This window comes from Opisthorchis viverrini (genome assembly GCF_000715545.1).
Source record: "Opisthorchis viverrini unplaced genomic scaffold opera_v5_451, whole genome shotgun sequence".
Classification (NCBI taxonomy): Eukaryota; Metazoa; Platyhelminthes; class Trematoda; order Opisthorchiida; family Opisthorchiidae; genus Opisthorchis; species Opisthorchis viverrini.
Window position 1 is genome coordinate 210,998 of NW_008752113.1, and position 72,089 is coordinate 283,086.

General features: G+C 42.0%; 1 protein-coding gene across 1 annotated transcript; it reads left to right on the forward strand.

Annotated features, from left to right (window-relative positions):
• Positions 1-2,212: 2,212 nt before the first annotated feature.
• T265_15368 (hypothetical protein) lies at positions 2,213-49,503 on the forward strand (the record flags this gene model as incomplete). Its single annotated transcript, XM_009177752.1, has 5 exons — positions 2,213-3,431; positions 24,191-25,120; positions 30,860-31,058; positions 48,125-48,451; positions 48,956-49,503. Coding segments are annotated over 5 exons (3,213 nt in total), but the record flags the coding sequence as incomplete, so codon positions are not given.
• Positions 49,504-72,089: the final 22,586 nt, after the last annotated feature.

A 72,089-nucleotide genomic window follows, 5' to 3' on the forward strand; every position in this document is an offset into this window, starting at 1 on the left:
TTGTCTGATCCACCTGCACACAGTTCGGCAGTTTGTCCAGATTGATTAACGCCCATGTCTAAAACCTTATGTGTAGCGTATCACTTCTATACAGTGCATCGCAAGATGTCAAATATCGTGCCAACTGAATCATGAGGCGGCCTGGTGCGCAGATTTAGTTGCATAAAAAATCATAAAACTGAGATTCAGTTGGCTTCCAGGTGAGTCTCTCGTTGAAAACAAATTGGTATGCAAAGGAGCGTATCTCGTTAATTTTGCGCTACTTGGTTTCGAGTAAAACATAATGCTGATGGGAACTCAGAGACTGCAGGAACCTGACAAGCCCCAAGAATGACAAACAGACCATGTGGTGTCAAAGATTTTACAGCAACCTTATGAGTAGCGCATTGCGCCTATAAAATTCATGGATGTTTGGTAACATTTCCGTAGCAAATGAATGCTTAATGTACTGATGTGCGGCTATGGATCGCATGCCACATTGTTTGGTTATTTCGCCTTTTTGAAAGTCGATTCTTTGGGGTAAGCTTGTGTGAACCAGATATGCGAATGATCTATATCGTCACATACAGTAGACATGAAATTTGGCTGCTGATTGCCGGACTATGTGTATTCTTTGTTATGTTTCGTCTAAGGCCCTGTGCATCTCATGAATGTCTGAGGAGATTTGAGCTTCAGTTGATAGTTGAACGCTGTGCGTCTTACGAGACAGGGCTGATCAGCAGTGTGATTAGCTGAAAGTTAGACTGGAAATGGTGATCGTGACTGAGTCAGTCGTAGGCTGATGTTAATCTACCCAAAGGAAAAACGGATGTTGGTATGTTTAACTGGCCTTTACACCTTAAGAGACAAAATAAACTAGTCTGAAGTGGGAGCACTCTTACTATCACCGATTTCTATGATAACACAACATGTCTGCTTGCTTCGCTTGTCTCGTCAACGCTTTTGATGGAAGATCTTGTTCGAATACTCACCGAGGCGCAGCCTTGTTCAATGAATGCGGCAAGCAATTCGGTATTTTAAAAATCCCCCATGTGTTGTTCAGGTCAAGGTCGGCGTTACCTTGAAAACCAACCACAATGACAACAGACACATCTGTTCATACTAAAGTCGAGTGATATTGTGTCACTGTGCTTCCCCTGCTCAGATGTGGATGAAAATGAAAAGATAGTTTGAAAGAGTCCACGATGCGACTTCCGCGAAATTAGGTACACTGGTACAGCGCCCAAGTCACTGGGAAAAAGTGTATAGAAATGAAGATCCAAAGCTAAATCATATAGGAGGCAAAGTCTTGGTCGAAAACGGAAAGATAACAGAAGCGTTTGGATTTTTCTATCAGCCTGGCTGGTATGAGCTTATACACTAAAAAACGGAACATTACGGGCAATCTTTAAAGTTCATACGCGCACGGATGCACAGATGAAGAGAAACCCAACTTTCGTTTCCGCGCACGTGTTCTGAAATTTCTAGTAAATTCATTCAATACAGCCGAGTTGAAGGTCGGCTTTGCAATTTTTGGTAGTACAAAGTTCGCGGTAACCTTTTGGATATGTGTTGTTGGCTTATCACCAACCCAACTTTCGTTTCCGTGCACGTGTTCTGAAATTTCTAGTGAATTCTTTCAATACAGCCCAGCTGAAGGTCGGCTTTGCAATTTTTAGTAGTACAAAGTTCGCGGTAGCCTTTTGGATATGTGTTGTTGGCTTATCACTAAGAAACCACATGGAACAATCACGACAAGTTTGCTTTGATTTTGCGTGAGTACGTATCTCACTTCAAGTTAAGAATGACGCAACTCTTATCATCTCTTTCCTGTCACATTCCAAGCCTGTGTAACTTCACGTATCGGATGAGAAATAAACGTGCGTAGGTATGGGAGTAAAATCTAACCATCTCGCTCATTTTCAAGAAAGAAAACCCCAATGAAACCGACATGAGTTTTGCGCCAAAACTTGGATGGGAACAATCTAAGGCTACTAACAATGAATCATCGAACAGTTCGCTACACTCCAGTAAGCCTCATGATTCGGTACCAATGTTAGGTTGACACTGACAAAATGACGGATTTAAAAATGCAGCTCTTGCCTTGGCTGTCTTTGAATGAGTGATCGCCCCAGAATAGCGCTAGCCTCTGATTGGTTATAACGTTCGGCGAATCATCGCTCTGTTGTTTCCAGACTTAACCGACCAAAAATAGTGCGTAATTTACCGATCATGAAAGTAGCATGAAGCGTATACTGTGCTTGACCGTACTATTCTTGCTTCTTTTTAATAAACGTGGCAGTATTTCGGCCTACTATCTGGTCAATACTCCATACGATGAGGATCAAAAAAACTGTGAGAGTTGCAATCCTTGGAAATCGGACCTTTTGAACGTTCATCTAATTGCTCACACACATGATGATGTAGGCTGGTTGAAGACGGTTGACCAGTACTACTATGGATCAAATAATTACATTCAGAAGGCAGGAGTCCAGTATATTTTGGATACCGTTGTTCAATCTTTGGCTGCTGATCCAGAAAGACGATTTACTTATGTTGAGATGGCGTTTTTTACGAGATGGTGGCGAGCTCAGTCCCCAAAAACAAAGGAATTAGTGACAAAACTTGTCAAATCGGGTCGTTTGCAGTTTGCACTGGGAGCGTGGTCTATGGCGGATGAGGCCACGGTACACTACGCTGATGCCATCGATCAAATGACACGAGGTCATGACACGTTAAAAAGGTTATTTGGGGACTGTGGAATTCCACGGGTTTCGTGGCAAATCGACCCGTTTGGTCACTCGCGTGACCATGCTGAGATCTTTCGTGACTCTGCTCTCGACGCTGTATTTTTTCAGCGCATGGATTATCGAGAAAAGCTTGCTAGACGGGCATCCAAGTCAATGGAAGTCTTATGGGATACCAGCGTCCCTCAGAAGGATACTTCGCCAGGCCTGTTTACCAGTATGTTTTATGACTCTTACTGTTATCCAGCAACATTCTGCTTTGATGAAAAGTGTTACGATGCACCAATTCAGGATGACCCAGAGATGACGGGTTACAATGTAAATGAGCGCGTAAGTCAATTTTTGGAATACGTGGACAGGGTCCGTCAGTCCTTTGCCACAAATCACATTATGGTATTGATGGGATGTGACTTCACCTACGAAAATGCGAATACTAATTTCAAAAATACGGACAAACTCATCAAATATGTCAATGCAAGACAAGAACAAGGAAGTCGAATAAACCTACTCTATTCGACTCCATATTGTTACACACTCGCTGTTAATGAGGCCTTTAATAAATCACGCAAGATCGAACGCCGCAGGGGCGACTTCTTCCCTTATGCAAGTGGACCGTCTTCCTATTGGACCGGATTTTACACTAGCCGTCCAGCTTTGAAAGGCTTCGTAAGACAAGCATCTACTCTGCTTACAATGTGTGAGCAGGTAAGTAGTGAACACTTTTTCCATAACTCTTCGTTCTTACAACATATATTGCGGATTTGTATTTCGGAACTCAGTACACTCAGCTTTTGTTGCCTCAAGTGCTTTCTTTCTGTTGACCGAGTGACAATTCAGGCTTTTGATTGGTTAAATTTGTTTTATGATTAGCAGCCGTTCGTGCGTGCATTCCAGTCGACTGTAACAAGAAATATTTGCAAGGTTTATTAAATACGACGTAGTGAGGATGGATATGAGGGTGCTTACTAAGTGAGAGAACCTCGGTAAAGTAGTCTACTTGACTTCGGTGGAAATGACGGATATCCACCACCAAACTTGCAAGTCAAATGACGATAAAATTCATGGTTGCATTTAAGACGAGCTACGACACAGAATGGGACATCTCTGACAACTATTCGAGACCCAAATAGTTGAATTGTGCTGCATAATCGTAGAAATGTAGATATTCAACACAAAGCTGGCCCGTTTTCAATATTGGCAGCTCAGAAGGCGTAGATGGCCGTCGGTTCGTCCGCTGCAATCAAATTGCAAATGCAATCAAACTGTCCAGCTCAGCGAACAAACCAACGATCCGTTATCAATATTTCAACATAGTGTTTATAGACCTTAAACTATCTATGAGGAGGACAGGTTAGCTATTTTACGAGAGTGCCCAATAGTAATATCACTATTAACAGTATTGATAAAAAAGGACAACAACCATCACAGTTATACACCAATCATCAGGATGACAATTCCCAAAATGCGTGATAAAAATCTGTTACGCTCTGAGTGGAAGACATCAACTGTCAAAGAAACGGGCAACTTCAAGTTAAATTGTTTTAAACTCAAATTAATACGTGTCGTTCAAGAGTTCGGGAGGGTGCAGTCTTCAAGAGCAAGCCTAACCGCTTATGTAGATCATCAAATGGAACGGATATTTGAACATGAGATAGTTCTGTTGCATTTAATCCTACCTGTGAAACAAATGTATGGCAAACAGTCAAGTGCAAAGCGTCATAGCTCTTGCATCCGTGTTGAAAACCATCGGCGGTGTGTGGCACATGAATCTTACAGCGATTTTAATCCATCCGCTTCCGGTCATTAGGTAATCACTACACCGTTCGACGACGAGTGGCTCATCAGCAGTACGGATAAACTTAACTTAAACAGGATGTAAAGACCTTTATCACTCTATCGCGTATTCCAAATTATCAGCTTACTGGTTCCATAACTGATGAACTGTCCGTTAGAAGGCTTACGCCTATCTATCTATCTATCTATCTATCTATCAATCTATCTATCTATCTAATCTCTCAATTTATTTATCTATCTATCTATCTATCTATCTATCTATCTATCTATCTATCTATCTATCTATCTATCTATCTATCTATCTATCTATCTATCTATCTATCTATCTATCTATCTATCTATCTATCTATCTATCTATCTATCTATCTATCTATCTATCTATCTATCTATCTATCTATCTATCTATCTATCTATCTATCTATCTATCTATCTATCTATCTATCTATCTATCTATCTATCTATCTATCTATCTATCTATCTATCTATCTATCTATCTATCTATCTATCTATCTATCTATCTATCTATCTATCTATCTATCTATCTATCTATCTATCTATCTATCTATCTATCTATCTATCTATCTATCTATCTATCTATCTATCTATCTATCTATCTATCTATCTATCTATCTATCTATCTATCTATCTATCTATCTATCTATCTATCTATCTATCTATCTATCTATCTATCTATCTATCTATCTATCTATCTATCTATCTATCTATCTATCTATCTATCTATCTATCTATCTATCTATCTATCTATCTATCTATCTATCTATCTATCTATCTATCTATCTATCTATCTATCTATCTATCTATCTATCTATCTATCTATCTATCTATCTATCTATCTATCTATCTATCTATCTATCTATCTATCTATCTATCTATCTATCTATCTATCTATCTATCTATCTATCTATCTATCTATCTATCTATCTATCTATCTATCTATCTATCTATCTATCTATCTATCTATCTATCTATCTATCTATCTATCTATCTATCTATCTATCTATCTATCTATCTATCTATCTATCTATCTATCTATCTATCTATCTATCTATCTATCTATCTATCTATCTATCTATCTATCTATCTATCTATCTATCTATCTATCTACCCATCCATCTGTCAATAATCTATCTATCCGCCTATTTATCTACCTAATCTATCTCACCTTGTCCATATTTCTTGTGTCGTCAGTGGACAGTAAATGCAATTTTTGGGTTAGTCCTCACGTACTTTCATGCGAAGAAACATGCGCCTATGTTTGTTCCTTTTGAAAGAACTATGCCTCTCACAGTTGACTATGACGCGCACACACACCTGGTATTGCTAAGTAACGATAATTATCCGTGCAGAGGACTTACGGTTCTGCCGTTTTCACGAAAAGACAGGTTTTGTAAAAGTAGGCCTCGTTCATTTGTATGGGCTCCCATCTTTTAAACCACCTCAGTTGTTTGGTTAAGAAACTTATTCTAACGGGTAAATGGATTGCGTGAATGATTTGTGACTCTGAGTTAATTTTCTGTGATCTGATCTGATAAAATTTTACTATGAGCTTTTCAAGCTTTTTCATACAAAGCGTAGACATGTTTTCCTGTGACGTTGATTTGCTCCGATGAGAGTGGTATTCAAAATCTGCGGGCTGTAATAGCCATACTGTTTCAGGAGCTATCTGTAAAACACAGAAACGCAGATGATGGACAGCGTTGTTTTGGAAGATACTGGTGGTGTTGATCTTGAAAACGGTTATGGCTATAGATAAAAAAATCGTCCATTCTGTAAAGCAGATGATTACATAGAAAATGCTTGTATTCGGTAGTCCATTTTGCGGCATTTTTCAGAGGTTTATCTAGTCGAGCGCACCTACCCAATGTCTAGAAAATCTTCATAGTAGAACGGCCTTTCAAAAAAATTTCACTTTATAAAAACAACCAATGGGAGCCTACTGGTGGGATTTCCGACATATGGGGTGCTGATTAGATGCATTTATTACGACTGCATTTTCGGAGCGGATATTACATTATATATGTACATGCCTACGTATCCTGACACAAGTCTGACGCGTTTTGCTCCAGCCGTCCAAACATCTTGACGTCTTCGCTTTTCACCACGGTTTTTACCCACTGGGAAAGAAAAGGAGACGTGGCGATAGCTCGTGAGACGTCACTGATCGGTATATTTGAACTGACAATTACACTAAATCTCTGTTTCTATTTTTCAACTATGAGAAACATTTACCTTCAAACAACAGGCAATGTTGCACACAAACAGCTCAGAATAACTCTCGAACCGATCGTTCCAAATCAGATCATACCATTTAACGGTATTTTTCCGTTTCCGGTCGACATGCAAAGTCACAATCTGATTTCCGTAAAAAAATTGGAATTGCAGGCATTGTCAAAAAACAGTGGTGTTTCGTGTTAAGCGTGAACCTTGTTCAACGTCACAAACACTGGAGAAAAAAGATGATGCCAGTTAGTCGGCCGACTGAACAGTTGACCAGTACAAAAACATGAAGTTTGGTTAAACTCGAGACTGAGAAATAAAAAGTTATTTGAAATTAGCTGATCAAACTTCAAACAAAGAATGTGGACCATGTACGGCGAAATGTAGGCTCCATTATATGTGAATATAAGAGGCATATAATCTAGACTTTTTGAAGGCACCTTCGTACTCAAACTTCATCTCGGTTTAATCGGTAATCAAAGTCCAGTGGCTACGCAACGCACGTTGTTAGTCTAATGTATAAGCAGGACAGAGGGATGAATTGTAAATCAAGTGGATTTTGACAGGAGATCCACCTAAACCTCGTTTTGGTACTCTTTTCACAATATTTCTCAACTGAATTTACTATAAAAAGGACACTTGACGTATTTTTTAGCACAATATTCAAGGTGGTTTTTCACGGCTTCTCATAAATAGGGTGAAAGTTTGAACGGATCACCAACGGTTTGCCCGACCATGTTATTCTAGTCCTCGGTAGTATGATTACTTAACAAGTTCACATATGTAATTTGAAGATCGTTGACACAGAAACATGGTGTGGCATTTTACAGCATATCTGGGTAAAGCATTTATGAAAGAGAGATTAATCTGAAGTTCAGATGTGTCCCGGTCAGTAGGAAGTTAAAAAACAAATGATTGTTGATGACAACTTGCACACAAATCAGTGTCTTAGTCGAAGGTAAACTTGATGGAGATTTTGGAGTACTAATTCTCAGCAACGACGAATACGATGGCATGATTTCCAAACTTTTGATCGGACTTGCGGCACTGATGAGCGAACGGCTGACAAAAATCTCATCCGTGATTCAATAGTGAAAAGCATACAGGAATTTACTTAACATCTCCGTGGCATGAAATTTCTTTCAGGCATCTCAATACAAAAACTGCTTTAACAGCTTAAAGCAAAAATACCTATATGTATGAAGAACGCTAAAATTTCTTCACCGGTTAGAAGACTTCTTCCTGAACCAATGTTGTCCACCATCATCAAATTAGTTCATGGATTGTCCCAAACCATATTAAAACGTGTAGTTCTTTGAAGAGTTCAAAAAATGCGTTAACAAGACCGACCGATAAAATTGCTGCGCATCGTTGAAGAAGCAAGTGAAGCCTGGTGCAAACTATGCAGTTTATGCTAAACAGGTTGATTGTAGCATTTTCATAAAGAAAACTCTGAAAACTCTGAAACAGCCCACGCCCGGTTTTACCCTTCTTGGGGCTCATCAGGTAGGCGCAGTCCCTGAGTTTCTGTGAATCTTATGTTTTACGTGATTGTAGCATGTTTTCTCTACTGTGAGCCGCTTTGGTTGATGTAACCGAATGGTTTGTGAGGATGAAATTTGTATGATAAACTGAAGACTGTTCAAGTATATCCTTTGAAATTCTGATCTTATGGATGGAGATAGTCCAATGTTTTGCTAAGTTACCCAACATTCAAAAGGGCAAACAATTCTACCCCTCCGTTGTTTCTAAATATTTTTCTACTGCGGGATGGCATATTGGAACGAATGTCGAGTGATGTGAATACATCCTTATGTAATTCTGACAGGTTCCAAGCGGAACATCAAGTGTAGACATCTTACGGCATGTAAATATTTCCGCCTTCTTCCTGTTTAGCAATCGTAGTTTTTGAACCTGCGGTTTGTTTGTTACCTGCAAGCCTCAATTCTGGCACAACATTTGTGTTTACGTCCACAGTGGATGCACTATCGAATCTAGGTTACACCATCAACACTCAAGAGGTAAAACAAACAGTGAACAAAAATCAGGAGCACACCAAACTAGATTTGAAACACCGCAATGATGATGAAGGAATCTCACATCAAAACTGGAAGGCACGCACATCCTGAGTTCCATGCATCATGAGCCGCACTTCACAAATAAACTAAGCCGTTATATGAGAATCCAACTGAAAGGTATGCAAGAAATGAAGCAAAGGATGAAGACATTAACTTGGACAGCTTATTCCGAACTGTAGACAATATACTTCAACCTTGATATGGCATTACTCTGGGATGCTGGTGTAATAAACATTATTATCAACTCAATTTGTGAGCTGTTCCGCCTAGAGGAATCCAACCAATCACCTGATAGTATTCAGAATAAAGTGTTGCGTCCCCAGCAGCAGGCACGCTAATGTTCTGTGCTCTCTTATTTGATTATGCCCATTTGATGATTGTCCCGTCAACCATAGAATGGCGTACAAAACTACAACGGGATACTAGAAATCCTTTTGCTTTGCAGAACGTGTACAGAATTGAAATGGAAATGCTTACCGCAACAAGTGTCTTTTTGTGCTGTGAATACCAAAGGTAGTGAACCTCTGCGAGGTTTTTTGCAGTGGCAGGGTGGTGAAACAAAGGAAGATTTGTGTTGAATGTGACTGTTGATCGATTGCCTTTGTCGTCATTCTTAGCTGAAAATGTTTCATTTTTCATTTTTCAGTTCCTACATCAATGTACCCAAACATTTCAAGCTTCACTACATATGTTCCTTCGATTTTAAACATTACTATGAGTCTGTTAAGAAGCCTACTAACAAACTCTCCGACATTCTTGCGGTAGCAAGGCAACTCAATCTATGTGGCGGTAGGAGTACGGAGAAACATCAAAAGCTTCTGGGCCATCAATTTTCCATACAGTATAGAATTTCAGTTTACCCCTGTAGGCTAATCCAGACTTTTTAAATCAGGCGGTTTTCAAGGAATTTAAAGGGGTCAATTCTGAGGTGTTAACTTGCCTGAAGCGGTGGATATTTAACAATGAGGTTAGGTAACGACGCACATATTTTGTGACTTTTGACATAATTTGGGTATGAAATTCGTGTTATCTAATTTCATTGAACTGTTCACGTCCGTGTGTGTGTGTGCTGTACCACAGAAAGCATCGTCTGAATGCTTACATTTTGGTTTAAATTACTTTACTTTAGTTTAATTCAGTTATAATGGAAGACAATAGGGTTTTACTGGCCATTATGGTTAGCTGTTCCGCTGTCTCACTTTTAAGACCATAAAAATTCACGAACACAGAAACAGTCGTTCGTCCGTGGAAATTTATGGACAAAGGGAGTATACAGTATATTCGCAATGCACTACTAATGCGGTTTTTGAAAATTCTTCGACAGTCCACGACCGGTTTCCCCCTCCTTCGGGCTCATCAGGTAGGTGCAGTCCCCAAGTTTCTGTCAACCTTATGTTCTACTTGAGAGCACATTGCCTGAAAACATCAAAAATGAGAGATTCAGCTGAATTCCAGGTGAGTCTTCAACGAAACCAAATTTGCTTGCAGATGACAGTATACTGTAGTCCGTTCAGCACCCACAAAATTCAATATAAAATCTTTGGACCCCTCTTTTAATGCCCGGTTAACGAGTCATTTTGAAACGGTTCTTACTCAGCTCCCGAAAGCGGATTGCATAATAGTTGTTTGACTTCCGTTTTAGATGAAACAAACGCAGGAAGGAAGGGCAGGCTAATAGTTTACACCTTTTGAATGGTCACTGGATCACCAGTTGGTCTATTTTGCTCGCACACACTTGCGGTTTTACTCTTAAGAGTTTCACCTATTCCTCGTGAGTACCGGAGTCTTAAGAAACTGAGAAACACCATGTAAGTAACAGACTTCTCTTTAGATTTATTGGGACGCAAAATTGAGTGTCTAGCTCGCAATTTTGTTGCGATTTTTAAGCCAACGATAATTGGTGGTATCCAAAAAACACACGGATATTTCTGTTTCGGTGTCAGAGCTAATTCATCACAATCGAATGCGTTCCTTCGCTAGGCTACAGAAAGAGAATGAGGCATGCGGAATGTGCGTGCTCCAATATGTGTTGCATCTGGTTATCTGACATTTTAAACTGATGCCCAGCAGAGACATTGCATTACGAGTCACGTTTTTGGATACGTCCATACATAAAGCCTATTTTATGCAAGAAAAAATGATACGCCACAATAAATTATAAACCGTACACTGAGTAAGGCCTAATATTTCATGCGACTTCAAGCCAAATTATAATAATGCAACTGGCTTCAAACAGCTAATCCTGAAATTCCTTGAGGAAGAGTGATTCTGGTTCCGGTTCCTCACATTTACATGGTTCGGCTGAAAAAGTTAATGTCAAGTCTGCTGAACTACGCAACTATTTTGGGAGTGTGCCAAAAATATCCTGAAGTATGCGGATTCGTGCAACTCAACAACTGAGATCTGAGCTCGGTAGACAACTTACGTGGTTAAAAAATCAAGCCAAATTATAATAATGCAACTGGCTTCAAACAGCTAATCCTGAAATTCCTTGAGGAAGAGTGATTCTGGTTCCGGTTCCTCACATTTACATGGTTCGGCTGAAAAAGTTAATGTCAAGTCTGCTGAACTACGCAACTATTTTGGGAGTGTGCCAAAAATATCCTGAAGTATGCGGATTCGTGCAACTCAACAAACTGAGATCGAGCTCGGTAGACAACTTACGTGGTTAAAAAACTACAGAGCGTGTAGAACAAACATCTTGCTTGATTGTCGGTATTTCTGATGCAACGAGATAGAAACTTTCGAATGTTCGGTGATCTGTTGTCTCGTGGTTCCAATACCATCTTCAACCATGATTGTTTGAACATGAAACATTTTGCCTGAGAGGTTGTCATCTGCATGCAGAGCATGAACGTTTAGTGACAGTTAGCCACAAATGAATCCTAACCTCAACACACCGAATGCGGAACTGCATTCAAAGCAGAAACGGTTAAAGCAAGCCTCTTGCACTTTTGGTGCTTTGTCTTTTCGCCTATTCACAAGAAACTTTGCCGCGATGTCTTTAAAAAAAGCATGTTTCAAGGCATTTCCGGATTTAGTCAGCCACTGTAAGGATGATCTTTTCACTGCGAGTTAGCTTCTTGGCAACAATGGCTTGAGTAGACGACGATTAGTCCCAATCACCCTTGCCAAGCAAATTTAGTCTCTTGCTTTAAAGGTTAGAATTCGTCACCAAGTATCATCTTACGCACTATTTCTCTAATTGCTCCTTGTAGCCAGATAACTAATGCCATACTGCAGAGACGGCAATCAAAAGTTGAAGATAGCTGTCTTCGGATGGACCTGTCAAGTATCACAAGCATGAAATTAGATCGCTTCTGCAGTTTCCTTTTACACATGGATCCTTGAGCTCAGCAAAATTTCCCTCTTCGTTCCATAAATGTGGAAGATGAGCGGATAATGCTGTCGTCTTGATTATGTGCGAACTGGTTACATCCGTCATTATGCATCCACAGCTTTTGTAGCTGCTAAATTATGTGGATCGGCCTTTCTGAGGCTTCAGATGAATACAAGATGAATACAAAATCCTTACGGAAACTTGCACTCTGAGGATAAGAGACACGTGTCCAAGAACGAGATTATCTCCAACATCCTACAAGGGATGTTTGCCCAGTCAAATAGTCTTTCATGAAATTAACGTTCGTTAATATCTCTCCAGATGTTGTTTTGAAACCTAGATTCATTATTTAGTTGGTTACACATTTCATGACAACGTCATCCAAAGCGTTATTAAATGACCCATCAATCAAGCCATATCAGCGGCTTCTCCAATCAACACACTGACCAAAACGCCTGAAGAAGCGTACACATGCCCATGTTAACAGGATCACCCTCCCAAGAACGTTCTATCCAAATAGCAGTTAATAACCAGAAATACCCAAGAAGCTAGCTAGTTCCTTATGTGCTCCTTCACTATGAGTCCTTATTTGCAGGAAGTATGATCTCAATTCTCCTGGAGTTTTATGTTCTCCCGATAAATGGGTGCAAACATAGGCACAGTTACGGACCTGGCCATCGATCACAGCCGTGAATCAATTCTTTTGTGTCCCATCGTCGCGTATTCACCATCTCGCATGCAGCCCTAAGGAGACTTTGACATTACACCTATTCAAGCATTTGTTCAAGCTGCAGTACTGATCCAAGAGATTTGCAGCATCTTTCTTTGAAGCAATATTTTACGAATTACTGATCTTAAGTGCAAATGCATGAAAAACCATCATCATGCAATAAGTCACCTATCCAAAAGTGATCAATAAATTAGCAGCCAATCCATTAGTCAAAACCACTTCCGTTTACTCGATATCTTTACGAAAATCGGTTATCACATGTCAGCATCCTCATATCTGCACATCAGTGGTGGGACTTATTCATTTATTACAGGAGGACTTAAGAAGAAAATTCGTCTGGATCAGTTGGGTGATGGAAATCAGGGGCAGTAAATCAAGTAATATTGAAATACTCACCAGTATTAGTGAATACACTCACTTACACGCCAATCTGTTTCTTACGGGAGACTTAGCTGGAACTCAGCTCAATCATTCGTTTGTGAAAATTACACTTGAGAGATTCACGTGGGTTATAGGTTAGTCTCCTGTCCGAACCAAAATGGTATGCAAATGAGTGTACTTCGCTAAGTTTGTGCAATTTTGGTTCAGTTAGAACATACGGTTGACAAGAACTCGGGGAATGCGACTACTTAATGAGCTAGTTCCAAGAAGCGTAAAACCGGTCGTGGGCTGTCGAAGAGTTCTCATCAAGCTCATGAATAGTATATTAAGTCTATACACTTCCCAGTGCCTTTTTACATTTCTAGTTTGCAGCGCTGAGTGCTTTTGGGTAGCAATGTGACTATGATCTGTGAAAATGTTGTCTGTCCTGCATTTGAACACATTATCAAAAAGGATGACCTTAAAATTGATTCGTCTCGCATGTCTTCTGCGTTGTTCACTGTACAGATGATTCTTTTTAGAAATAAACTTTCTGACTGTTCCTATTGATCCAGCCTCCTTCCATCGCTGTTACTTTATGCTCTCACATTGCAACGTCCATTTAGTAGCTTTCAGGGGCAGCAGTTTACAACGAGAGTAAGTTTGAAATATAAGTAAGCTTCTAACCAGCAACGCCAGAACTACTGACAAAGGCCTGAAAAACTTGCGTAGGGACAAAAGTACACGTAAGACAAACTAAGTCTATTCCATAGAGTCCCCACCAACCTTGAGGGATGCTGAGAAGTTCGGCTTATGATGAAATGGCAACAGCATGGACATAATGACCTGATCCAAAAAAGCCACACCTGTTTCTAGTGTATACGAATGAAATCCATGCGCCGCGACTCCCACATTCGGTCAGCGGCCTCAGTGCACCCACCGTAGTGACGAAGAACCTGCGATAACATCCGAACGGGTGCTGACAATCTCAGTGTCTCAGGAGCATTTGCGATAAATTCAGGTCACATATAGTAATCACAATGCGACTACGAACCAGTCTGTATCGGAATTTACTTACATAAAATGAATCGGCCAAGTGGGTTTGACTTTTTCTTGCGTAGCTAGTTTGTGGCGCGACATTACTGAAAATGTTGATCCAGAGTTAGACAGCAGCCAAATTACACCACTGGTATTTACACCTCGAAGCCAAGTTCATTAAATCAATCCGAATTCCGCATTTCCCGGAAGAATACAGAAAACTCATCATCCTCGTCATCATTATCGACAAGACCACCTCGGTGTTCAACACTAATGTTTCGATGCCGTAGCACGGGCCATTGCAGTTCAGAAGTGTAGTTCGGAAGTTTGATTTCGATCATTTCGTAAGTATGGTAAACCATAACAGAGTAAGCATTCCGTTGTACTTTGAAACAAAGATGAAGTTTTATTTTTTTTTCATTTTAACGTGATGGATTAGAAACTACGCGGTTCAGTATGAAGGATTTTTGCGTCGTGGCGTAGAGGAAAATATCATTCGTTATACTTGCCTTATCGTAGGTTAGGTGAACGATTTCTAGTAGGCTTTGCAGTGAGGAGCAACTATCACAAATTAGCCGAGCGGAAAAATTAAATGTGTATCCTGTATGAAAACTATCTAGCCAGAACTAAAACGGTCCAGTTGGAGATCGAGATCGGCTTTCAACAGGAAAGAATCAGGAATCTGAGCGATTATCTTCAAGCTCCGATTAGATTTCGAGTCGTTTTTGACATCCTGTGAGGCTTAATGTTGCTTAAACGAGGCTAGAATTTATCGGATTTTACGGACTTTCTAGAATGTCAGCGTAGATGAACAGACAATCTGGGACGCGAGCAATTTGGAGGAGTTAAAATACTTCCGTCTTTCCTCAGTCGTAAGGAATTTCGGCTGCCTGTTCTGATTTCCTACACACATATTCCTCCACTAGAAAGACTTATACAAGTTGTTTCTGTCCTCCAAAAGGACTACAAATTGTACTGTCCTCTCAAGTTAAGTAAATCTTGTGAGTTCGCAACAGAAACCAGCACTGGCTCACTGGTTTACTGATACGTTGCCAAAGGTAGAAAGATTACCTAAGAATGAGTGAGAAGTTGGTCCGGAAATCCACCTTGACTATTTGTACAAAGATGTCCATTTATTAGCTACTTGCTACACGATCATTGTTGAATAGCAGTCTGCATCCGCGTCTGGAAAAATGTTGCTGGTCCTGTCACAGTTTATCGAACAGTTGTTTTGCTATTATTAGTTGAATGAGTAGGAAACTTGTGCAATGCTATTAGCAGATTAAATAAAAAAGCGTGGCTTGCATTGTTCGACGTGTTGCCAAGAGCAGCGCCTTTTGTTCTGTTCAAGACGGACGAGGGTATACAGTTTCGTCTGGACCTAAATCATTCACGGTCACCTAGAAAGTTATTTTGTCGTCAAACCATACAACGTACGGGGTCGACAACTACTTGAAAGAGTAGGGACGCTTATCAAGATTTGAACTCGCTGCAGAAGGTTCGGCCAACAGTTCGTCGACTGATACTAACTAGCAATAAGATCAAAGTGAAAATAAGAAGGAATAGAGCGGGATCTATCCTAGTCAAGCTTTATTAGGTTCACAGACAATAGCCGTTTGCTATAAAAGCCTGAGGGAAGTTCTCAGAGCAGGGGGAAGTTAACAAAAGCTCGATACTGGAAATGGTATCATCATTCTGCAACCGGTGCATTCCTCAAGTCAGTGGAAAAACAATGGACTTATAGTCATCAAAGTATCAGGGAAGACAAGATTCGGCTTGTTATTAGCGGTGGATATCCAATTCACATTTTTTGTTCAAAAAACTTCATCGACGAACAAACTCTACCCTGTGAAGTTAGGTCGATGTAGAAACAATAGAACGGAGGAAATACTCACCCAGATTCGCCTGCGACGTACCTCCAATTGGCTACTACATGCCTTCAGTCCGATGGTTAAGCATAACGAAGAAAGCAGCTAGAAGGGGGCTTATATTTTCACATTTTTAAACTTTTCTGGACTAAAATGCACCAGGAGAACATAGTTGAGTAGCGAACGAAGATAGGGATCGCTTTTTAGCGATTGGAACAGAGTCTCTTCGACATGAGTATTCAGCAGCGCTGATTTACCTTGCATGTTTACAGTAGTTACATAATCGTGTTCTCGGCAAAGAACACCAGGAAAAGTGAATGTGCTTCCTTTCTCTGTGTAATTTGCACCTTCGATATAGAGCATTCGCTCCGCTATCTGTCCTGCATGGTCGGATGACAAATGCGTCAGCCACGTACCGTTCACAAAAATTTAACGCACCCGCATTGCCTCTAATGAATCACACAAAAATCGGAGAAACGGAATCCAGGGTACGACCCGTTGCTACCCTTGACAGGAACGCGACTTCGTTAAGCCAACACACTAGCTTCCCTATGAACTGCTGAGCTTGCGGACATCATATGCTGCCCACATTCTACCTCATCTTGTTTGGAGTGTCTTGTCTTAAAGATAGCCTGGGTAAATTCAGTGTTACGAAGCCATCACCCACGTATTTTACAACAGTAAGTGTGCAAGTATCTTTTTTACTTTCGGCACGCAGGCTGGTGCTGAATGTACCTAAAGCAACGCTCGCATCTCGAATCAATTGGAACACTGAGTCTACGTGACCGTCATTCAGAGTTTGGTGTCCAGTCTCGCCGTGCTGTTCGCCATGTCATCTCAAATCCGACTGTTTAATCCCAACACCGCCACAATAAATCTAACCTGTAATCTAAGTAATGCTTGAATCTAGTCCTTTCTTTCGCTCACATGGTTAGAACAGGTTGTCATTTTTTTATGTAACTTACATGTAGGTCTCGATCAAAAGGTTTCTCATTTTAAGACTTAATTCATCACACCAAAGTACAGTGTAAGACTGGGCTGTCTACCGTCGAAATTCTAATTCACATAAAATCATGTGAAAAAGAGATGAAGAAAATGTTTCAGCCGCTAACTCCGACAGTAAACGGGTTTCAGACAGCGGTAGGCCGAAAAAGACTAACTCATCACGGAGTGAAAACATAGGCGGTGCTACCCAGACTCTTTCCACAGGGTGTCCCCAAACTTGCCTGGCAGGTGGTATTTGTGTATCAGTATTGCTGATCTGGAACCCGTGGCTATTTGTTGACTATTCCTCGTTTCAGTTCATAAATGGGTGGATGTCCTAACATATAGTTCATGCAGATGTGTGACGTGGTGACGTGGACTAGCCAGGTCGCAGCTGTTATTTGTGATTCTTAGGGTGCCATTCTCGCATACTGGACAGTTGGCTAAACAGATTATGGTACAGTGAACCAAAGTGTCAAGAAGCAACATATAACAGCATCCACATGATGTACATGGTGTTTGAAATTACCGCTGGCTTCACCTGGATTTCAGGTGCAGATTTCAAACTTGCTTGGTGTTGAAAACATTGAGTGATACTAGACGTTTGGGTAAAGTCGTTTTATTAGTTGGCTGTGAGGACGAGGCATTTCACCATCCTGTCTTTTAGCAGATCGTTTACCTTAAAAAAAGCCGGCATACTGCTTTACACCAGAAATTCAAAAAGCTTTCGCCTTTTTCCACCGTAGGAAGTGATCAAGTGACCCTTTTGGTGCTCACGCAAGACACATAGTAAATAGGAACGGAATGCCGTAGTTTTATGCTTTTTGCAATCTGTATACGTCAACTAGCATGTTTTAAAACGAAAGACGCTATTGTACCATTTGTTAACCGCCGTGTTTGAACCACAGACCAAGTCAAACGGCAAACTGTCTTGACCAGATCGTTTGCCCTTTATAAAGTTGACCGTTTTCGAGTCACTTCATAAGTAAGACACTAGCTACATATTGAAGCACATTCGGCAAAATTCGCTCTTTATTTTAAGCTGTTTGTTTGAACTCGGGATGGTGGTGGGCGGTGTCGTTCGTCTACTCAGTGTCGGCTATAATTCACGTGAGCTCTACTCTTTAGAAATATCGTTCATCACATTCTCCATTGTGAAGCGGTAAATTGTATACTCCTGGAGGACCTTACTTTATTTGGCGACCGCTCATGACCACCGTATGAAATATGTCAAACGATTTTAATGTCTTATTAGAAGAGCTACTGCGGAAATATTGGACGATAGCGACCAGCACTTAATCCTCCGATGTTTTAGGAAATTTACTGTATTGCACGTCCTTACTGAACATACAAGTGTTGCTAACACATGGTAACGCAGAGCTGGATGAACTGGCGCGCACCTATATGGGCCAGCAGTCAGGCAAGAACACATCACACGAAAGCCACTGTTTGCTCTTTGATCCACGGTAATTCTGAGTGGGTTCACCTGTACGGATGTAACAAATTATGTTCTTCCAACTTTCATGCGTCTTATCAGGTGCTTGGGGTTAAAGTTCGAGCACGGTTACACATATGCACGGCTGCTGAGCACAAATAAAAGCGTACCTCTATTCCGATGCTTCCTTCTTTGATGTGGACCGACCAGAAAAGTTACATTGGTACAGGAAGTAGGCCGTTCAAACGAAAGTTATGTGAATCTAAATTCTACAAATCCCGAAACAGTCTGCAACTTATGGACAGGTTTTTTAAATACATTCTTTGGAATTCTCATTTGAGTTTGACTTGTTTGACAGTGATGAAATGCGCCGACAACCAACGGGCATATAGATTTACCGGTGTATCAGTGTCTGTTCAAGATTACCTAATTTTATAACGAGACACTGCAAATGAAGTAATCAGCACACTTTCGCCTACCCAACACTCCATCGCAGTAAACACTGAAAATGTTGCCAACCAGGTGCAAAAGAAATAAGAGGCATTTACTACTTATCTGCTCACAAGCATAATAAAACTGCATCCAGAAGACTATATAGTGCTACCTACAAAGAGTGTACCCTGTTTGAAAACCAAAAGAGAAGAAGTCTAGCTAAGCTAGTGAAATTATTTGGACATCGGACCGCGACCATGGTTCATCTATTAAACAATTCTGCATTAAATCCACGCTGCTCAACCCTAATACTTGAATCGGTACCTCTATTGGTGGCTCACTGTTATTGCTAATCCATTTGTACGTTCCCATGTGTGGACACTAGAGAAGAGCTTATGTCACGCACTTCCAACTGATTCTGGTCTAGCCAAGGTCTTCCGTCGGTTTTCTGACGTCTAGTGCTACGCTCACCTTCCTTCATAACATTGGGAGAACGCGCCCACTTCGACTGGCCTAATTAACCCACATCCAGTTACACAGGATGGCGCGATAGAGACTGAAGTTTACCATGGTGTAAGACTCGATTTCGTCGGTACGTGCTGTAGTCGTTAAACTTACTGCACTAACAGGTGTGGGCTTGACACAAACGGGGACAAACGAAATTTGAAATTTAGCGAGAGAATGCTATGGTTGAAATGGAAGACGTCTGGTTAATTAGCTAATTGGCTAAGGGAATATTGGAAAATTTGGATGCAGCATATCCCGACGCACACAGAAGTGTGCGAATCAAAGAAGGATTAGCTGAATTCTCAGGCGGTGTGGATCCTGACGAGGGCATTCTTACTGTTATTAGTTTTCCCATCAAGTATATAGGAACTTTTCTACTCTCGATCGTTTCACGAAATTCCCCCTTACGAAATCTCTTTATGATTTTGGTCACGGTATCTTAGAACAAAATAACTGCATCTTGGAATAGGTTGTGGACTGATGAACTTTTTTTTGAAGGTAATCGTTATTCCCTATTCACGCCGAAAGTTCTGGTAGAGTTTCTTACCTTTCTTGGAAGTTTGGTGAAGATTTTATTACAAATCAACATGCGGTTTTAACACCGTATGTGGAATAATAGCTTAAATCAGTCCTAGCTGAAAACGTGCACCACTCGATAAGATTCGAACGAATGTATTGGAAAAGTTTAACTATCCGAGGATTTTCAACGACCTCGGACGAAATTACTTGCTTCTCCCCTCAGTTCAAAGTTATCTGGAAGCACTACAACTAAGGTCATGTTTTAGGAGTCTTTAATGATTACTTTTAATACGTATGAAAAGTTCTAAACCCTTGAACTATCGTAGAATTTTAGGTGGTTTCTAGGATGAATGATGTGTTCATTTGAACTTGATACAATTCCCTTTGTTTGGTACATTAGTGAATGATCTTTTTGGTGGAATACATCAATCCTAATGGTTTTTAGAAGAATTGAAGTGGCTAGCACAGAAGCGGGCTTTGCTGGTTTACAAAAAAACCGTTGAGGACCGCCAGTCAATGTTCTGTTTGCTATTTGAGCCACAAAACATAGCAATCGAACGTAGGTTACGATTTACAAAGGATTGATCATCAGTATCACAAGACACAAATAAGGTTATGTCACTCACATTCTGTCATGTTGTCCACTAAAACAATGCTTTTTCAAACAAACTATCAATAAGCACATTCTGCTTATCTGTTGAAAATGTGGTCAGTTATTTGACAATTGGTTAATCAATGTTTCCAGTAAGGTAGAGCCGCACGTTTGGTAAGGCAGGGAAAATAATCAAAACAATGACACGCAAATAAATGGCTGAAATCACGATCCTCAGAGCGCACGAATACTCCGAAACGAGATAGTTCCGTACTGGACGTTTCAGAGGTAGTGTGGTTTAAACTGATTACTCTCGAGCTGCGTCAGTCCCTCATTAAAACCTACTTTAATCAAAATAACAGAGAGGCGTCCTGTGTTATTTTGAACACATGCGATCATTTTGTTGACTGAACATTTGACTTATAAGTTCGCTTATAACGCCTCAAAATACCGCGACAAAATTCCCCTTCTTCAAGCTTATTAAGTAGGCAGTCAACCTTATGTTCCATTTGAGCACAAATGCACGCATTTCGTGAACCACAAACATTCTCAAACAAATATGTCTTAACGAAGTTATCAGCTGAATCCTAGCAGACCTCTTTTTCAACTGTGCCAGTCTGATGATCCCCATGATGGGTGAGAGTCGAAAAGTTTTCAGCAACCTCACGAGTCTTGTGTTCTGTCAAGAAATCATACTGCACTATCTTAAATATCCCACCAACTGAGAATTGAGACGACTTTTGTGTAGCACATTTAGTTACAAAATAACACGAGAAAAGAATCACTTGAGAGTTATTTAAGCCTCCCTCAAAACACGTTTTCTAGCAGATGAACTTATGGTCAGTATTTCTATCACAGTAGTGAAGACGCCCTCTTGTTTTTTTTCTTTCTGGCCTCCTGCGATAATTTTTAATGGCTTTTACTGACTGTTGCTATTGAAGACACACTACCTTGGGCTGACTACGGGAGTTGACTGACTAGATTCACCTTCCCACTATTATGTTTTACAAAATTATTCCCCACTGGGTTCCATAAATAACTGAGATCCACCAGATAACGATGCCTTAGACTGCTTCTACGTGCGTGAAACTTTTATGATTTCAGATGGCTTAAGGATATATAAATAGAAACCCAACTTCCCATACTAGAATAGGCAGTTTAGAGTGTAGGTACTTAAACAAGATTGTCATAATTTTTACTCTCTTGGATCAGCCAATGATCATGGTACACGGTGCACTCATACCAACGCGGAAAGGGCTTGGACTAGCGTCATGTTTTGGTGGGATAAGCTCCTGTTAATCGGATATATTGAAAAGTTGCAAGCGCTCGAAAGCCAAATTAAAGTGCATTACTCCCGCAAACCAGCGAATCATTCTTAACGCAAGATTCTACACCTGCAGAGTATGGACAACAACAACAACCACTTCTCCGAAATGGGTGGTATTCACCCCAAAAATATTGGGCCCACTTGTCCCCTGTATTTTAATCTTCGTTTTTGGTGATTTGTCCATTAATAAAGACCGCACTTGAAAACTTGGGATGCTATGAATACACTAGCTATGCTAACCCTAGTATTCTCATCATGCAACATCAGTCTGACAAAGTTTCACTATCCCTACTACAAATATCCCCAAACCGTTGGACTGCAGCCGATATGATAGAAGACTGACATGCTTACCGTTCATCCCATTTGGTATCGTTTTCATCCATCGGAAGACAAACAGCTATATTTGGAAGCTGTAAGGCCCAAAATTCCCAACATTTTTTATTTCGTACTTTATACTATTAAACTCTGCAAAACCACCACTCCTTGGAAGTGCAAAAGAGTCAGATGGCTATGTGATGACTAGTGTCTTCTGGTATGATGGATGTCTAAGCATGATGCCATGGATGAACAAACCATGAAGTGCGTCACAAAATCAGTTGGACAAACGTTTATCAATATATGTTCCGGTTCGAAGTTGTCGTGCATATGTCACTTGGATCGGAGATCACTCTGTTATCCATAATCGTCCGTTCACTGCGTTGGATCGAAGTCCTGTTCGGGGAAATGACAGAGAATTCGCTGGCTCTCGCATCCCGATCATTCTTGTTCAGAGTCCAAAACAACTTCTAGTGAATCTTGAGCGATGAGTTTTCTTAAACGGCTATGCGATATTTGGCATTCACTGCTACTCCATGTCGGAGAAGTTCCACTGTGTTTGCTGTTCGAACAACCAATGGTTCCTGGTCTACCTGACATAAATTCTGAAGCAGCGCTTTGACAGCTGTTGACGCAAACTTTATTCTGAGGCTTCGCCGCGCCGTTGTTTGCCATCCGTCACGTCCCATGGTGGGAAAGGAACAAGTTCCGGATCATCAGGATTATCGACGTCATAGACTCGGCTGTCCAAAAACAGGTTGGATGGTCACAAAAAAAATATTGCGAAGTTGCTGATCTTAGTTCTGCAAAATTTAGATAAAGGGTGTAGGTTTGAATTGAACAGTGTTCAACATACCACTTAACTAGTAACTATTCCCCCAATTTAGGCTGGCGGAAACATGTACCAGGTTTGTTGGTTGACCTTTCTCCAATTCAGTTCAGCTATTCTCGTCCCAGCCTTGATTGACGCAATTCACACCTTGGCAACGCTGCTAGTAATCACATTACAGATAACTCATGTTTCCCTGACAGGGTCCATACTGTCTTACTTGCGAATGAGTGGGAAGCATTATTGCCGTGCACTACTATCTAATGCTATCTACTCTTCAGTGACTTCCTTACTAATTAGGCCCTTTCACGATCAACAGAAAACTACTCTTTTCACAATTAACTTTTCACTTGCATCCTACACAACGGTAGAAACAATGCTACCTCAAAATTACGTTATGTAAGCATGTTTAAACTATTTGCTCTGTGAAATTTCTTTTTTGAAACAATCAGTTACATTGTTGTGATTTATTTTGCCTACACTAGTCGGAATATGTGGCACACGACTGTGTCCCCGGCTCAGAAGTGTTTTCGATTGGCTTGACGGATTTAGAGTGCTTTTCGTGTGTGTACGACAAAACAATTGTTACTACTGCTTCCAGATGTTTGGCGTGAAAGTGGCGCCCTTATTTCAGTAATTTCCTTTTGTCTGTGCAATTTCGAAAATTCTGTTTTACCGCACAGATTGCTTTGAACAAAATATATATGGATTCCAGGCACAAATCACTACCGATAGCATTTTTACGCTAACTTACTGCATTTTGCAAACATTCCTCCCCTGATCATTAACCCAAACCACGTTGTGTAATAGAGGCTACTGTTCCCCATTAGTAGTCTCATATTGACCTCGGTAGCTTTTTAGTGTCAATACTAAAGTTGGGAGTTGAAACCCCGATTTTTGACCTGCATTCCCGTTGCTTCCTGTTGCTTCTGGTGGCAAGAAAACGTCTAGCCTGTAACGGATAGGTGACTAGTCGTGGAAATTGTGGTCGAAAGACAATCAGTGTTTTGAGTAACATACACTGCCAACAACGAGATTGCTTATTTTAATTCATTTCATCCTATTCCACATACTGTAGGTAAATGTGTTTGCAAACCGGGTCGCCAAATCCTCCAACCACGGCTACAAGGACCCCAAAGAAGCCATGGTCGATAAACTGCGTCAAGCCTTGGGAGTGATGCAACATCACGATGCAGTGACCGGCACGGAAAAACAACATGTGGCAAACGACTATGCGCTAACTCTTTCGGTTGCCTCAAAGTCATGCCAGACAGTCATAGCAGATGCAATGTTTGATTTGATACCTAATCTTAGAAGCATGACCGGTGGTGAAAATCCAGTCTTCTGTGATCTTCTAAATATAAGCTTGTGTGAAGCAACCGAGGGATGGAAACCATACTTGAATGCCCGGGGAGAAGGTGGCGTGTACATTTTCGTCTACAACCCCACTGGATGGAATCTATGGAGCTCGTGGATTCGTGTACCAGTCTACATTGATCAATCGCAAGTCACAAGAACTGGCGTAATTCTAAAAGACCTGCGTGACATCAGCCAAAAACAACTTCCCTATCAATTGCTTCCCATTACTGACAGAACAATGCAAATTCCAGAGCGGAAGTCGTCACGTTATCTAGCAAATATGGAGATTCTTTTTAATATTGCTGCCGCTGGACCACCAGCATCACCTACAGGCTTCACGACGTTTTATTTGGCACTGAAACAGCCATCTCGTCCACAGTTGTCTGATTTCGCATTCTTTGAAGACTTTACCTCGTGTTCCGGTGTAGCCCGGTTGTCGCAAACGACTACACTCTCCTTGGTACGTGGTAGCGGAGAATTCCCTGTGGTGATCAGTGCAAATCATCCACAATCTGGGACAAACCTGAACATAACTGTTGCGCTTTTGTATTACTTTGGTGAAACAGGTGGAACACAAGCATCCGGTGCCTATGTGTTTCTTCCAAAGAATTCCAATCTCCTTGAAAAATTTCCTGATCCAGTAGTCAATGTGAGTTTGTATACTGTCAGTTTGTATTCATTTGAAGGTTCTCTGATGGACAGTTGTAGTTCTACTGTTATTGGATTGTTGGTTATTTGATCTGGCAATTAAGCAACAGTGATAAGGTATCTTTGAGTATTCAGTAAACGTAATCCCTTGTTGCATTTAAGACAATTAAGACCCACAGGTCCAAGAGTAAGTTAAGGTTACGTGGTAGTAATCAGGAAGAGAGAGTATATGTTGAATGATTCCAGAGGAAATCTGAATATGCGCATCAGATACTTTGAATGTGCCCATATATTACGAAGATAGTAACACTGAATATCAGTGAAATATACTCAGTTGCAAACAAATTTGGTTTTGCGGAGACTCACCTGGAAACCGGATAAATCACTCGTTCAGCTGGGATACAGGTGAATCTCACGCAAACCTAAATGGGCTTTCGCTAATTTCGTGCAAGTCGGGATCAAGTAAAACATAAGGTTCACGGAAACTCCGAGACTGCGCCTAGTTGATTGGCCCGGAGTGCGAAACCGGTCATGGGCTTTTGAAGAATTCGCAGCAACCTTATGAGTATTTAGTGTTTTATGGCTAAGCATTGAATATCCTTATTAGTAAATCTTTTAAGTCCTCGAGTACATCAGTCGTCACAGACGAAACAACGCAACAGAAACATGAAAACCGATTGTTCACTCTTTGAACAACAGGTAATTCTGTGAATTTCCACAGGCATTACACTAGTGAAATTGTGATGCTTGCGAGTAGTCCAGAATATTTTGTTGTTTCCACCGCACTAGTCAAAACCATGAGAACGATTTATAAATGTAAGGAAGAACAAGTCATTTGGTTCGCACCTCATTTCTAGGACCTCGTCGAAGTTTGATACGGACACTGCTGCGATATCTCGAATATCGTATCAGCTGAAACCAGGGGCGGCATTTGTCCAGCGCATTCAGCTGAGGAATATCACTAACGAGAGTTTCAGTGAGTCTCCCGTGAAAACCAAATTAATTTGCAAATGGGTGTGTCTGTCAGAATCAGTCCAGTTTTGGTTCAAGTGGAACACAAGGTTTACGGAACTTGAGGACACCGCTTATGATGAACCCCGAAAACGGCGAAACCGGTCATGGGTTTTTTGAAGAGTTTTAAGCAGCCTTGTTGGTAGTTTCTTCACTGGAAAAGATTCAGTTGCCAAAAATTCGTCTGTTCATTCGGAAAGAAGACAGCCATGAGGTGTGCGACGTCTGAGTGGACATATTGGCAACAAAACTTATTTAGGTTCTCTGCTCTGTCCACCATTTATTGCACAGCAGTGGGGTTCATGGAGGTTATGTGACATTTGAGCGCAGAGTTCAGTAATCTACTGAACTCTTCTTGATAGCAAGATAAAGCTACAAAACAAGATAAATTTTTTTCAGCTATCCTGGGTTGTTCGGAAGCAATCAAGGCTAGGACAGGATAGTGGGCAGATAATTTGGAATAAGAACCCACCGGTCACTTTAAATTTTACACAGGCAAACGTCACGAGACCCGGAGAGTGTTGGATAGAAGTATTAGAACGGTAGACTTATTGCGAGCCTTAACAAGCTATGGCAAGCCTAGCCACTGATTCCGGTTTTTTATACGAGATGGGTTTTGTATCGCCGGATCGCCGCTTCTTTGACAAAACACAGTAGGTGGTTGCTCTTCTGACACTTTATAAATTTCACACTGCAACGTGCTAGCTAATTTGGAACACGCTTGAAAACCCTTACAGCTCTCGCCTACTGCCTTGTACTAGCTGTTGCGAATTCTCTTCCAGCAAAGCAGCCTTTTCGTGCTTATAATGAAGCTGATTAGATAGCCGTCATCCTGGAGTATGAATGATATATTTTCCAAACTTCTCTCTAATGTACCACCTAAACAACTTTTTCTGGTTCCGGTAAACAGGCCCTGAAATAGGTTTTATTCATATTTATTGAAAAAAAGCTTTTAAAGCTGAAATATCTTTATTTTTCAGGATGTCTTATAGAATGTCCATATAATAAGTGAGCCATCTTCCAGCCTAGAAAAACAAGACTGTTTACCTTCTCTTGCAAATACCTTCTTCGATGAACTTGCTGCGGCGAGTACGACAAAGGAAGCGAGAGCCCTGTGTCCTCAAGGATTTCCGAACGTGCCTCGAATTAGCTAGCACTTTACAGTTCGTGCTACACAACTGCATGCCATTGACTTGATCGCAAAAGAGACAGTTATTCGAAGTCATCAATTGCCAGGACAACAACTGCTCACTGTGTTTCGTTGGAGCGGCGGTGATTCGACGATACAAAACCCATCTTGTATAAACAACCGGAAGTTGTGTCTGGTCTTGCCATTCCTTGGTAGGGCCGACAATGAGTCATATCAACCGTTCTACTAATTTCATTCAACCTGGACCGCGGTATTATTTTCAATGACCGGTGTGGTCGTCTGCGTTGGGTTTCCGGTAGCGTCAGCTGTTAAGCAATTCAAACGGTCGTTTGTCCACGGACGAGTAGTGAGAATATTTGGTCCGAACCTGGCAGAGGACCAACAACGAATCATGGGTTTAGAATTCTACCGGGCATTTAGGTGAGGTCTGACGCCAGACACTCCGTGACAGGACCACTTGGGGTCGGACACCCCAATCAGCTTGAGAGGCACTGCTGCTAATAGCTTATGTACTCACTTGCTCGATGAAGGGTCTTTTATAGAGCATCATACATTTTCCTCCATTGGGCAAAAGCGTGATGGATTCCAAAGTAATGGAAATGACCGGCCTCTCATAAAGCACATTTTTAAGCGTAACAAGTTTTTCCCAAAGAAACGTTTGTGATCTTTTCTTCAGCCTAGCCCTTTGTGCATGCAAATTTGATCATTTTCTGCTTGTAGGAGGTACAGGAAGGTAGCCCGGTTTCCTCTTTGACAGGTTACCTTGAGCGTTTATTGTACTTTGTTATATGTTTCAATGCTCCAACTCCATTTACTTACGAATTATAGACGCAATACCTATACGGTCCTCTTTGACCTTCAAGTTATAGATTCGCCTCCTCTTAATCTTCCGTACAATTACTTAGTTTGTCCACAGCAGAGAATGATACGGAGACAAATAAATTACACACTTATTCAGAAAATAATAGGATTTATGGTAAACCAGTGAACTACGTCTAAGTGATCAAATGAAAAGCGCTAATAACTACCATACACATCACTCAAAGCGCTTTAACGACTACGTTTAGGTTCCCTATTCAAGAAAGGATAGTTCATTATTCTTTGAAACATCATGCTGACATTTTGTTGACTACAATTGTCTCAATATCTGATATTCTTCAAGATCTCCTTACAACGGGACAGCTTTTCCCATCAGTCATCAGGATATTGCTTCTTCTTACCTGCTTTTGAAACCTGATTGATGAAAGATTAATTCGAGTGTCAATTTGACCATTTCAGTTTGCAAATGGACGGTGCTGTAAAAAATATGCAGTGTTCTAGCATATATGAATCCACGATTATGTTTCCAGGTGGGACTGGATAACATCTTTGTCCGAAGAACTGACCCAATTAGTTTAGCAACGTTTTTAATCTGGAAGTTGTGGTCTGAGATGCAAATGGACTCATTCAAGTTTAAAAACTGGGTCTGGATTGGTACGTCACTGTTTAAAAAGTGGTCCATATTGCAAAACGTAGCAAGGGCATTTCTAATTCAGTCAGGCTAGGAAATTTTGTTGCACCTGCACTTTTGAAGATGGTGTGAGAAAGAAAGTTTGGGGCGAAAGTGTCTTACCAAGGTACCGGTGATCAGTCAAGATGAGGACAACGTAAAACCTAGTTTTCAGTGTCTCAGAATTGCGTGTGAAATGGACAAAATTCTATCATTTCACGGGTCATGGAGAAGTTCAGTGTACCGATATTGAGGCTGAATCACAAGCTCCATAACCGATCGGAAATAAGCCTCCGCCCGCACCTCAGTAATCCGATTCCTCATCGAAATTAGACGTTTGTGGCTATTCCGGACTATTATTTACTTAGAGAGCAGTATCCACTGTATGTGGGGTTGCTATAATTTATGGAAGTACTACAAACCAGCTTGTATCTTTTCACGTACCATTCCGTATTATTCTGCAGCAATTTTCCTTTGATATTCTGATGTTCTGCACGAGGATTCACGTGAAAATACTATTGAGAATACTATCACAATATCTAGGGCATCATCGACCTTCTGGTGTCTCCTTGTCAGTATTGCATCAGTTAGTGTTTGTTCTTACCTCAAAGCTTCTGTTCATACGTAGAGCTAAGGTCGACAGAACGACAGCAATTTAACGCGAGACTCATATGGCTTGCGGGATATACATGTAAAAGCGTGCACAATTTTTCTATACAGGATGCAGTTTCGTGGTGAATGTTTACCTAGCGAATTTTCCCCTACGTATATGTATACAGAAAAACGCAATGGAAAATGTTATGCTTTCTTCATCGTAATTTACCTGCTTTACAAACGATGGTATTGAATAAAATCATGAATGTCATTTCATTGTCCATAGGTGGCAATACGAAAATTGATGTCAGCCAGCCGCGAAAAACAAACACAAGACTGTCATTTTACTGAGAACTGATTTTCCCGGATTACGGGCAGTTTATAATCTGACGGACTGAAATGCATTTTTTCGAGATTTATCAGATATATGTATAGTCCACTACCAATTTCACCCTGGTAGATAGACTCAGACAGACTCCAACCACTTCAAGCACATTTAATAGGACAGAACTCAAAGGTGTCTCTTTAAAATTTCCCTGTGGGCCTAAATACGTGCTGAGTTGGCCTGCGCGACGCACGCTCGAGAATAACAGGTTCATCTAAAAGTAATTTTCATCAATCGCACACGCTGCATGTAGCTAGTGCAGCTCAGCTACATAGTTTAAAGCCCTATTAAGGCATTTACTCTGTTACTCATTAGTGCGGTTAGTCCAGAAAAGCATTTCTCTGCATTTCGCACTATACCAGCCAAAGATTGACAAAACATTCCACCAAACAGTTCGTTAAAGATATTTTTCATCACCATCAAGAAAAGTCTATTAGATTTCGGGTGGGAATGGGTTTGTCTCACAAATATTCTTGTCCGAAAACCGTAGAGAGAGGTAGATGGGAAACCGGAGTGTCTTATTAATGACGGGACTGTTCGGAAGATAATACGACCTATTCAATTTTACCTCTTTCTTAACCGATATGGGAAGAAAGATGAAAGATTACTGTCCCGTCGAATTATACCTGCTTATGAAAAGCAATTTCTATAGTTGTGTTGTCTAGTGGATCCAGAACTGATCATTTCAAAGCTAACCTATTTAATTTTTGCACCGTGAGACTCATCCAGACTCCAACAAACCACTTCTAGCGCAGGTGTCTTGTTGATTTTTCTGGTTTCACCCATTAGACGAGATCTCTTTCCACTGCGTTATATGTTGGGTCTCGGAGGTGTTGGAACGTGTCATTTTTCTGTGTTTAAGGAGCAGATACGATGAAACCGTGACAAACGCGTTAGTCCCAAGACATTAGCATATTTACCTCACATTTTTCTCCCTCTTAAGTGCAGCTACGGTTTCGAGTTGTCTACGAGTGCATGCAGATGTGTAGAAAACTTTTTTCATGAATAGCATTGCTTTCCTATCACGTAATACTTCAGCCTCTAGAGCATGTTTCCTTGTTTGTATTGCTATATGTGTCGGTTCTTACAAACTTTACTTTTCCGTCCAAAGTTCGTTAGAGGCGCATGTGTGGAAGAGGCACACTTAACCTATAGCACATGGGCGTCACTGGTTGTTCGCCTGTACAGTGATGGAGACTTGGAAGTCGAATGGACGGCAGGACCCATACCAGACGGCTGGAGTCAATTCAGTCGCGAGCTTATTGTACGATACACAGTGCATGGTGAAGGATTGCATCCGAAAACAAGCGGTAAGTCAGCTAGATTCCGGTTCCGAAAATCTCCTCCTCGTCATTAAACTTTACTGGATTTTTCAGAAACCTAAAGCGTTGAGCAGATAATTTTCTGTCATCAGCTGCTAAGCAGTCAGTCCGCTTTCGTAAAATTTAACTAAGATCACTCAGTATAGGTCACTAATTTCGATTACGTCCAAGTTACCTCACACTCTACAGTTTTACTGATTGGCTGAAATCTCGATAACTTTAAGCGAACGACTTATAAGGCGCGCTAGTGAACCATAGATGATCAAAAAAGTTCGAATAAGTAGCTCTCGTACAGGTTTTGTGAAGTATGGTTCACTCTATTAACTGGCTTGCTCAGTTCCCCACTGCGTGTATTTTGGTTACCCCGGAAATTTTTTGTGCTGTTTACGATCTCACCTTTAAGATTTGCTTCCGGAGAACCTTCGAAATGACATAGTACTCAGTTAACAAGGACTTAATACTTTACCCCCTTTTTTAATTTCTGGGTTGTTCAAAGTTTTAAAAAGCGTTTCTACAGATTGTAGGGAGCTATAATTATAGAAAGACAGTACAACAATGATGTGCGATGCATGGATGCATACCTCACCTGGTATTTTTATATTTCAAAACTTGGAGATGACCCTTCATAGAGTAGGCATCTTTCCTATTAGTGGCATATTGTCTTCTTAAGTCGGCTTTGCATCATCGCGCAATCAGTCAAGATCGTTTTTGGTTAAGGGTGAAAGGCCACGATGGATAAGTCGGGGTCCCGTAGTCCGGCTCCGGTCTCAAAATCCTTCTTACTTTACCAATCCAGTAGTGCTGAAGAAGGTAATGACAGGAACCTTACCATGGTTTGACGATTTTTGCGTCTCTACGTCCCCTTGAGCTACACCGGAATGTCCGCACACGCGGTGGCAGTGATAATGAGTAACTAGCGAGAACTGGAATCGAAGATATAGGTTTATGGACTCCTCCGAAGAAGGTTTCGCACTAATCGCGTGTCTGAAAACATCTACTTTGAAAAAAAATCAAAACCAGACAAATATCCGTGATTTTGGTTTGTTTTCGGCAAAAACCTTTGATCCAGATAAATTTCCAAAGCTCATGTTGCAAGTCCGGAAACGACTTCCATAAAGGACAGCGTGCGTTATATTACACAAACACTGTATTGGGCGGTGCTTAATTTACCCTGTACTTCATTGTTTTCTTGGACAAGATGTGTGTGTGAACTCAGGCCAACTTGAATAACTATTTTCGATCTCTAAAAGACCCCAAGATAGACATGTTTGGGGAGTTAATCTGTGTTAGACGGTGAGTTTTTATATGGCTGTCTGTTTATTCGGTAGACTTAGAAAAGCCCAAAATACACACGTTTCTTGGACTTCGGAAATTGTAAGAGGCCCTTTTTAAGGATTCCTACAAAATCTCTATTTAGAGGCAAGCTTGCAAAATAGGTAGTGATGTGGATTAACGACCGAAATTGTGTAGCAACATTTGTTTTTTGGATTTGTTTGATATCAGGTAGTATTGCTGTTCACACATGTATGACTCACTAAGGAGTGCATTTTACAGGGGAACTACTGCTTTTTACCAAACTGGTCAAGGGTGTGAAAGGGAAAACCAAGTTCGACGTTGCAAAGCTATTTAAAAACGGTTTCTTTTCAAGGTCATTGTTACTTGTGCAGTAAACAGAGCTAGTCACGTGTTCTTTGTGTATCCTGGATCGTTCTCCTAAGCAAATGGCGAAATTCTAGATGTTTTGGCTATCCACCAAAAAGCTTACCATACTTGCTTGCTAGAGCCCTCATTACATCTTTCTCAACTTAGCTGCTAATGTAGTCACAGGCCGTGTCAGTCAATCATTGGTAGTCTTTGTGGAAAAATCTGCTCTTTCGGGGTGAAGTAAGATTACTGTCAAATGGCACTTCTGGTATCCGTTTTCCGAACCAATTCAGCCCGGCTTCCGGATTCTGGCGAAGTGCTGAGATTCTGGTAGCTGCGGCGAGTAAGCTGGATGCGGAAACAGTGTCTTTCAACCGTGAGCGTTTTTCGAACTGTCAACCGAATTGGCCCGTAGCTACACGGTTAAATAGTGGCTAAAATGTTTCCCACACACTGACGATTCCGGTCCACTCCGAAAATACAGTCACTAGTTCCCTAATCTTGTTAATTTCAAGGGGCGCTTGTTGTCCGACGAAAAAGTGATTGATGGTTCATATTTGGGAACATCATTGTTGCTTGTTTCCATGACACCGACTCATCGAAAGTGAAACAATGCCCAACAGTTTAGGCTTACCTCGTTATTGGTGAGTTCATCATACATCAGAAAGAACCGCCTAAGATATGCTGTGACCCCATTTGTCGGGTTAGAAAAGTACGCTATAGCGATGTAACTACATACTGACTCTATACGCTACAATCGACCAGAAAAAGGCCGCTAGTTTTATCAGCTCCCAAATGATTTTTCCGCATCGGCGATATCAGCTTAGGAATTTCAGAGGCCGAACCAAAAGTTCTACTGCTGTTTGGCAACTTGAATTAAATTTTCAGATCAACTGTTTGGATGTATCACAAGAAGCTGGCTTGGGACTGTTCCAGCAGGCATATTCGTGACAATCTCTGAAATTCGAGTGGAAGATAAAAGTTGACAGCGGCAGTACTGCTGGACATTTATGAATCACGTCTTGGAGGTCACCCAATCAGTACAGAAAACGACGAAAAGTTAAAAACATTGAGTACCACCAACCCAAACATCAGGGTAACAGAAAAACACGAAGTGAGTGCGAAGTAAATGGTAACTTTCTTGGTATCTTGCCCACCAGCGGACAATATTCTGTAGATAAATCCACCGAAAACATACGGTCAATACCCCTAGTTTCCTGCTTTTATGCCAATACACTACACAAGACATTCAGTTGAGAAGCTATACGATAGAGCAAGAGTGTTTTCGGGAGGCATAATCGGTTCCGAACGAAATACCGGGGGTTTATTTGTATATGTATGTATACCGACCGGAATTCGTGTTAGATGAAGAATGGACGGGTCTTTTCAATATAAAAATGGGTTTTTTGAATTTACGATTCTGCGTTCAACCTCAGATTTTAAACCAACCAAATACGCTGCCAAACCCACAGTCGTCTGAAAATGCAAGTAAGTTTCGAGACCTGCGCTCAAAGTTCTGTTACCCAGTCGGTCATCTTCAATCTTATCTACTATTTTATGTTAACTTGCCTGGTCACCGACTTTGGAAGGATTGAGGGACTACTTCGACTTAGGCAGATGGAAGCACCTCATCAAGCTTAAGAACAAATTCGAAGCTGGAGGCAAGTACACAGTCGATACTTTCTTCATTAGTAGGCCATGTCCACCTGGAAACTGTTTTCACATCGTGTACAAGATGAAGATACCACAGTTGGTCGAATAAATTGTTGCTAGAGCATGGAAACCAGAGAAGTCGGCTTTCGGCATCTAGATTGCTGCATTTATCTAAATGGAATTACCATAATACACCCAATACATCGGCGACATCTCATTTCCGATTTCCAATGAAGCTTGTAACGGGAAACTGGGATGTCAGCTTCATCACCTACGGTTATAAATCTGTCGAGGAAGCAATCATTTCACAAAGCAATATTCAGAAAAAAACTATTTGCGTTACAAAAATTTCACTCGTAAGCCAGAACTTCCAGGGGGAGCTGTTACGTAAGCAAAGCAGTCTCTTTCGGTACGGGAAAAAACGAAACTCAACGGCACAGATTTTCACTAATTTCCGGGTATGTTTCACTGTCTCATCAGGGGCGTACTACAGATTAAAGAAATAAATGAATTTTAAAGTGATAAATTGCCACGTGAAGGGCTTGCGCTGCAGTTTTCCACGGTCGTGCCAACAAATCCGGCGTTCATTCGTAAACAATAATGTCCTCAGTAAACTTCAGAATCCTGGTGTTTGCTATGCCGAACACGATACCAAACGCGATGGTTGGATCGACACACTGCTCGCCTTAATCGATGGTGGGCAACTGAAGAGGCGGGCGGTGTAGTCTGCAATCCTGTTTGGCTTTGATGTTTTGTCGGTACATCCGATTGGCTCAGTTTCTTCGTACCCTTGCAGGCACTTGCTCCCCCACCGTCAGTCGTAGTCGCCGTTCGGCTCTGTCTAACCAGGTGGCCGTACGCTAACAAACAGCAGGGTTCTGGAATTCGTTGAGGCCATTGCTGTTTGTGGAAGGAAAATCCTATCTTTGTAAGCAAAAACGGCCTTCGTTTCTTCGGCACTACCGTGGTAAACTGCAGATTGTTGTAATCTGCAGTAAATCTCTGATAAAAGTAGCGAAATAAATCCGGAATTCCGTGCAAAATGGCGTGGATTCTTGTCAAAAGGGAACTACGTTCCGCCCTACTGGGTAGTTTTCACCGTTGTTATTTAAATATTCTTTGAAGGGGATAGGAGAGGAAAATTGAAAACTACTGTGTTATGTACGCCATCTTCATCGTCATCATTATTAGTATCGGAAAAATCAACGTCAGTGCTGAAACTGGTTCTTCAAATTCCAAATACAGCCATACGTATCCACGATCATTATCAGAAAATACGGAAAACACACCATTGTGCTGCATATTCAGTTGAAGAAGAACATCACAAAAAGCTATCCGGATGCATTCAATTCAAAAACTATTTAGTGTACAAATGTGGGTATTTATAGAATTTCGTCCCATCCGGATTCAAGTAAAACATGGATTTGACGAATAATCGGGAAATGCATATACACGATGATCTCAGAAAGGGATAAATCGGTTATAGGCTGTCGAACATTTTTAACGACTATACACTCATCTGTAAACTAATCTGGTTTTCCGATAGACTCATCAGGAGCCCAGCTGAATCTCTCGTTTATGATGTTTTCAGGCAACTGAATGTGCTGCACCAGGCCGCCTCATGTTTCAGTAGCTACAATATTCAAGATATCGCGATACATGTATATCTTTGTAATATACTACTCATAAGGTTGCTGAAAATCCGTTGACAGCCCATAAAGGATGAAACCGGCCGTGGGCTGTCGATGGATTTTCAGCAACCCTATGAGTAGTACATTACAAATATCTTAATCGACCTTAATTGTAATATCTTACCCCAATATCTGTTGTTCTTATTAAATAATTCCAAATCCACAAGTAGCCTGTTCATGAACAGTGAGCAGAACGGTAGACCCGCACGGTATGAGAGACGAGGCCAAAGGCAATCACAGGTAGTCTGCACAGTTTTGACTGCATCTCTCGTACATCCGTAGCATCACCCAGTCTCCAAAACACTTACCTTGTTTGTCATTCCATTCTGAAATGCACAACTTGCTGGCTGCTCGATGCAGTGCTGTCAAAAGCCCCAGGATCATAACCTCCCCCATGTTGAGAGCCTTGAATGCTCCAATTCAATAGCTGATGGTTTTCTTCCACTTCATCCTGTTTATTTAGTTATATAAGAACACTAAAGTGGTCAGTTAATTAGATGCCAACCAATGCATCCAAGTATACTGCACTGAGTAACAGATTTTGTACATTATACAGGGTGTACTAAATTGCACTTACTCGGGAAATGAGAAGCATTATTATCCTTTTGATCCTAGTGAGATTTCGAGCTAAACTTTCGGCGAATACTCCGCTTCCGTGTATTTGACTAGATGCCGCGTAGCGGAATAATCGGTTATCTGAAAATCTACTCGAACTGGCACCGAAAGGTTGTGCCACTGTCCAGAAAATAAACCAGGCATTTCATTATTAGAATGTGAATTTGCTAAACCCTGTGGGGCAATAAAATGTATTATTTTAAATCGGGTCATCCACTGAAAATGCGCAAGTAATTAGTCATATCGAAATTGAGATTTCTTGGAGTCCATTGGATAAAACCACCGTCCTGGTATTCACAGAAGAACATACAACAGTTGGAGCGGTCATAACGCAAACTATCAATGTAAAAGTCTAAATGACAGAACAACCGATTTCTTATTACCCTTTGTGAGAATTCCTTCTGTCTACTCTCCTTAGGCGATAGGGTACTTTGTTCCCTTACACCTATTCTGAAAGTAAAATGTTCTCGCGATTTATCTTTCTGAAACAGTAATCTCGTTGAAGTACCATTATGGTGATCATCGAGCGGTATATGTGACGAGTAGGTGCTTCTGTAACAATTCATATCATGCACATAAAATATTTATGCAAAGTATGGGCAGTGTGAGTAGATTTGAGAATTGTTTACAGAAATTTCATCCCGTAGGTGAAGTCAGCCTATGCTGAAGGCCGAGAAGCACTGTGCAGCTGTTTCATCTTTATTGAGAACCATCAGCAGTGCACATCTCACGAAACTCCAGGTAGTCTGGAACCCGCGACCAACCGGCAAGTATTTTGACCGTTCGCCCACGAGCTGCTGATCAGTAGTGTGGTTAACTCACAAGTAAACGGAACATAGCAACGCTCATCCTTCAAGCAGAGTGATCATTTATCAGAGTGGTGATTTCTCACGAGCACTTAAACTACTCACTCGTAGTTATCAGTGAGAACAAAGATCGGACCAAAGTGAGACGTGATTTGCAATTGGGGCAAAATTACTAAAATTTCAAGTGAAATCGCCAAACAGTGCCTTCCAATAGCTCAAGACTATGTTCTCCTCAATTCTGTTACCAAATGCTAGATTCAACCGACTGGCTTCCTCTCCAATTTCAAATGCACTACTCGCCTCACAAAGAAACATCCTCAGAAGATGCCAAATTTCCCATCATTGGCGGACGTAGACTCCTGGTAGGATCTAGGAAAAAAAGAAACCTTCATATCTTTTCTGAATTAAGTTATGAAGCGGTCAGCTACCTTTGGAATTTTTTTCAGCGACGGATGACCAAGTGCGACGAAATTAGTCACTTCAGCAGCTGCGCATGTCCACAAATTTCATAACTTTAGGTGTGTGAAGATGAGACACAGTGATGTCTGAGAAATGCATGCTTGTACGACGTGCTTTGGGACACATAGACAGCTATACCTATATCAAACTGAAATTTTAACACCAATATGTGAAAGAGATGTATGTTAGGACTGGGATTTTGTTCTAGAGTCTGAATGAAAAATGACTGCGTTTTCTTGGGGATTTCGTCCTGTGAGCGAAGCCAATCTGTGTTGATAAACCGAGGATCACTAAGCAGCCGTTTTATCCTCAGTGTGCTCATTATCAGTGCGCATGTCTCGAAAACCCATGAAGTCTCGAACACCTGACATCACGGTTGTTAGTTTAATGACCTAATAGTTCAACCACGGGTGTCTGATCGGCATTGCAATAAACTCGCGCTTAGAATATGTCACCGTTTATCCTTCAGGCAATGGATCTAAATAGCATGCTCACTCGTGCTGACTGGCTGCTTGGGTGATGACTTATCAGACGGAGGTTTCACCCTGGTGTCATTCCTCCCCGAGAGCACAGCTTAGGGTTTGCCAAAAGGCTTCTTCGACTGAAGTTTTTTGACCTGGTAATGGATCAAAAAAGTGGATCATTGTCCCAACATCTGGTGAACATTTAGGAAACCTTCAGTTGTACATACGTTTACCACATATCTGTTATACTTTTCACAGAAATAGAGTTGTTTATTTGTCTGATTTTTTGTCATAGTCGGATATTTTCACCATGTGCAAGCAATATTTGTTTCTAAAAGTACTTTTGATCCCAACCGAGCGGTATGCGCAGCGGTAATGAACAAACCAGACTCTGTGGGGAGTTAAAAAAAAATTAATAAAGAGCGGAACTTCTATCGGTCGATCTATTTCACCTTCGTCAGACGTCTTTGATATCTTATCCAGGGACCGTTGTATATTGGGAGTTTGTTCAGTTCATTGCTGTGCAGGAGGCAATGAGTTCGAGCAGGCAGGGCAGCCGAAGGATGTCACAAGCAGTTGAAGCTCAAACGAAAGCTGAGTTTGAATCTGAAATAAGCGCTGTCAAATCAAGTGATAGGAATGGAACTGAAACTATCCAAGTTTTTCCACGGATCTCTCAGGCCAAATAATCGGTCCGGTGACTTACAAAATCACCGCTAATCGTACGCTAAGCCACAGTAACTGTCATCATGATGTGTCAATTTTGACTGTATCTTTGCCTCTTTTCTATCAGATGAACCCAGAGAAATAGATTTACTGTTTTGCAAGGCGCCAGCGCGCACAGTCAGCCAGGGCCATACTACAAGTCCCCGTAGTTGCAGCCATAAATGCATTCTCCAATCTGATCAAACCGTGACCAAAAAGAATAGGAGTGCTTCTATTCTGAAGAATCTGTTCTTCACCAACCCTAACCCAAAAAATGGTCTAGCTTTACTAAAACGAAGGATGTCATATTTTTCTAAAAAGTCATCCAATGATGGCAACAGGCAACTGATTCTCCGCTGTCAATAGCAAATTCACTCTCATTGAGATGTATCCTCCTTGTGGTGTATTCACACTGACCTCTTTATAAGCTCGTTTAGACGGACAGGCGATAGTGCCAAGATACCACTGTGCAACTGGGTATGCATGGCCAGCGATACTGCATGTTTGTAATGACATATGATCATTACACTAAAAGGATGATCTGAAAAAATGCATTCGCAACATCCACAGCGCCTTTCTTCAGACTATTCTTCTGAAAACTACCCAGAAAATAGGATTACCAGGCAGACTAGCGTGGAAACCAACTCCTCCTGACGGCTAGTCATGCAAACATCGATGATGTATGATGACTGCTTTCAGTTTTTCAAATGCGGGTCGTTTTATTATCTATGGACAAACCAAAATGTTTGCGATAAGTGGATACTACCAAAAAATAACCAGCTCTATTTCAACTCCCCGGATAGAAAAATCTAACGGGAAACTTTTGCATTTTGTATAAAATGGTGTCGATTGAAGTAAGTCTCCGTCACCGACACAGAACGTACAGTTGTTGAAAGTGCTGGGACGAAATATAAAACCTACAAACTGTATACCGATCCAAACATGCGTTTCCAAAATCACATACAGGCAAAGCTACAGAAGTTTGGTGTCACAGCTGAGATGGCAAATGAGTCGGTCCGGTCTGACCAGCTGCTGTTTGGTCTCCTTCATCATAGAATGTCACCCGTGTTTAAAATATTGTTCCGAGTTCTGGCTGGTTGCAACTTCCATGTCTTGACCAATGGTTGCGTGATCACGCGTATCAACCGTATGTGTTAAACGAAATGTAATTTGGTGGTAGTGTAAACGGATTGGGATATCTTCAAATGGGGTTTCTTCTTGTCAATGGAGCCGATCAATGCTGAACACCAACCTACACTTTACACCGGTTTTATGCATTTTGGGAATCATCAGCATTGCGCACGCATCTCATGAATCTCAGTGATTTTCGAACCCAGACGCCTGTGCTGTGGTTCTTATCTTTTCAGCATAGCTAGCTGGCTTCACTGAGAGGACGAAATATCACTTGAGAATTACAGTTGCACGACCGTTCATCAACATGTAGTTCCTGCCAGTTTAAAGTGTTTATTGGCTTCATCATGGAAAAAAATATCTTTAGCCAAATGACGATTTTCTTTCTTTTGCAATCCAGCAATTTGAATACCTTAGATCTGCGGTCCTTTTTTAATCTAGGCCTGAAATAAATGGAAACAACTGAGTGAGGTACATGTCCAGATTCACTGTATCCCCTATTTATGGTCTCTCTAGCTGGAAATAAAAAAAACGTGGCGGCATGGGTAAATGGTGGCTTTTTGTGTCAAGTTAAGTTTTGTGGATCCACAAAACTAGATAGCTATGTTGTTATAGACGTCTATCATAACATACGATCAAGATGAAAACATGCCAAATGCATGTCCACAACTTGGGTATATACAGTTTCAAAAATTTATTCTGATAGTTATCTTGGACCGATTTCCGTGACATTTTCGTTTGCAAAAATCGAGATACTAGTCTCACGACTCTTGAGTTGCAAACGCACCTGCCATGCGAAAGAAAAGAATTTCGAAGTTCCCACCAACCGAACAGCGGAGGCTCATATTCTTTGAGATTGGAGCATTCAACAATCTTGGACCTGGGGTAAAGCGATTGACTTGGTGCTCATAGAAACCATGTGTTGCTTGCTTTGTGGTCTCTTTTTCTACAGTCTTTTCACACACACTGACTGATTGCTGTGTGTTAGACACACTTTCAATGGTTCATTTGTCTGAGTCGATCACGCATGTAAGTGAAGGAAATTTCTCAGCCAAGAATTCTCGTGCACCTTCAGTAAGTACTCCATGAAAAAAAACACTCATGGAAAATGACTTAACTAGTCTTATTTGTGGGGGCAGGCTCCTGTGAAGAAGAACATTATCTACAACCATGCAAACTAATGATCATTTGCTGTCTCAACTCTTGTTAATAGCACGGACCACACAGATCATGAATTAATTCACAAATATTGTGGTCCTTTTTTCCTGCCAAACGCAATTAAATACTCGTACGAAGTACATTCTTACCATCCACTAAGATGATTATCACCGTAAAGGCCAAAACTGAGAGGTCATACTTCTGGAAATTTCGAGGTCTCTCAAATCGAGGTCTGGTACTGTAGAGGCTCCCGATGCAGAACACTGAGCGACACTTAGGTTCATCAATCCGAATATCAAAAGGAAGAATTGGGTTCGTAATTCTACGGCACTGTCGACACAAGGGTAAGCAAATGTTTACAACAAACCTCAATTGTTCGTCGGCAGCAACTGTTCTTCAGCAACCTTATGAGTAGTTTCCTTTATGGAAATATACTGCGATGTTTCGAATACCTTCTGAATATGAGGCGACCTGTGTGCAGCACATCTAGTTGGACGACACCATAAACGAGAGATCTAATTGAGCCCGTCGTGAAAAACAAATTGATCTGCAAATGGGTGTGTTTCTCAATTGTTCATGTTCATAGCGTCAACAAGTGCACAGGTCTGCCACTGACCTCGGTGTCAACGTCCACAATCCAAACAACGGCGAGCGGAATGATGGCTCAGTAGTGTGGGTTGCTGTCGTCAATTCCGACGACAGTCTCGTGATTCTCATTGGCCGTGCGATCACGCGGAACTCATGGGAAAACAAGCCAAGGCAGGCTCAGCCAACGGGACACGAACGCGTGTGGGTTAGTAGGTCAGCGGCGAACATTCACACAGACACATGCCAGTACACAGTTGTCGGACGGGACGGCCTCTGTGACAAGATGAGTGGTGGGTACGGATAAGCAAAACAACTGGAGATCAAAAGTACATAAGCGACGTAGACAAATGAATAGGGGGATTATCAAAAGGTTAAGTTGGATTCAACGATCCCTATGCAACAGGGTAAGGGTAAAGCGGAGCACTCATCACAGTATACTGGGCGCAATGCCTTGAGTAAGTAAATGCGGGGAGATAGCATGATTACCGCATGCTGAGTTCTGTGTATTACTTGGCAAACATCAATACCTAAATTGAGAAAACACTGGCTTGTAGGTCGGTGTTGCTGGACAAAGCTCAAAGTAGAAATGACGTAGTCCGCAAGTGACCGTCCGAATTAAGTCACGTCGTATAGCGCATACAAACTGAAAATCGCCGAGCCAGGTTTCGAAATGCCCTTTCCAGGCTCGAAACTTCATGAACCTGAGGCACTGTCCGGAAGTAGATGACACCAACGTGCATCACTTCCACTGACGCATATACGGACTCGACATAGAACCCTGCACCCATTGTGGGTGAAACCACCTGCTGGCAGGCTGACAGGCACTCCAAAAACCTGCAACGCGAATACGCACCGTTGTCTTCTGATGAAGGCTTGCTGTCCATTGTTATTGGAACGCAGCCCCAAGAACCGCAGACTGACCGATTATTGTCCTCTTGAGAGGCGACTTCTTCATCGTTGGTTATCGCAGCACACTCCGCGTAACAGTAATCTGGCCCTTTGTCATCCTCTCCTGAGGTAATGGGAACAGCTAAGGCATCATCCAACCAAGGCCTGAGAAACACAAGGAACTTTCGTTTATCCTCATATCTCTGTCTAGTAAATTGCCGTTTCCGATGCAAGTCCCGATCCTCCTCGTTCATTTCAGCAAAGCTCTCCCCTAATTCGTCCAGTACAGCCGAAGTCTTCGAATCATATTGTTATGGGAAGAGCCAGGACCCAGCAGGGGATCATGCCGGAACGGGTCCATGGTAAGACTGCAAATGTGACTTGGTGTCAAATAGATCGGGTTGTCAATCCAATCTCACGAACAAAATGAAATACTTGTTAACGCTACGAACGTGAGAAGTTGCTGTTTGTTGTGCACATTTGCTTACAATTGTGTCAACCGTACCGTAGAATTACGAACCCAATTCTTCCTTTTGATATTTGGGATTGACGAGCCTATGCGTCACTCAAAGTTCCACATCGGGAACCTAGACAGCAAATACTTTTTTCTACTCGAAAGGCATCCGGTAAGAGAGCTCTCTCCCGATTGCCCTTCCTAAGTGGTCAAGTAACTCGAAAAACTAGTTACATGGACTCGTTTTTGAGGTTCTTCAACAAAACGCACTGCTCGAAGACCGTCTCATGTTCCTGCCAACCGTTACATGAGACGGCCTTTGAGAAGCACATTCAGTCTATCAGTACCATAAACAAGGGATTCAGCTGGGATTCATTTGAGTCTATAATGAAGAACAAGCTGTTTTGCAAATGGGCCTCCCTCGCTTACAAACGTTATTCCCTGCCAACTACAGGGAGGATAATGCTTCTAAGACCGATCCGAGTTACGTAGACATACGGTAAATCTTTTAGCCTAGCAAGAGGTTGCAATTTCCACAGTACTATGAAAAACGACTTCAACTTATCCCTCTCGGATGCAAGCAAATCTAGACAGCTGATTTATTCGTTTGTATTGGCCAACGTTTGTGCCAGCTCCGCACAATAACTTTACTGTCCGTCAATTTCCTATATCATGTTTCTCCTTTTTATCCCTGGTGCCGATGAACCACACTTGGTTTCACACCTCAAAACGTGCACTGACCAAAATATCTATGGGCCAAAATACCTGCACCGTTACTACATCTGCCATCAATCCTATCGCATCATATACTATAAGTAACCAGTGGTTGGACTGTCCGAAGTGTAAATGAAGAGAAATTCACCACACGTTTGCTCCTTGTTCGTATGATGATACTGCGATGTCCCACTTGTCCAGTTAGATGACTGACTATTGGCGTTTTCACGAACGCTAACATGCAGGTGGTTGTATCTTTATTGACCGTCCTCATATAGACAAGTGTGTATTTGTATGAGGTTATTGAGCGCATGCTTGGCATGAAGTCACACGCAGGAAGCCTAACGCAAAGTTGAGTAAACAAGATTGTCTTGCTGATACCGAAATTTATGCCACACAACATTCGCAAAATTCGGTTTTTGATCTTATTCGGTGCAAACTTTGACACTTCATCTAACAGACATTATTGTGTGTTTACAGGGAAAACTCATTAATTGTACACTGCTGTGTACGACTTTGTTATTTACTCTTGATTGTGAATACATGGCATGTTAGCAGTGAGAGTTTTCACCAGGAAAACATTGGGTTTGTTCAAGTTAAATCCATGAACTCACTGTCCCCGGGCGCAAGACTGAACAGATGGTTTTAGTTGTTGTGCGCCAGTAAACATGCTTTGAGGTGATCCATCAGAAAGGCGCACGCGGTGAGTCTCCTTAAGTGGGAGCGTGGAAGAAGAACCATTCAACGAATGACCTCTCACCAGTAATCTCATCTATCACCACCCTGTGCGCAACACAGGGCGCATAGGGAATTTACCCAGGGCCAGGGAAACAACGACGGACATATCTGTAAATTCGAATAGCTGCTTACCATGACTCAGTGATCTAGAAGGGCCATATAGAAAATCAACCCATCCATTGATTAATGAGTGTAGTTTACATGTCAGATCAATTGGTCGAGGAGAGCTTCGTCTCTAGGGTGTGGGGGGGGGGTTGTAATTTGTTGTGAACAAAAAGATAATAAGAGCGGAACAAATTAGACCTCAGTGGTACATTTGGCAATCGATGGTCTCTCTTTCGTCCTTCCCATCAATAGTGCTGACTCGTGTAGTAGTTGCAACGCAGTTCCAATGCCATCTGAGATAGTTTGTGAAAAATGTCGATCGGTTTTGGTGATTTAGATATAACCGCAACTCCATGTGAACTTGCAGATGACGTGTGAGGCAGAATGAGCGTCCCAAATTCGGGGTTTTATTTTTGTAGTCAAGTTTAGGGGCAAATGAGTTGCCCTTTAACTGTGGTTCACTGCGAACGGATATTTCTGCTTGATGTTGAGGTACGAACACCGTTGAATGTAAGCACATTGCTATTTCCTGTGCTTTTCCAATCGGGTAAAGTGTTCGTTTTTCTATGTAAGGTAACAAACATTTTAGAACAGCGGCGAGAGTCACTTTCACCAGATCTTTAGTTGGAGCTTTTCTGGATTGTTTTTTGCTCGCCTATTTTGTGTTCCTTGGGTCATAGGCGGACTGGGGTGAACGTGTACAGACGTGTATCACTAATCATAAGGTTGCTGAAAATCCCTCGGCAGCCCACGACAGGTTTTGTCTTTCTTGGGGCTCATCAGGTAGGCGAAAACTCCGAGTATCCGTCAGTCTTGTGTTCTAATTGAACCCAAACTGCACGAAGTTAGCGAACTATACTTACTTGCCTACCAGTTTGATTTCGACGGGAATGCAGTTGAATCTCTTGTTTATGATGTCTTCAAACAACTCAAAGTACTGCACCAGACCGCCTGATGTTTCGGCTGGTACGATTTTTGAGATATCGGGATACGTATATAGGCGTAATGCACTAGTAATAAACCATCATAAACGAGAGATCCAACAGGGTTCCAGTTGAGTTTTCCGCAAGACCAAATTGATTTTCCAATGGGGTAAACATCATCTAAAATGTCAAAAATAGACTGAAATGTTAACCAGAGGTAGAACTAAGATAGCGTCGACGCATCGATTATATAGACAGGCACTTGAAACAGTAATACAGACACGGGGGTCTATCTATCAAAATTTTTGCAACAGTGATTATATTTCCAGAACCATTCCTTGTTAAAAAGAACGCGTTAGAAGTCCAACTGATCCCAGTATTCTTGTTAAGGAAGACGGATTTTATTCGTTTGGATAAAGTAAGAGACGTCAACAGCCTAGCAGCTAGAGTCACCTTACTTCTGGGAAACTGATTAGCCTCGGTCATTAAATGAATTGAGTTAGAGACCAGGATGTTAGATTGATGGATTCATGTTTTTTTGTTACAAATGCGTTACAAATGTTAAGCGACACTTGATCTGACTTTTATTCAGACAGCCGGTCACAGTTTCACTGAATTTTAAAATGTTAACGTTTAGAGGGCTTCTGGTCCATTAGTAGTATCTGTATTCAATACGCAAAAATATCTCTGATGAAATCGAGCTCATTTTCCTGTTTTATTGCCCCTTTCAGGATTATATCACTGTTTTCGTTGTTCCTGTCGCTGCCATTGGTGATGAAGACTAGGTGATGAACAGCTGCATGGTGAAGATATAACTGTATGAGATGTCACGTAGTAGATGCATAAATAATTATTTATGTAGAGGCCACAAACAGCGAAACTGCGACTTTCCTTGATATGACAGTCAAAGAGTATTCGAACTACTTAAGGAGAAGGTTTGGAACCGATTGAGAAGTCATCATTCCAGAAGAGCTTGATAAACAAATGGTAGCTTTTAGTTGGACAACGTTTCGCTTTTGACACAAAAGCTTCACCAGGCCAAGTTAACAGGTCACCAAATAGGCCAGGTTATAAGACAGACGGGGAACCAATCAGTAAAAGCTCCTCAGATTATCACACTAGATCAGTGTTGAGTGTCAGTTAACGGCTCTTGTCGGCTACTGTGGTTGTCAAAATCTTGGATTGCTAGGTTGGAGGAGTTTCAGATTGGTTCCGATCGCTTTTTGTTCCTTAATCTCCCCTTCAGGGTGCTTCATTTGATGAATCATCTCGGGTGCCACTGGTAGATTTTCCTTGATCTTCTTGGGAATGTGAATATTGCGACAATTTAGTTGGGGGGGGGAGAGGGGAAGTGCGTAGGGTTAAGTGGAATCCAGATGATGACTACCCTTCCCTCTGAAAATTGCACACCAACACGTCTTAGCTCGATTGAACCAATACCGTTCTGCTTGTCAGTTCCACTCCTATTCTGTTAACACTGGGATGCTTGGCGATTTCCACCTCGTCGGTTATCAGTCTCTGTGACGTGGACCGTAGTCCTGGCCTCAAATCATCGAAATTTTCTAAGTCTATTTTGTATTCAGTGCATGTTCCGCGATTGCCGAGTCTTTCAGTAACACTTGATATTCATCTGCGTTTCTCGGCGGCCTGTCTATTTTTCTACTATGCTCTCAGATTCTGATGTGTAGTTCCCCTACCGTCTGTCTTATACAGACCTTAGCGCAGTCGTTACACTTACTTTTGTAGACGGTCCTTGATTTTGTTTACCAGGAGGCGATCCTTCAATCGCACCAGTGCAGAGTGGAGAGTGTACCCGCTCCGGAAACGTTGCCCAATTAAAAACTACTGATTGTTTACCAAGCTCATCTGAAACGTTACTTAAGAAGAACTTGCGGAAGAGAATAACCTAGTTTACCCATTATTAATGCGTCACCTTTAATCAAGAGAGATATGTATTAACGACCAACCTCTATTATAGACTCTTAGATTTGGATATCAATAATTAGACAAATCGGCTGCCTTTTTACAAGAGCCTGTTTATGAGGACTTACGCAATTTTGAGATTATACATGAAGGTACCTTGTCTCTAGGTTCCCCTAATAGTTTGGTGTTGAAGCCCACATGAACAGTGATACAGTCTTCGCGGTGAGTTAGTAATACGATCAAAACACAGTAATATATTGCAAATATTATGCTTACGCCCTAAGAGCTTTATACCAAATACTTCTGATTTATTACCTCGCCGATTTTCTGCAATATTTTTTTGGTTTAAATGGTTAGAAAGTAATCATCCTTTTCTGGTTCTTTGTTGTTTTAAGGTGAATTTTTCACTGATTCTTCGGGACGTCGTCTTATCCGAAGACTTCGTAACCAAAGACCCGATTGGAATGTCTCACCAACATTTGTAGAAACTCAACCGGTCGCTGGCAACTACTATCCCATCATAAACCGCATTATGCTCAAAGGCAGTGCAGCCACCGATAACTCGGTACCTGCGATGGGATTCGCCGTCTATACGGATAGAGCTCAAGGTGCAAGCAGTCTGCATGACGGTCAGATCGAAATAATGCTCCATCGTCGATTGGTTCGTGACGATGGTTATGGAGTGGGTGAGCCACTAATGGAACAAGGTTCTGATTCAAAAGGTAACCTCAGTGCATATTCACTCAAAACGAACAGAACGGTCAATCACATCACCTATTACTAATTTATACCTTATCATTCGGATGCAGAAAAACTGTCTTTATTTCATTCAAGGCACACGATATATGACAAAACTTGACTTTCAAAGAGAATACGTTAGTGTAAAAGTAATAATAATAGAATATTAAAGTATAATAAAATGTCATTACGAATTTTCGGGTCCTTGCAAATGTTTCTATTGCTCAGATCCCTTCACTAATACAACCGTCCTCGTACTTGAGTAATGTGAATGTAGGCGCGCTGGTAAAGCTAAACACATGATCTACCGTACCGACAACTCTTTTGAGTGCTCTGAACAGTCGAAGTTATCTCATCGCTGACAGCAGTGTGTTGCTTAAACATGTCAACAGTTAGCTGCCATTACACAGATTGTCATGTCAGTTGTAATTTCACCCCTTCTGTGAAGTAGCCGGTTTCAATCTATACACATGTTTTTTATTCCACAGGACTCATCGTTCGCGGTCGTCATCATTTGCGTTTGGACGAACTGGCCATCATCGAAAAAGAAGACCCGGTTGCATCGCGACTGTTGACCAGAACTCCCGTGGTTACCTTTGCACCAGTTAAGCAGCCGCCGAGCAGTTCCGGTGAGTGGAATGCTCTCAACATTTCTCTTCCGGCTCAGTTGCATTTGCTAAGTTTGGTCGCCTGGCCATTGCTGCGATCGACCGCCCGTCGAACGGCCTCAGATCAACTGCTCGTTCGTTTTGAACATTTAATTCCGGAAAACGGGCTTCCTTTACCATCAGAGCCGTACCAATTGGATGTCACCTATCTGTTTAAAGGAATACGGATTATAGGTGCAAAAGAGTACACTTTAACAGCGGACCAAGAAAAAGAAGTGGCTGAGGCTCAGCGGTTAAGATGGCCGACGGAGAATCCCAATGAGGCTGTGTGGTCACATGGACACTACGTTGTGCAAGCCACAGATGATATCATTCTGTTCTTACCACTGGGCTCAATTTCCACATTTATATTGGATTATGAACATGCAGGTTAGGCAGTGACAATGTCCACTATCAGTTCTTCGAACTTCTAAGGAAACCGCCTGTCCAAGACATTATTTAGTGCAGATTCTTTTCACCACACACACGCCCAATTATGTATTAAAAATTCAGAAATTCAAGTCATTGTTTCACTCACCATTATAAATCAACTTGGAGGAACCTTCTTGCAATGACTACCCGAATTATTTTCGTTTAATTCCCAAAACACTTTGATTAACGAGTGAGTTTGGTTGCATCGTTAAACAGAACGAAACGTGCTGAATATTTTATTACTTAGCGTTCATCACTGATCCATTCACAGGTCAATGATAATAGAAAATGCCGTAAAAAGAATTCCGCATTTTCGCCTGTTCACAATGTTCACAGTTGAGTACATCAATGAGTAGCCTATTTGTCCGAGTTAATGGTTATGAATCCAATAAATGTTTTCCACTGCATTACGTAACTGACTTGGGGTGGGACTTCCCATACTAAACGATAACCGGTGATAACTTACAGTCCCATTACATCTAGTTTCAAAACCGCCCCAGTTTTAGGACATTTTACCAAAAACCCTAAGCAGACCAGTGACTTTCCCAACCATTTCATATGCAGGATCAACGGGTCTCATTTCGAATAAAATGTAAGACTTCGAGTCATGTGACGTGATTAAATGATTGACCGAGAGAGTAATTCAATGTTAGAGGCAGACGCCTGTAGGTGAATCCCTTGACCACTAGTGGTAATATTTGACGAGGGACAAAAAAATGCAGATTCAGCTGAACACGAAAACCTCACTTACCCAAGTTAGTCTTTCGTAAAATCAAAACTATAAATGGTCTTCTGACTGATGGGACAGTTGTGAGTACGTGTGGCGGAGGCAGTGTGAGTTCATTGTTGTGGCACTTTAGCGGGGTTTGTTTGTGTATACATTGGGCGAAAACAGTAATCCCCCTAATAGGATCCAACAGTCAGACGTGGACGAAAAGGCCACTTTGTTGGAGGGGAAAATCCTATTCGGGGACTATAAAGATCCCTGTTTTAATGCGGTGCTAACCAATATCTGATCCCGTTTGAAGCAAAAATTTTACACATTAGGCACCAAACTGGGAGTTCAAAAACCCGTATTTTTCAAGAGATTTTAAGAATTGAAGCTGGTTTATTTCGATTCTTCCTATGGCCTTCCAAACCGTTAACTTTTACTTGTGACTCAATATTTCACCTTCACATGGGTTGTCGGATCTGCCATTTTCAGATACTTCACTATACAATGAATGTTGTCCATATTTCCTGATCAGCCGGTGGCAGCAAGTTGGTCGACTGGTACACCAGTTGCAGTAGAACCTAACCCAACTACAAAGAGGTAGCTGTTACCTGGTAGTGATATGCCAGGTAATTGCACAGTCAGTTTTGCCGAAGCTAGACCAATTTGCTAACACTTCAGTAGTTTACCACGCTTGGGTCATTAGAATGATCTACCTGTGATCATTTTGAAGAGAGAGCCGCTTTGGTAAAATACCAGCAGTTGTTTTCCTTCTACTCGGCATGATACACTACTCGCGGTGTGGTGGAAATCTCCCCGGAGGTTCACTACCCGTCCCGCCCCTCTTGGGCATATCCGTTAGGTATATTCCTTGGGTTTTAAACAACCGTATATTCTACATGAACACCAGTGTACGCATAAAGGCAGCTGAACACTCCTCGACATCTCACGGTCGGTTTCACCCTTTTTGGGGCTAATTAATTAGGCGCAGCCCCGAGTTTTCGTCGATATTATGTTTTCTTCGAACCTAAATTGTACAGATTTTGATTTCAATTCGGTTTTGACGTTGTACATTATGGCGAAGGGTATCAGTGTAGAATCTCTAGTGAGTCCTCGTTTATGTCACTTGCGCATGAATTCGACCATATGGATGCTTAATTTCTCAAATGATACGTTCGAAAGTACGAAGCCCGTATGTTTCTTGAGAGAATGGTCTGGGATTCAAGTTAGCTTCCTGTGAAACCAAACTAGTCCGCCAATGAGAAACTTTGGCAAACATCGGAAGCTATTTTCAGGTTCTACTTGGGGGGAAAAGATAACGAACAACCGAAGTCAGGAACCACCCCGGAAATGTATCGCCTATCGTCTGGCTCAGTTGACATAGCAACCAGAATTTCCATTAACTTAAAAAGGATAATACGTACTTATTCACCCGTCTGCACATCGGATAATGCTCCTAACATGATTGGGCTCGCTCTGAAGAATTGAAAGGCATTGATAACTGGACTGAATTGCTGTTTTTAGGAGGGTTGTTCTTTTCCCATAAAGGAAACTACTCACTTGTTGAAAACTTTTTGACAGCCCATGACCGGATTTTCCCTTTTCCGGACTTCTCAGGTAGTCACAGTCCCCGAGTTTTGGTCAACCTTATGTTCTACTTAAACTAGGCGACTCTCGTGAACTGTCGAAGAGTTTTCAGCAACCTTGTGAGTAGTTTCCCCTACGAAAGTATACTGCGATATCTCGAGAATCGTACCGACTGAAACATGAGGCTACCTCCGTTCAGCATATTCAGTTGCAGAATGTAGTAAACAAGAGATTCAGTCGAGTCTCTCGTGAAGAACAAATTGATACGCAAACGAGTGTTCAGTTTTGGTTAATGAGGGACATAAAGTTGACAGAAACTCGACAAATGCGCCTAATTGATAAACCCCAAGAAGGGCGGAACTGATTGTGTTTTGTTAATAAGCAGTCATTCAGTTAACTCCATGTTTGAACGTGATGCACTTGTAATAAACGTCCCTAGGACAGATTGATGTCATTAGGCCCTAGTGGGTACATCCGGCGGCTGGACAATTTAATCTATTTTTACTTGTCCGCTTGAGGTGCGTGCACATTATCAGGCAACGCGCCTTCAGGAAAAATCTCCAGAAATTGTTGTGGCCTCTTCATTTTTTCATGCTTCTCCAACCCATATATTAAAATCCGGTAACAGCTTTACAATAAGTGGCCAGTATCTGCTGTCGTCTTTTCGAACGAGGTAACAAGGTCATCCCACCCACCATACTTGTTTAAGGACATGAAGCTTCGGGGTGAACAAAAAACCGCGCAACTGAGCTCACACCAGTTTGAAGCGTCCTTACCAGTGGCTATGAGAATTGGACCAACCACCCTTGAGCTTAGCGTCCACCGTGAATATAATTATTTACCATGTTACACTTGAGCTACATTCCGATGTAGAGGAACTTCAGTGTTCCGACACAATGGAAACTCTCATGCCATCCAGTTTCGAAACAACCGATTCCACTTAAGAGCTGCAAAAATTTCCTGTCCATTTTGGGAAGAGTGGAATTTCGTCCATCAGGTCAAAGGTCAAGTGTCTGATAAACACAGAGCTGTCATTGGATGAGATAGTGGAGGGCATAAAAGTGTGGTTGAACCTTGACCAGTTTGCTCTTGACAGCTGTTTGCTCAAAAGAACAAGGTCTTGCAATGGAATCTTTAATATGGTTTTCACTGGAGACTCAATTGAATCTCTCGTTTATGATGTCCTCCAGCTGAATGTGCTGCACACAGGCCACCTCACGATTCAGTTGGCATGATATTCGAGAGATCGCAGTATATTTTCATAAGGGAAACTACTCACAAGGTTGACGGAAACTCGGGGACTGGGCCTACCTGATTAGCCCCAAGAAGGGCGAAACCGGTCGTGGGCTGTCGAAGAGTTTACAGCAACCTTGTGAGTAGTTTCCTTTATGAGAATCTCCAATATATTCACATTTGACTAATATTTACATGGATGATTTTAAACATGCGACCTTGGTCGAATATCATCGTCCACCGATTGGACTTTACCATCAGCATCTAAAGTGCGGTACCCTCGCTGCACTGTGTCGAAAAGATCTAGCAATTCCGGAACTGTTAGACAGGAAGAGCAGCTTGACATTATATTTTCTGCAGCTTAGCACGTCATACGAGTAAAATTCAACCAATGAGAATAAACAGTATCTCAATTAGAGGTTCGTCTCACCAAACTCCCGGGAGATGAATTTATCCGTTTGTCTTTGAATACATTTGTCGCTGAAGTGTTGTGCTCGCCAGTCTTCTAACATTCACACTTGGGATGTCATCTAGCCATTGAGAAAATCCATTCCCGTTAAACAAATCCGCAAGCGTTTTCTTGGTGTCAGAACCCTTCCGAACTTTCACTGTTTCCTCAACTATTGAACGGGGAAGGATTATTTCTACATCTAGCCACTGAGAAAATCCATTTCCGTTAAACAAATCCGCAAGCGTTTTCCTAGCGTCAGAACACTTCCAAACTTTCACTGTTTCCTTAACTATTGAACGGGGAAGGATTATTTCTACCAAGCTCAAAGAATGCCTGTGGGCATCAACCACAGAAATGTCTTCCCGGAAGAGGGGTATTGTTCTAATCAGCTGATGATTGAAGCTCACATGCCACTTGAATTATTGCAATCATGACTTTTTGCCTGTGGGCAAAAAGCACTTTTCCATAGTATCGCTTTAACCATAAGTAATGAGGCAAGTTTTCGCAGGTTTACCTTGAGAGCTTGGCGTAACCAGAAGCAGCGTCTTCCATCTGAGTTAGTGTATATGTCGTTTGACTGTTTGGAGGTGGTCGGGACTTCATTCATATTCTTAAGCTGATTTCTCTGTCGGCCCTCACTCTCAACAAATGGAAATCGGCTGTTTGACGCATCAACCCATAAGGTCACTAATTTGGCAGGTACAAGTTGTCCCTGTTGTTTGTATGGATAGGTGAAACAAAATCGTCTTGAAAACTTGCGCCGATGTCGTAGCTTAAAGCCACTTGGTTACACGTTCTCATATGTGTGGGCTGAAATGATCGTTATCCCTTTGTTTCCTGTGGTGCCAAAAGGTGTTCGCCAGTTCAACTGTTTGTCCGGATTTTTCTTCGATGTTTTCTCGCGAATATCTGATTAGTTTCCCTCCGTCAGAGAATCATTCGCAAGGCTTCCTAATATCTGATAATTTGCTCGTTGTACGACCACGTGTTCCTACAACTGCTGCATTAATTTCACATTCGTTCGTTCCGCCATCTATAAAACCCGCCATTGAATTGTCTAGCTAGGAGGGAGAAACGTTGCAATCGACGGGGAACCTGATCTACTTGGATATGAACAATAAAAAAATGAGACAACATAAAATACCAATGTTGTGTAGCGAGTGAAGGTATAATTGGTGACATGTGCAAAAACCTAAGAGTGCCACGCGCAAGCCGAAGTCGCCGGCATACAGTTGATCATGATTTCTCGTAAGAACATGCACTGGTCCATGGTGTAAGTTGCAGCTATAATTTCGAAAACGCACGCCTGGTCTATAAATCAAGTGTGTACTTTCCGACCTCTAACGGATGCCCTACTACAGACGCTTTTATCAATGTTCAGTTCTACCCTTTGACGTTATTTTAGCTGTGAAAGACAAGCAGGATCGCTTGACAATCTGAGAAAATGTCTTTACAACCCAAGCATCTCACATCTCTTGTCTGATTAGCCGTCTTCCTATCCTGCTGAGTTCATACCGAAGGGGGGGAGAGAAGTAAGCACTGGAGTCAAGTTTTGCTTTTTATAGGGATCTCCTGCAGTGAATGTTCAATGGGGGGGGGGGTGAACTCCGCATATCTGACTTGCAAAGTGAGCGTTTTACCAATGCTTCACCAGCGCACACTGGGTGCATCTGAATTTTTACGTGTAAACGGGCGAACATATTCAGGTTTTGTGATGTGATTGGTTATCCCGGGGGCTCGAACTGCCCTGGCCTTGTCAACCGATTTGCTCACCTACCGGTGCTCCCCCATTGATGTAGTGCCACAGGCGCATAAAATCTGCTGGACAGTTTGTAGAGTAGTTGGTGGTTGTGGGATCTGTGACATTCTCACTCACCCCCCAGGTGTTCCTCGTATCAAGTGAAAACATGTCTGCGTTTTTTTAACCCATCCCGACACGTCTCGCCGCGACTTCACTTATTTAAAAATATGTTTGATGTCAACAAAAGTAGTGGCGCTTGCTGTAAGACTCAACAAGAATGGTTTCAGTCGATTAAGCGAGGCTTCCTCTTTTCCTTGATGGTCAGGTTCTGGGACTGATGTCACTACAAAAGCATACACAGGGCTGGTGACAGATTTCTCGCATGTTTGTTCACTAAGTGAAATAAATTAACTATAAGCCAGCTAAATTTCGGTCATTGTTTGGCAGTCCATGTTCGCGAACGATCGTTAATTATTCTTGAAAGTTAACATTTGAAGTTTTCTACGTGTGTATTAAAATGATACGTCTAAGTCTGTCACTGAACTGTTCTGTGGTCCAATCAATAATTCATCCTAGAACCGCAGTGGACGAGGTTTTTTGACCGGTGCTTCTTGCAAACGCTCACAGATTCAGAGAGACTTTTTCTGGGTGCCATGGCTAAGCCTCGCAGTTCGTTATCGCGTCCGAAAACATTGATCTTTCGGTTGGAGAACCTGCCTGTCAAATCTCTGTTCCGCCCACTGATCTCAACCGGTCTATTTGTTCCATATTCCTAAGAGGGTCGAATGTGCCGTGCATCTCAATATCGCCCGACTCGGTTTCACCCCTCTGTGTGTGCTGTTGTTCCCGCGGAACAGGGGGGATGAACTCGGGATCTGTGCTTCCATGTCACACACTCACAAGCCCGAGCGAGAGTTCCGTGCATTGATGTGTGCACCAGACGCAGATGCATGCGTGAGAATGTTCGCGCAAAACTTTAACTAGATGTGATTGGATGCTCCAAAAGCTGAGCGAAGGGCTCGGGCTCTGAAGATGCGGTGGAGTCGCAGTGGATCAACAAATGAATGAATCACGTGACAGTCAGAATCAGGTCTCAGAAGGGACGACCGCACACACACACACCACCGAGTCAGCATTCCGCTCACCGTTGACTGGTGTGAGGACCTTGACACTATGCTGTGCCGGACAACGACAGACTTGCGCAGTTGTTGACGTGGGAACCTGAGATTTGTAATTTTGCCCCTTTTTGTGTAAACAATATTATAGGTTTTCGAACCCAGTTATTCCTTTTCATACTCGGGATCATCAAACCTACACCTGACTCAAAGCTCCGTATCGGGAACCTCAACAACCAAGTTGATTTATTTTTATCAAGAATAACATATATTCTCTTCAGAAACGATATTTTTAGTGAGTTCGACAATTATGCCTGGTCAATCAGGTGGAAATATCCTGTTTAAACGAGGTCACTTCGCAAAGCTATGCAGCCACATTCAGAGGTGACGTTGCTTCATGCATGTCAGGTCAGCATGTGTCCGCCAATTCAATTATGCGCTCGGGGAGGTCACTACTCCTTTACTATTGAATGGACTTCATTACTTTACAAGGTTTGAAAAGTAGGATAGTCCTAGAGTTTTTTTCTCGTCCAGTTTGGGGCTCACTGGTGGAGAAAGTGGTGTACCAGTTCTTATTCAGTGGCATTTTAACTACTTCCGATGCTGTCTTGAAACATGATCACAAAAATGATTTGTAATAGTTTCAGATATTAACCGGGTGACACTGGCTGTTCTGATCATTTTGCACGCGTTTTTGAAAGACAGTGATCGATTACCTGGTCTCTGTGTGCTGGTCGCAGTGACGTTTGTTGTAACATGCTTGCCAAGCCTATTGATTTTAAATTCCAAATAACTCAGAAAAATAAAATGCACAAAGCGGTATTTGGAATCGCTTATTCCTATTCATTAATCATGTCACTTATCTAAACAGTTGGATCTTATTTCTTATATGCTTTGCACGCAGAAATTGTTGAGTTTAGATCCATTTTTATGATTTACTGTCTTTGTAAGTTACAGTGCATGCGCAGTCGGATAAACCGGACGAACCTTGTTGAAACACGGTGCATCCCACACCTTAACTTTCCATGTGATCAAATATACTAAGTTTGGGTAGTCGCTTTTTTCTCTCTCGCTTGGTTCCGAGGCGTTTTGGATGAATGTAAAGGTCGACGGTGCACACTACAACACAAATCATCCTCAGCACACATCCAATAGTTCATTACCTGAAAAAATAGTTTCGTTGCTTCCGATTTTTTTCATGAGTCCAAAAGAGCGGATTCACCACAATGGGTGCAACACGTTAACTAAATAAAATCAAAGGACATATATTTGATTGGACAATGTGGTTTTCTTTTCAAAACAATCGAGACAGTACCACTTTATGCACTCAATAAAATCCATTACATTGTCCTAGCGAATCATGTGGGATCTGAAGCTATTCTCAGGGTAATTCGGTACTGATGACATGCCATGTAATAGCCTCCATCGCAGGACTGGAACCTCTGAGTACTACCGTTGAACTACTGGTTATTCAGGTGTTCAAAAATCTCTTAGCTAACTGTCCTGCCAAACAATTAATCTTTGCGCTCGCGGTCATAATTGAATGATTCATACACCACCTAGATAAGCCTCGCCTCAAAGATGTGACTGACATTCCACAAGCTGAGTAAAAGTTAGGTATAATATGACTGACATGAACAAGGCAAGTTAACGAGTGACACAGTGGCGCATCTGGTGTTCCCATATTTAAGCCAAAAGCGCGGTTGTGATAGATACTTCTAGTGTGGTTTAGAAAACGGTGTAGCTTTGGGCTCCAGCATTGCCGTGTGCTTTCGAAAGAGCACGACTGGCGGGACTAGACCACTTGTTATTGAGCTGGGTTTGGCTGAGTCTCCTGTCAAAACCGAATGGGTGTGCAAAAATGTGGGCAGTTCGTAACCTTCGTACAATTTGGGCTCGAACATAACATAGGGTAGGAGAAAACTTGATAACTTCACTTAGCTGATGAGCCTCAAGAAGGGCAAAACAGGTTACCGGCTGTTGAGGAGTTTTCAGAAACCTTCTGAGTATTGTAAGCCCATATCATAAAATGTGTAAAATGTTTGCTTACTAAAAAGGAGGGAGTGAGGAAATAAGCCAAAGAATCCAGAAATCAGGGGAAAACAACTAAAGAAAGGAAAATCAGCCGTTTTCATTAAAGATGTGACGTTATACGTTGAAAATAACCAAAAATGCTTCAGTCATCATTATTAGTCTTTCGAGACACAACCCTGATTTCTGCTTTCTTCCCCATGGAAAAATCAAGTGACTGGCTTTAGTAACGCTCATCAAGCGAATGTGTTATTTTAGTGCTTCGTTTTTTGGCGACCTGGTTCGACATGTTGATTGTTCACAGTGTTTTATGGTCGGGGTTGATTGATGATGAACACTCGCCAAGTTCATCAATTCTTAGATGAACCATTTGTGTTAATTCGCCTGTTCTCCACAGTCCGGATGACTTTAATGGCTGATTCCCGTAGCACAAGGTCAGGCTTTCATCTGAAAGTGAACTAGTTTAACCACGTAGTTGGGAATTCCCCTGGTCCCATCTGGCGGCAAAATTTCGCGCGCATCCATACTACTTATAGAACTACCTAAAGGATATAAAATAGTGCTTTGGAGCTTTTGCAGTTTTTACCTGGTCCATGGGATGCAACTCGACATACTTGAGTGTAATATATTTTCTACTCTTACGCTGGGCAAATCAGTCACATCTGATTAGCATTCCGTAGCCTCCTTGTGTTAGTTAAAAAGCTGATGAGCATAGGACCATGACTGACATGTACGACGATAGGATTTCTAGCTCTAACGACAGCATCGGATGCGTTTTTCGATTTAGGTTTACACGATTCCGCATCACCGATTATAGATAGGGATGTCGAGGACAGTTTCCATCCTAGTATGGTTTAAACGTTTGTGTTTGGAGCCACCGTTTCACGTCAAACATAAAAAATGAGTTAAGTAATCTGCCGAATATATTTTGCACCGAAAAGGTCAAATTGCCGATAGACACCAATCAGGAAGATAAGTTTCCTGAAAGCCTTGCATCAAACCCAGACAGTGCGAGTCAGCGTTGATCAAGGACAGACAACGCCTCCGCAATATGCAGCACGTCGCTGCCTCGTACTAAAGCCAGACCGCGTGCGTCAGCGTTGGACCAAGTTCAGACAGTGTCCTTCCAATAAAAAGCTTGAGGCCGTTGTACTTTTCGCACTCGCACGCACTCGCGCTCTAGCAACCACTTTGTTGGAATATAGCTATTCTGTTCCCTTCCGTGAGTCTTTTTCTCTCCGACACTAAGGCACTGGACGGGTCTGCAGCAGATACCACGCGGTGGCGAATCATGATATATAACAATAGTTATTTCTAGAGTTCTTGTCATACAAGCACCTTCTACTACAATGGGTGATGGCACAGCTGCAAGAGGCGAAGCCAACGTATGCTGTTTGTTCACAATATGGCATTGTGGAACTGCATTGCCCCCATATTTTAAGCCAAGTCCTGAGACGAAAGTGTAGTGACCAGTGGGTCAACCGACCATCCGGACCACCGAACTCAAGCCCCTTTGATTTCGGGCTCCAGGCATCTCGAACTGGGGAATCTAGGCAACTACTGTTATTCTACCCCTTAGTAGCTCCTGAGGAGTACTCATGAAACATTATTTGAGATTTGCGTTCTTCCTGACTATTCCTCTCTTCCCAGTTTGGACAACACACCACTCAACAAAGATGTTCACTAAGTTTACAAACACTCTTGAGTCGATATGCGCATAACACATAGTCATATTAGAAGCTGAGAATATGTGGAACGCTATTGACTTCACTGCACGTGAGCTGTATTCCACGAGTTCAAATTTCTTGCATTCAGCCAATGATGCAAGTGTCATGAAGAGAGTCTTATGGATTGTGATTAGCGCGCCTCCGATATGAGTTAAGGGTAAGCTGATTTTGATCTATTGGAGAAGTAGTTCCCTGAGTTGTGTTGAAGTTCAGAATGGCGGATTTCGTTTGGTCAAAATAGTAGTCCGTTTGTGATCAGTACTTCAACGGTCAGGGCTTACTGCACTCTCAATAAGGCAATGAGAGGTGGGCTTAGTTTGAGCCGTAAGCCATAACATAGCTCCACCAGTTAAAAAGAAGTCTCTGAAATTGCTTTTGTGTGTTGGACGTATCCCTGTTGTCGATTAACCTGTACATAAACACTAAAACACACGAAGTTCGAATTTACGTGACTCACACGCTACAACTTACGGCATTATAAATGTGAAATGAGGATGTTTTCGCAAGCAGTACGAGCTTGGCGATCCAGATGTCAGGGCTCCCTTTTGAAACGGTGTGAGAAGAGAAGAGGGAGTCCGCAATGGTCGAAGTCACAATGGTAGATATCTCATCATTTTCTGCGCGTTATACTAAAAACCTGTGATACATAAGATCTTGTGGACACATATTCAGCATCCATACTGTAGAGTCTGAGGCTGCATGGTGGATTGCGCGGAGGTGGATTTCTTTGCTGTTCGAACTCACGCACACTTGAATTGAGAAGAGAGCTTGGTAGAGACATATGTACCTGGGACACTAGGCAGCGAATATAACTGCATTGGCATGAGCTTTAGAAAACGGTAGATCCGTCAGTAGGAGCCGCCGACAAGATCCCTAAATATGTCTGAGTGCCGTCACATCTCCAGTGTACGTGAATTGCGCTACAGTCAGATACAAAAGACCAGCCACCAGAAAGTCACGCACAGTTTGGAACCATCTTGAACTTGTGCTGAAACCGCAGGGTCACTTAGTTATGTAGCCGACAGATTTGGGCGGTCGCGACCATGCATATGAATGGCAAATTAAATCAGCTTGGGTAGCTGTGTCTGATGAATGATAAAACCCTGTTTTTAGGTGTAGCCGTCAGGCTGACATGACTTCAGCAACTGCGAAGGCATAGAGGACAGATGTGAAAAAATTTTAAAGTTGTCATCATCTGTAACGTACTACTCATAAGGTTGCTGAAAATCCGTCGACAGCCCACGACCGGTTTCGCCCTTCTTGGGGCTTACCAGGTAGGCGAAGTCTCCGGGTTTCCGTCAATCTTATGTACTACTTGAAACCAAGTTGCACGAAATTAACGAGTATACACTCATTCGTAAACTAAGTTGGTTTTTCGAGAGACTCACCAGGAACCCAGCTGAATCTCTCGTTTGTGATGTTCTCTGCCTTAATACTGACGAGTTTATCCAAATTGAGTTGGTCTGCTGTCAGTGAATAAGCATTGTGTTTCTTTGGGCTTGATTAGATTAGATTACTGATGATTTTCCAGACTCCGCCGATACTCTCAGAGATTTCGGGGGATGAAGCCTGAATTAGGTCGCGTATCCATGAGTAAAATGCATCCGTGGTTTCGCAATAAAGGATTGGCTATAAGCTGGATTACGCAATTTGCGAGCCGCGGTATTCGGTAAGTCGGCTACCAGTTGAACAGGGAGTTGTGCGCAAGCTAGTTGGTGAACCAGTGCTCGAGAGTTCAACGTTTACATGTATGTTTCAATCAAATGGAATGTTTATTGGACTGGTGCGGCTTCAGTAAAAAACTGTTTTTTTTTCGCACCAAGAAATCATCCAGTGACACTGATTCATAAACCACCCAGTTCGATCTTTGCTGGACCAACTCTCAGGTATCACGAGTGAATGTCAAAATTGACAACAAAACCAAGCTTAAAAGTAGTGATGACACAACGTGTCTGTAAAAGGCAATTTAATCAAAATTAACCGGTAGATAAAGTAAGTATTTGGAAAATCATGACTGCTGTTTAGGTAAATTAGTTTTTGAACTTGCCTCGTAATCAGACAAGAAGACACCATCAGGAGGAGATTGGCCGAGGATTGTTTCTATGTCTACTTGGGTTTCCTTAGTTCGGAACCATATACTAACGGTGTCTCTTCGTTTAGTTTCGAAACATTTGCAAGCCTAAAACCAAGCTCGATGGGCAGATCATCCACCACCTGGGTAATAGTCAATCGATGAACCCGTACTCCAAGAAGTTAAACACATCGCCAAGTAGAAAGTTTTACGTAAAATGACAAAATTGGTACACAATTAAGCCAGTAATATATGAAGGGAAGAATGTGATATATGCAATCAAATCATATGTAACTGGAAGCAGCACCGGAAAAGCAGTATTAGAAAACCTTGCTCCAGGCGGGAAACGACCAAAGAAGGTCCTCCTTGGAACAAACCGATCGGCATGAAGGCATCGGCAAATTGAGGAAGCAAAAGTGAAATATCTTATAAATATACAGAGATGCCCCTTGTTCTTATCTACTCTGATTAAAACGGTGGGGAGGGGCGGAACAGTATGACAAAATCCAGTTACAGAGGTGAATAGTATAAACATCCTTTGAACACCGCTCATATGACTAGATATTGGATAGATATTACATATAATCAAACCTTTTTACTGCAAAACTCCGTGATTCTTCTCGCTAGTACAAGCCACCATTTGGTGACGCAGTAACGCCGTGAAAGTCCAAACAGTACACTATTCAATTTTTGGTAATGAATAACCAGTTTTTTCATGTGTTCAGAGGGACAGAGTGAGTGACAGATGTCAGATTTCTGACTTCTTTAAGTTGTGATTCTCCCCAGTTTCCTGATCAGACGTCAGTGAAAAGTCAAGTAGCTGTTACATGCTACCACCTTGGTCTGTCACAAAAAAGTGCAGATGGTGGTCACCTGACATACCCATACCATTCTTTTGGGCACTGATTTGGTGGGATTCCGATATCCATTTGCATGAAGGTTCACGAGTTTATTGGATCATAAGATGTCTCTTGTCGGTCCGCACTATTTGTACATTCTGGTGTATCTAAATCAGAACTAGAGATGTGACACGATGATACACTATAACTGTACACATCTTAGTATAGGTAGCACGGAGTGCACAGTTGTAGTCTTTCGTCAAACCGATGAAATCAGTTTAGATGTCAATACATTCATACTCAATTGAACCCTTGTCCGTTGAGTAAGAACTGCAATTTCCACATCTAAATTTCACCCTTGAACCAGATACATAATTCTTAATGGAGGCTGCTACAGATGGACGCACGACAGCATTCACTCTCGTGCTAGGCAGACAGATTTGGCATTCAGTGGATTTATTGCTAGGCATCGTTTCGTCTTTTTGCGGTCCAGCCTTTCTTGTGTATAACAGCTGATTTGGAGACTGTTCGGAATACGGATTGCATGTGTTTGGTTGTCTCTGTGGGCATGCTACGAAAGCTTGGTAGGTGGAAGGGCTTAATGCGATATTTTTGGATTAGGCATCCTACTTTCTATCTAATCCACTTCTGTAAATGATTTCTTGTGAGTACATCGCCAGTTGTCAGTTCGGCGGATCTGAAAGTACTTTCATTAACCTTGCTGGTTTTATCTTCTGTATTCACCGCACCATGATCGTGCAGTGTATACTTGGAGACACGGGTATAAAGTTCAAGGCAGACAAACACAAATGCCTTTTCATTTCTCGAACTAATATGGATCTCCCTGAAGAAAGATTATATACAAAAAAAACAGATTCATGCGTACCCTTAAAGAAGTCATTAAATTTGGATAGTTAGGGAGGAAATGATACAGCGTCACCGTCCCTCAGTTAATCAGGTCACGCAGTGTGATCCGGTGTTGACCGGTTCTTTAAATGACGAACCCCTAGGCTATGTTGCCTTCAGGCAACATATTGATATACGTCATCAAAAGTAAAAAAGGTGGCTCAGGGTAGCGGGGGGTCGAAGAGTAACGCAAAAAATCGGGGTACATCCTTATGCCTTCAGATAACTTTCCTCCATGTCTGGGACAGTGCATACATATCTTCCTCTTCCGTCGCCATTAGGATCAGGATATTCTCGGAAAGGACACCTATAACGCTGTCCAATGTTTAGTCGCTTGTTGCAGGCTTACAATGGCGATGTAATGCGTTTAAGTGCGGCCTAATTTGACTGTGGATAAGCACCGGATTAGATATAGCATTGAACAACGAGAGTGCAGTGAGTCCCTTGTCGTCCGCTATTATTTCTCCGTGATATTTCGCTTCGCCTCCGAATCACAGTAACCATTTTCTGAGGTTAACTACAAGCGTAATGACTGTGACCCAGTTGAATTTCGTCTCAATCAAATCACGGATCAAATCACTTTAGCTATATCAGTAATGTGTACAAACTATTTCCTCATAAATAATATCAACTGGGTTATACAGATAACCCAGATGACAAACTAAGCACAATAGTTGTCAATGTACTGTTGAACTGGATTCGTATACCGTAGAGTAGGTCAGTCTCTCCTGAGCTAGATCGGAACACCCATCTAATTCATTGCTAATTTAATCTCTTGTTTGAACAGAGTAAATCATGAGCAAGTTACCCGTCACCATGACGTTCCGGGCAGACTGTCGGACGGATATGCTAAAAGTGACTTAGTCCAACTCATTTCATCTGTACTGATGTTCTCATTAACGCAACTGATAGCAGTATGCAAAACGGCTTCTTCAAAATGACTGTCATTCACATGCCTACGTTGTGCTATGGCTAAATGGGTAAACACATTTGGTAGTCATGGGCAATACTTCTATTCGTAACATCCAAAAAAAATATCAGAAGAATTCTTCGTGCTATCTGAGCATCGGTTTTTGAGCGACTGATGTGATTCAGTTCATCTGAAGCCTGCAAAAGCCTCATTTCCTGGACAGATTCAAAGATACTTTATTCTGAAGTAGAAAATAAAAGGATATATAAATAGAATCCAGTCATGTGGTTCCTCATATCAGGCTCGTTACGGAGTTTCTTATTCAAGAACGTAAAATGCGTTGGCAGCTGATTACACAAAGACGTCACTTTGAGAAGGATTTGGTCCATTGTGGTGCCCCCTCCCAAAAACAAATAGGTAAAAAGAAGAGAATAGTGGCTTTTCAGTGAATCCATTGGATGATGAACAGATGGGCCGTCGAACATTTCTCGCCATTTGCTTCAACTTGACCGCGTAACTGTTCGTACATTCGGCATCACTGATCTAAGCCTTTACTGATTAAACGAAAGATGGCGTACTTTCCTGTTTTTATTCCTCTCTGCACTATATCCTCTACAAGGAAATGTATAAAGAGACACGTCCTACCTAGACAAATTCAAGAGCCATTGCTTTTTAACTATAACATGATGCCATCACGTGTCCTGTTGAAACATGTTCACCTAAAAGTAAGATTATTAACTATATTACCTGGAAATACGTACTCGAGTGTCGCAGTCAGGGGTTGAAGCTGGATATCTCCTTTAAGCTTACAGAGTGGGAAGTTTATGCGTACATTAGTACACTTTCAAAGATGTGCGTTTGCTTACCGAGAGTGCCGTTGTCATTTGATCATTACGAGGTAACTTTACATCGACCCTGACAGTTTGGTGATGACATTAAATTCGAGCCACGAAAAATGCAGAGGTAACCACACAGATGCCATCACGTGTCCTGTTGAAACATGTTCACCTAAAAGTAAAGTAAGATTCTATATTACCTGGAAATACGTACTCGAGTGTCGCAGTCAGGGGTTGAAGCTGGATATCTCCTTTAAGCTTACAGAGTGGGAAGTTTATGCGTACATTAGTACACTTTCAAAGATGTGCGTTTGCTTACCGAGAGTGCCGTTGTCATTTGATAATTACGAGGTAACTTTACATCGACCCTGACAGTTTGGTGATGACATTAAATTCGAGCCACGAAAAATGCAGAGGTAACCACACAGTATTTACTTTTGTAATTTTCATATATATATATATAGACCGTTTTTATTCCACTAGCTTAGTCAGATCGCAGAGTTGCATACCTCGGATATAAGGAAAACCGTCAGATTAGTCCATACGGTTGATTGGGCTCACAATCCGGAACGATTTGGTGGTTTCAGCGAAAGCATTTCCGGTCACTGGTAAAAGCAGACACAATCTCAGTGTTCACTACTTGCATTGAATCCGGCTGTCGATGATTTAGTGCTGATCTGTTGGTGTATACCGCAGTGAACGGTGGGCTAAAGTACAGAGTGCAAACAGGTGGGGAGTTAGGTACGGAGAACATAGCTGAGTCAATTCGAAGTCTCTCTGGACGAGCAAAAATGAGTATGTTCACGGTTGTCTGTGCAGTGTTGATGAGTGTCATGTGGCATTAAGTAGTTATGGAAGGGTTGATAGCGTTGTCTAATTCTCAGTACTCATGCATGGTGTCCTTGCCCACTGCTTCCCACTATCTTTTGTTTGAGTGCTAAAAACGGACGAATTGCCATTCTTAATTGAGCGAAAAATTGATTCGAGGCATGGGATAGGTCGTTTTCAGTTGTACCATCCAGAAAAGCCTCGCGACTGTAACGGATGCCTAAGTGGGCCATACATGGTGCTTGGAAAGCTTCACGTGGAATGAATATTGGTGCTGCTGTATGCTCCCGTCCACCTAGGTATAACAAGAAAACAAGCCTGATTAAGGTGAACACATGTAAAGTGAATAATTAGACGAATTTCCGCTCACAACCGTGTGGGAGAAAACTGCATGCCTCTCAAGTAGGCCAAATTCTAAGAAAAACTGACAGATGTGGTTTCATTGTACGTTTTGCTTCTGTCTGTTAAAACGGACACATCCCTCAGAACTACGCGAAAGCTAGAATGCTTCGAAAGTCTGCTAGTATGATTACCATTCAACTGCACAAGACCTTCAGTTCTTGTTTCCCTCAACGACAGACATGTATTTGACAACACGGACTAAGGTAGACTGCCAAATGATCCTTATACGGTCAATAACTGCCCCTCTGATCTGTATGAGTTGTATGAGCTGCCTGTGCAAACTGTCTTCATCGCGGATGTGCAACCTCAACGAAATTTCTTTTCAGACTCTAAAAAAATTGGCATCGGGTGAATCCAGGGGTTAGCCCATTTGGCAGAATGGGTGACCAAACAGGTTCATGGAGTGGTAGATTGAAGGCCTCTGGCTGTGCCATATGCTGCTACATACTGACACTGAAGTCTCCCGGTTCGCAAATGGGTTTGAAAAACAGTGGAACTTTCTTTTGTACTCTGCTGAGTTTAAGTGGAACTTATGTTCAATTCTGACAGCCTTTCGATGCTTCAGTTTATACTACTTGTAAACGGCAGATAGGATGATCGGTTTACTGAATGGCAGCGGCACCAGCTGCAGGGAGGGTAGCGCTGTTGAGGAGGATAATTAAAGCCATTGACATCGGTCCCTTGATTTGCTGGAATTTCAGCAGGTTTTCAACGCTTTCATGCGTCAGGAGACCAGAACATACGGGGATACCGATATGATAAATTCGATAGGGTTGTAGCTATTTTGACGCCAATTGCTTCAAGGTGGCGCAGACGTTGTTCTGCTTGAGAGTTGTTCATTAGGATGAAGTGAGTGTCGAAATTATTTTAACCAGTCATGTATCTGAATCTGCCACTTTCTAGAATAGTGGATTCTAGCTCCTGCCTACATTCCGGTTTGTTGTATTGACCAATTACTTTCGCGAAAAGATTCCTAGCTATGACTGTTTTGCGGAATGCTTTTCGGAAAATTCGCAGACATTACCGAATGAAAGTGGGGGTCAAATATGTCTTATTTGACCCCCAATGAATCGATGACGGTCAGTTCGAGACCATTTCATTCACCGTGAGATCTAAGACTACAGACGTGGTTCAGCTGTGAGGTATCTTTTTCGGACACGAGAAGCATCAGTTAAGTAAGGAAAACTGAGCGGCACATGACACATTCTGTTCTCAATTTCTAGTTATGAGTCATACTATCCACCCCCTCACAGACATCCTCATGGATCGGACTGCAGCAATGTTTCTGGCGGTCTAGCAAGCTTACAATTCATGTCTTGCAGTTCTTACCCAAACATTCCTGGCCCATGCTTAATTTGAAGCTTCTAAGTCGAGAAACACACGAGTCCAGTAGGAGACACTCCATAAGACATTAAGTGGGTCCACTGAAATACAATTCCAATGCAGTGCAGGAGTTTGTAGTGATTGCATGTACCGTAAAAAATGTCGTACACAGAGACCATAAGGGTACCAGCGAAACAGTGCGCTGGTCTAAATTTTAAATTGTTGCTCTTGATCAGGGAGGGTCGCTGTTTCATAAGGTTTTCTCAAAGCAGGAATTATTGATCCAAATTATACGTGGTTTTATTACTGAGTTGAATTGGGTTGGTTTTCGGGGTCGGTGTATGACCAGCTCTCCTGAATGATAATCATTTTAATTTGAATGCTGGATGGGTGAATTCAGGTGTGTTCGTGGATCTGCACACTGTCCAAGTTCAGCTACTCATGAGTAGGCTAAAATAGTTTTCACTTATGCGAACCGATAGACATTCAAGTGCATGAGGGGAACAAATGTCTTCAAATGTCTTGCAGGGAGCATTTCGCACCATCATGATGCACTCGTTTAGAATGCGAGCCAGCATATTTTCCATGTAGATATTATTAGTGCACAGGTGAGGATGACCACAATACAAATCAGAAGGTGTATGCACTAATAAAAGTTTTAAGCAGGGTTCACAGTGGTGGGTTGCAACACGTATAAAAGTAAATACAATGCGAAATGGGAGCAAGTCAAAAACGGACTTATCGTCTGTGGGAGTTCCTTGTTGAAAGTCCGGACGGCGGGAACGTGTTTCTCTCCGCAATGTCACCGCTACACGTGTTCCATAATCGTCCGCGGACTTGTGGAGAGGTTGACGTCGTGCTCTGCGCGTGCGCCAGTCTGTGTGTGCTGACTGTGTTCGGTTTCTCTATATGTAGGTCCATTCGTGTGTACGTGGGCGCGTCAGCGCGTGAGTAGTTGCTACGCTCACTAGACGGTGCATACAATCGATGTCCGATGAGTCAGCCTAAATTGACGTGGTTTGCGATTATGAAGAAAAGGCAAGTCTCGTGATCCAGTGAGCGACTATGAGCTGAACTGTCAACTGTGTGAATGACCGGGTGACTACAATATACAGACTGAACAATCACCCTAAAGCACCTCATGACTGATGTGGGCCCAGTTCGGCGAGTGGCTTGTCACACATGGACAAAGACCGGTAAAACTGATGGAAACCAGAAGATAACCGCGGAAGACTGGTGCCTTCATCCTGAGGATCGCAGCACCCTAAGGTCTTCAGATGGCTACATTAGGAACGCAAGGACTCGGTTACTACAGAAATATTCTTGCTTGGTTCTGTGACCTGGAGCAACAAAATGAAATGTTCCAACATACATTTTCCTCTTACCAAAGAGCTCCTCCACAGGAACCAATATTTTTTAAATCCTGCGTACACTGCCCTTAGATCATTAGTTAAAATACCGGAACTAGACCATAGAACCTCCGGTGATAGTGAACCTACAATCCCACAAAATAAACCAAACTTTGTTGGATCCGGGAAATCTTAAAATTGGTTTTCGAATTTGTTTTCTGCTTACCTCTGTTTATCTAGGGTGATCACAAATCGTTAATGTTTGGCGTTACCAGTTACCTTCGGTGTGCAGTCCCGACATAGCTTAAGATACTCGAAAAGTCATTGTTAAGTTCAAACGGTTGTCCAATGATTTATGTGTAATTAAACAGATCCTTCATAGTTACGTGAAGTGTGAGTGCGAGTGAACGCTACGAAAATTCTCAAATACTGCCAGGCCAGTCATTCGGTCACTGAGTACAAAGTCCGATAACTTGTGACGAATCTCAAATAAGAGACGTGAACATGGTTGTATTAGGGTGATAATAAAAACTGTATCTTTTGAACTGCGGTTTGAAAAACCCACGAGTCGACATATTTGTGCATTCGAAGAAAAGAAAATCTACTTAGCAGGATACTTTGATTATGGAAAATGATTAAACCCTGCAGTGATGTGAAGGTTTGCATGTACCTGTGACTCAATTAGCTATACTGGGACGGTGTCCTTGGGACACTCGCAGAATGTCTCTTACTAGATTGGTCAGTGGTTAGGGGTATGGCCAAATACAAGCACCGGGACCTACAATTGAGGCTTGGAACATATGTGGTGATTTGTTGTTTACAAAATTATATCGCACCAGCACTTCCAACAAAATGCCGATGTTTTGCGGTCAAATTTACGGGCCAAATCCTTAGATTCGGGACACTAATCGTCCTCCAGTCTAGGTATGGGCGCCCTGACAGTACCCCAGTCCACACAATCATTATCCTAAGCCAACGACATTGTAGTATCATGTCGGATGTCGCGTGGTGTCAGCAACAACTGCAGTTTGATTGCTGTATCCAACAGGGTTACAACGGGATACTGCGAATACTACCCTTCTTCATCTTCCTGCTTTTCTTCTCTTTATTGATCTCCCGTTAATAATACCCTCCTTTTAGGCCGTCCTTTACGACCATAACTCTACTTCTCTAAAATCAGCATTAACCGGGATGCTTGCTGGTCAGTCAGCCCTAACAGCTTCAGACAACTAGAAATCGATTTTCGAACCTTGATATGCAGTCTGTCTGGCCGCGTATGATGCCCATACTCTGAAGTATGCCTGATAGCGGACAGCTTTTGTATACACACTGCACTCGACTGACATTCATGCGCGCTGAATACCACAAACATTAATTCAAGATCCAAGCACAGTCATTGAAATGACTGCCGTGTCACTATCCTTTCACTTCTGATTGCCTAACTCTGGCGATTCATAGGCAGCTAAGCCAGGTTATGCAAGGGTCATTGTCGTTCTGAATCACCTAACGGAAGAGTTCTTGCTAGAGCGGGCATCCGCCACTGACCAGCCTTCTGCGCTTTACCTTGTGCTATTCGTGAAGGGGCGAGATGTCTCAGTGGTAATAGCGCGAATTTACTAACCGGAAGGACTGTGGTTCGAACCCGACCTCTGCCTCTCGACTTCTCCTGTCTAGGCTTGGGAAACCTGGCAGTATCCCAGCCCTAATGCTTCTTTCTGGTGGCATAGCATTTAGGCACCGAAAGGGTGCTACAGCCAAACGATTCGTGGAGGGATCTTACGGGCGGGGGTTGGGGGTAATCTAATTATAGTGTTCAGTCGTACCCCAACCTGTCGTAGCTGATGCCCGCAAAGACAAGTTTAGTGACGCGTTAAAAGCTGTGTAAAGGTGATCTAAACCTCAAACGTCAATGTAGTTGTCGAATATGTGAATGCACGGCTGGAGAGAATTGGTGCACCTGAGACTCAGCTTCGGGCTTAACTTGGAATGAACTCATTATTTACGGACAAAAGCAAACGATTATTCTACGTATATGCTGACACGGAATGACCGAAATAAGCTGGCTTCATGTTACCTTTAAGTAGTGTGCAAGCCACAGAACCAAGCTGATCAAATCGCCAACAGTCACAAACTCTGTGTACTATTAACCAGCAGCCACCTCTTTTGGGACGCTTATGTGGATTCTTACCACACACATTTCCATAATCTTTTTACTCTTCACTTTCCATACCCGTGAGTGAAAAAACTGCCTTGACAACTGAGAGGTTGGTAGAATCGTAAGTGAAGAGAATTTTTAGAGCCATCCTCTTGACGTCCCAACTAGAAAGAGATTGCCACACCCTCTCAGAATGCTGATAGTTTCGTCTGTGGCACGGAGCTACCAGGTATTCTCAAGTGGGCGGACCTTCCCAGAGAGCATAACGGCGCTGCAAGAATCCTGGAGAAATGCTGTTGCTCGTCTCGAATTATCGTCTCTGCTGAA